The sequence below is a fragment of the Artemia franciscana genome, unplaced genomic scaffold, assembly GCF_032884065.1.
Source record: "Artemia franciscana unplaced genomic scaffold, ASM3288406v1 PGA_scaffold_52, whole genome shotgun sequence".
NCBI classification, from domain to species: Eukaryota; Metazoa; Arthropoda; class Branchiopoda; order Anostraca; family Artemiidae; genus Artemia; species Artemia franciscana.
Window position 1 is genome coordinate 1557053 of NW_027062693.1, and position 72089 is coordinate 1629141.

Sequence of the window (72089 nt, forward strand, 5' to 3'; positions counted from 1 at the left end):
CGTATAATGTTGAAGAGCGCTCATTTGATAGGACATTGTAATTTCTAGCTTACTTTTCAAGAGTCAATAGAGATCAGAGGGAAACTAGCCCCCTCATACCCTTTTCCCCAAACCATTCAATAAAAAGTCTTAGATTGCCATTTTAATAAAAATATTTTAAAGATCAGATAACAAAACTCTAAGATCGACTCAGTGACCCAGAGCTAGGAGCAGGTGTTGTAAGTTATGCCCTTGTGGACATACAGGGTTCTTATGGAAGAGGTACTCGTATAAGCTTCACAGGGGGCTCATTCGATAGCAAATTGAAAGTTCTAGTTCACTTTTAAGAGTCAAAAGGTGCCGGAGGGTAATTAGCCTCCCCACGCCCATTAATCCCCAAACCGAATCGATATAAAAATTTGAAATATCAATTTTGTTAAAATGAGCTCAAAAATCAGATAACAAACATTCTAGGTTTGACATTAACCTCTAGTGCGTGGGGAAAAGCGTTTTAAGTTATGTCCTGGGTATATATGGTTCTTATGGAAGAGCTACTCGTCTAAACTCCAGAGGGGGTTCATTTCATAAGAAATTCAAAGTTCTAGTTCACTTTTCATTAGTAGAATAGATCGTAGAGTCAAAATTCCCCCCCCCCCCACCTTCACTCCCCTTTCTTCAAACTCATCCAATAAATATTTAGAGCCATTTTGTCAAAAATAGTCCAAAGATAAAAAAATTCAAAGATCAACACAACCCCCCAATGCCATGGGAATACGTTGTAAGTTATTTAAAGAAGTATTTCTTAGTATAATATTTGTTTCTTACTAGTTGAGCTCTGGTGAAACTTGCAGAATCATTTATTCTGACTCTTTGCTTTTACTTTAGAGTGTAAGAAGTCATTTAAGCTAAAAGTAGTACTTGCTGTGATATTTCCTGTAAGTATCATGTAAGTATTTCATGTAAGTATAAGTCCTTATGTAAATTCTGAATTTATTTCACTTTAAAGTCTCTGAATTTGTAAAAAGGATTTCACAGAAGCAAGGCATACTCCCAAGTTATCAGTTGATCGTATGGCTCGCATTAAATAGTGTGAACCTTTGATCTAACAGTGCAGCTGAACAGGGCTTGGAGATTTGGATTGTATATAATCGCCCAAATCAAATGGGATGTCAAAAATATGGTGTTAATTATTCCAAAAAACTTTGTCTATGAAGAAAAATTTCAAATACTTGATAAAGGAATAAAGCTCAAATTTGTACATATAAATATTAATAAAGTACTAATATAAATTACATTTTGAATAAACACAAGAAGGAAACAAAGTTTGCTTTCTATGTCCGGTTACAAAAGGTTATCCATTCTTAGCCATCAGTTTTTTTAATCCAACGATTTTTTACCTTTCGAATCTATTTAATCACTACAATATTTATTCTTTATGCGAGTGTTAAACAGGCTGAGCAAGACTTTTAATCTGACAAGTCTTATTAAGCATAAGTCACTGTATGAAAAATCTTTTCTGGAGCCGTTTACTTTTAGCCATCAACGGCTTTTAAAATGATTTTACTAATGAACACAGTTTCTGCACTATTTATGTATGATAGAAACATTGACTTAGAAAAAATCTGCAATTAAAATATTCAGCAAATTTTCACTCTAACAAATAGATCTAACTACCTTAACAGAGAACTGAGATTAACCTCTATTTTAGGGCTTAGCAACAGTTATTGCATCACGACTTTACTATTAAAATTATACATATGCAATTCTGAACAATAAAAATTTCATTGTTACTAACTATTAGTAAAATATATTTATAACTATATATATCCCCTATAACACTAAAAACAACGGCTATATACACTAATTATTCACATTTTTCTAATCTTTGTTTTCCGACTTTTTCTTCTGTTTTATATTGAAGACATTTTTTTCAGTAATTCCTATCAGCTCACGCTCTGTCAGTTTGTTTATTCAAACTTTTGAACTTTTTAATTGTCTTCAAATTTCCGGTAACTCAGACGGTTTGATAAAGTATTTGCCTCTCTTCTCTTTTTCTAGCTTTAATGTCCTTATAGGACAAATTATGGAAAAGCTATTACACACGACTAGACTTGTAGCTTACGGCTTTGAAAAGACTCAAAGTTAGCTGTTCGACTTTTAAACTTTTATGATACTACCCATGTACTTGTGTTTGTATTCTGAGATTTGCTTACCACAGGGTGCATTCGATAGCTCAATAAAATATTTCCAGGTTCTTTTGCCTTACTGCGACTGCTGAAAGAGCTATTTTGAACGTGCATAAAACAATCAATTATTTATAGCCACACTCTTTGTTTTGTGGCCACAATCTTCTCGTAGTCTTCGCCCTTAATCTAATGCTGGTATTTCCCCAAGGTTTTTTGGTTACTTTATTAACACATAAAATTTAAAAAAAAGACTATAAGATTACTCAGACATTTGGGCAAAGACATTTACTAAATTAAAACTGAATTTTTTCCATTTTTTCCATTTTTTGTTTTTTTCTAGATTAGTCCCTAGTTTTTATTTCTTCCCTGTAGTGGTGGCAAATTTTTCTTTGTTTCGTTTCTCAATTTGATCTCAGTTTATTAGCCTCATTAAAGATTAGTAGTCTTTGTGCTTTTTGACCTTTTGCTTTCTGCTTTAGTTAGCGACTTTAGCAACCTAACTTGGCACTGGTGGCGGTTTCGGTGGAGTTTTCGGTTTTTCAGCCCCTCACCACAGCTTTTCTCTCAAACTCAATGTTTTCAAGTTATGAAACACGTCTATTTCTGTTAAAGAGTGTGTCTGTTTCATCGGTTGCTAGCCATTTCTTTGTTTTTGGCTTTTGTTCAGCTAACCATATCTATTCTAAAACCACTGGTGACTCTAACGTATGAAATTTGGTTAAGTCTTCTGACTCCTCTTAATTTTTCTGCTTCTTTTGGTTCATCTTCTTGTACATTACCATGTTCGTCACAATAAGTGAGTTTCTCTTTTCCACACTTTGGACAAATGGCTTTCTTGGAAATTCAGGTTGTGTTGAGAGGATTTTCTTCTCTGCCACTTTCATGACCACTTATAGATGAGCTTTTGACCTTATTTATATTATCTTGTTGTGGGTGGAAATATTTTAGCCCAGAGCAAGCCAAATATTTTTTCCACTCTTACAGACTATTTTGGATGTTAAAAAGATCAAAAAATGAACATGTTTGTCTTATGTATGTGGGTGCAACCGTGTTTATCATTTCATCCTCTGAGAAAAGAGGTTCTGATTTCCAAGGTTTTGAGAAAAATACTTTCTTCATTCAGTTATGCTGCACTACGGCTTAAATTTTCTTTTTGGTGTTCTTTAAAACCAATGTTAAATTATTAGGTAGTTGCTTGATAATCTGAAAAAGTCCATTCTCTTTCGGTTTTAACTTCTTTGCTCCCTCCAGATTTGTTTCTTGTATATATATAAGGTCTCCAACGGTGTATTATCCTGTTCCTACTTTTCTCGCCATTATTTCTCAGTTAGCTTTCCACTTTCCAAGTTTAGCTAAAATTGATCCATAGGTTTTTTCAAGTGCATAATCATTTCCTGTTCACAGAGCTGTAAGCTGTAGCACATTCTATCATTTTCTATGGACTTTAATCAAATTTTCGGATCTCTATCATGTTGTAAGAAAATTAGGTTTCTTTAAAAGTTGTGAATATGTTGTGTATATTGTAAAAACGTCATAAGGTAAATGGTCACAACAGTTTTCCGATTCCTGTTTTGCCTGTATGTGAAGTATATATGCGAGTTCTCGGTGATTGTCTTCAATTTTTTCATTCGCAAACACAGAGCATATAGATAGGGAAAGCGTACGAAAGATAGGAATTGTAATGATCTACTACTGACAACACACAGTGATCTTCTTTCTCGGAAACTGGTAAGCCTTCTTCCGACTCCCATATATCGATAGAAATTAATTCATCCACTTTGCAAGGAGTGCAGTATCGTCCTACCTCTGCGCGCGGCTTTGTTGGTGACTTTTGCTTGGAAAATTCTTCGTATTCTTATATGAAGGATTTTACCTTTTGTAAATTTTAGGAACATAAAATTTCCCTTTTTTCTTCCGAGCGTTTTCATTTCTCCGAATTGGCAACCGCCTATTACATATGAAATTTGATTATTTCTCCCTCCAGTGAAGTTGGGACAATAGGAATGTTTTTAAATTATTTTTCTGTACTCTTGGGGTGCTCTATAATATCTTATAAAAAGATCTTTGTCCTCAGATATATCAAGTGTTCTACATCTTTCAGAAAGTGTTTGAGGGCTTCTGGCAGCTCTTTTCTGTTTAATTACATAAGAAAACTAGTTTTTTAACTGAAAGTAAGGAGCGACATTAAAACTTGAAACAAAAAGAAATTACTCTGTATATGAAATGGGCTGTCCCCTCCGCAATCCCTCGCTCTTTATGCTAAATCTTTTAATTGTTTTAAAAAGCAGAATTGTGGCAAAGAGTCGAACATCTACACTACTAATAAAAAAAAGAGAAAAAAGAACACTGAAAGAGGGAAAAAAACAAACATGCTGTCATCTCACAACTTCCAATCACTATAAAAAACACTTTTTATTCAACGCTGGTCTGTTTAGAAGTGTTTCTTCAGGCGTGCTTGAATTGAGGTAGACTTACCTCACTTTGAATTCCCCCAGGAATCGAATTCCGAACGGTAGGACCCATATTCTTTATTGTAAAACCTGAACGTGTACTATTTCGCTCTTGGCTTGCCAACACTTCCACATTTCTTGTATCGTACTTGTGATAAAAAGCATTCCTTTTAAATAAGTCAGAAAACACCTCTGGGCCAATATTGTTCAAACACTGATACACAAACAGTCCAATCTGGTAATCTCAAATATGTCCTACGTTTAAAATATCAAACATTTGTACGGAGTTATTAAAGAATGCTACAGCATAATAATGACACTGGTTGGAAAAATATTTTTAAAGCGACGCAGTATTCCAACACCTCTTTATAGAGTTTAGAACACAAAACATCACTATGTTTGCATTATCTACTAATGCCTGTACTGTCTTACCAGTAACTAAAATGGCAATGTCATCCGCAAATGATGTCAAAAGCCCTACTACATAAAACCTTATCAAATCAACATAAATCAAATACATCAAGGGACCTAAAACCAAACCTTGTGGCACACCGCATGTTATGTCAAAAATACTCGACTTCTTATGCTCTATGCACCCACTCAATTTTCTTCCTCTCGGCTAAGATTCAAACCATTTAAGATATGTTCTACGAGCTCCAAGACCACTCAACGTACTTAAAAGTATGCCAAAAACCACTTTTTCAAAAGCTTTTTTAAAGTCAATAAAAATAGATAAGACATGTAGTTCCTTTTCAAGAACATCATTCACAACATTTATCAAATGTTGAACAGTATGAGCCGTTGAGTGGTTTTTGCAAAAGCCAAACTGTGTTTCAGCTAGAAATCCATTCTTTGTAAGATGATCGTATAACCGTTTATGAATTATTTTTTCATAAATCTTTGAAAGGAGCGTTAGGACTGAGATGGGTCTCAAGTTGGAAAGATCCTTTATAGCACTAGTTTTTGGTAGCGGTATTATTTTCGCTATTTTCAGTAAATCAGGAAAAAACACTAAAGTCATTGATAGTGATATTTTTACTGTAGTTATGGACAACATATTTTTTTTCAAAAATATCATCGACCCATTTTTTTAGCCTCTAAGTGGTTTCCATTGAATTTATGAATCAATTGTCTGTCGTAGAAATTGAACGTAAAACTTCAGATTTTCCACGATAAAAAAGAATCAATGAGTCCGCAAAACCAACAAGTAAATGATAAAATTATATTCCTAGAAATATACTCTAAGTAATAGGTTTCATTCACTTGCTATGCCATTGAATTGTATGCGTTTGTTTGTCATATATAATCCTTAGTTTTAAAAAATACCCTGTCTGATTAGCCATTCTTTAAGTTTTGAATTCAATCCATGGCTTATTCTTGAGCCTGGACCTTCAGGGGATGGTAAAGAGCAATATTAAAACTAAAACGTGCAGAAACACTGCCTTCGGGAGGTTTAAGAGCTTAGACCTTGAGGTAAATCTTATTGTGTTGTGAGAGCAAAACTTTGGCTTTGTCCTGGCTTTTTTGTTTTTGTTTTTTTTTTCTACGCCGCCGATCTCAGCTTATTCCTGGAGACTGGTAAGGGTCTAACCTGTGCGGTTTTTACGGAAAGTTTGGACCTTAGGCCGGATTGATGAATATGACATTACATTTTGGAAAGCTCCGCAGAACTCTTGCCTGGGGCCAAAAAGGACGGTTTTTGCTTGTCCACGAGCCAGAGCCTATCGTGTGCGAAGTGAAGTGGAGCTATATAGCCTATGTCAGAGAGGAGTATATGAAGTTGTGCAGCCAAGCTTTTGTTTCATCAAACCATGTTTCTGCTTTCGAGTGGAAGGCTCTGTTCTAGCAAGCAAGCAGGCAGGCACCACTTTCCAATCGAAGATGGAGCATAATCTAAAAGTGTTAAATATAAGCGGCAGTTACACCACCCCACAGCCAATATATCTTCTTTGAGTGATACATTGAAAAATTTACAGAAGCAAAAACGTGACATTTTCCCACGGGTTCGGAGGTGCTGCCATCTATTGTTTCTACCAATTTCTGTTCGTGATATCAGCTGAGTTTATCATTCGGTTTTTCGGGCTTGGGATTGCAGTAGAGAAATGGTATCAGATGTACCTAATAAACTTTAAAACCTCTCTCATTGCTAAGGAAATTGGAGCTTATCCTTTGCTCTTTTCTAAGTGGTGACGTTAGAAAGTTGACCTTCGGCCAAAAAATCAACTTTTAAACTAAGACAAATAAAAAAATTTTGCGGCGGCAATCGATAGCTCTTGATGAGCTGAACAAAGTATATGACATCCATTTTTGGTACAAAAATTCCTTCATGAGGTTTATCAGTTTGAAAGTTTCAAAGGGTTGACAAATTCAGTAGTAAGGTACACACTGAAACGAAATCTAGGCCAATGCAGATTGTGAGACATACAGAGGACTTATAAACAACAGTCAGCTGTTAGGTAATAATCACCTTCGGCAAGGAGGGGTTAGCAACTTTTGCTAGTTGGTGTATCTATTATTTCTTTCCAGTGTGTTTGAAGGTAAAACCAATTTAGTTCCAGTGGAAAAACAATATAGGGGACTTGTTAGTATTAATCTGCTGTTAGGCTACAGTCAACTTCGGCGATGAGGGGTTTAAAACAATGCTAGTTGGCGTACCCATATATTTGTTTCCGGTGAACTTGGGGGGCATCTCCCGTGATGCCTATCACGGGAGAGGGACTTATATGCAAGAATTGGTTCACTTTTAGCTCATAATCATCTTCGACAATGAGGGGTTTGCTACTTTCGCTAGTTGGTGAACCTATTATTTGTTTCTGTTGTATTTGATGGTTATGCCAATTTGGTTCCGGCGGTAAGACATGTAGGGGAGTTGTAAGTAATAATCGGCTGTTGGGCTGCAATCATCTTCCACTATGAGGGGTTTATAACTTTTTCTGGTTGGTTTACCCATTTATTTGTTTCCAGTGAGCTTGATGTCAATCACGGGAGAGGGACTGGTAAGCAAGAATCTATTCACCTTGGTTTAAGATTGTTCAATTTGTGCAATTTAGTGCACATTGTGCTTGATCTTTTTAAATCTGAGAGAATTAAGTGTTTACGCAACGGGTACAAAGGATAACGTAAACCAATGAGGTATTTTAGTAATAATTAGTGTCACCTATGGTATTTTTATGCTGAAAATTTACGGATAGCTTTAAAATACTAACTAGATTATATAAGATATCGTTCCGAGTTTTCATCCGTCACGCTGTCTACGATTGAAAAGGATAAAGTTCAACTGGGTGCAAAGTCAATTTAGTCCCTTCTTTCGATACTATTTTTTCAACGCTGAGGAATGATCATGTGATTACTGTTCGATAGCATAGAAAAAAAACAAAGTGTTGTTCTCGCAACACTTTAGTCAGCAAAGCAAGGAAAAAGGTTGCCGCAGAACTTCACATTGCCCGGGCAACTTAGGTCTAGTTAATTTTTGATTCTGAACATTATGATTTTTTAAATTAATTTTTCAAATTTTTCTTATGTCTGAAAATGCTATTACGCAAGTTTTTTTTCAACTTAGGAATTCCTTCTTCTATTTACTGAACATTCAGAATAGGATGAAATTAATTTAAGACACTTGAATATATTTTCCCTGTTGTAACTAAGGTTTTATATGGATTAATAAAGGAGTTTTTTTTATCATGGAGTATTCCCAAATTGTTTTGAACTTCTCTGTGTAACCCCAATTCATAAGGATGGTTTTCAAAATGATTCAGGGAACTATAGACCGATATGTGTTTTACCCTTCATTTCCGAGTTCTAGAGAAGTGTTTTAGTATTAGAATCATGGGTCTTTTGGAGGATCATAACTTACTAGTATTAATTCTTAAGAAATAAAATATAATTCTTTCAAAATAGAAAATACCTAAATAACACAAAAAGTTCTAATAACTTCCAAAATAGTTTATACAAAATATATAATATTTCATAAGAAATACAAGACGGTCCTTAAAAAACAAAAATAAAAAATCCTCACAAAATATAACATAGTCTATACAAAATTCAATATACTTCTTACAAAATGCAAAATAGTTACTTACAGAATACAAAATAGTTCTTACAAAGTACAAAACATCCAAAATAGTTAAGAAAACATTCTACATTCTAATAGTTATTTTATGCAAAAGACAAACTAGCTCTTTCAAATAGAAAATAATTCTAAAAGAATGCAAAATAGAAACTAAAATACAAATTTAAAAAAAATTGTTTTCACAAAAACAAAGTAGTTCACAAAGAAATAATTCTCATAAGAAGGGCTACAAAGTGCAAGGATATTTATTAAGGTATTGAATACTTCCTGGCTGAACAGCCACAAAACAGAGATCAGCACAGCTGCCTTGGATCTTAAGGGTATAGTGCCATCGTATTTATTTATTTTTCTACGGTATTTATTTTTCAAAAGCCTAAAAATGGGCTACATGACCATGATCCTGATTCTAGAAATATTTGCAAAAATTTGTTTTAGATAGCAATTGTCGTTTCTGCCTAACCTAGATCACTCCATCAATTAACATCATTTTCAGTCCATTTTGCATGATTTTAACATCAATTATTGCACATTTTGGATATTTTCCATCCATAAATTCAAAATGAAAACAGGTCCTTTAAAATAAAATTTTGTCTCATTTTTATACTTTTCAAACTGTGAAAACGGTTTCTTGACTCCACCTAAATCACCCCATCAATTTACCCCATTTTTAATTTATTTCAAACCATTTTAAATGAAGATTTTCGACATTTTTACAATTTCCCATCCTAAGCTTTAAGATCAAAACAGGACTTGTGAAATAAGAATTTGATGAATTTATGAAATAAGAGTTTGATTGTGTTCTTTTTTTCTATAATACAGACGAAATGTAATAATTTAATATGATTTAATATTTAGTGGATAGTTCGATATCAATATCTAAATAGTAAATATTATTTTTGTTTTTTCCTTCAATAACCTTTAGAATCATAACTTTATTTATTTTTTTTTAATTTCGTTTCAATATCAACTGCTTTAGAATGAAAAAGCTTAGTTGCAAATAGATCAACCGTTTTACCTCTAAAATAAAAAATAACAATATATTTTCTTTCCACATTTAGTTGTAGCACATTTCATTCGTTTTATTGTATATTCCATTCCAATGTTTAAATCTTCTTCCCTATTACTTCGATTACGTGTATTTTCCATTTTCATTTCTCTAAAAGTTTCTACATTTATTAGTAAGTAATTTTATTTAACAAATTTCAAAATCGAAAATAATCTATGCGTTAACATATAATCTACTAACAATGATCTCCATGATTACTTTTCTTTCTGGAAATATAACGCTGTAAGTACCATATTGAATAGCAAGAACTTGATCTCACATAAGTTTTCTCTTTATACCAGCAGTTGATCTACTTCGATAAATATGTGATTTCTGCTTTATAGCATCTAAGCAAAATAAAAGATATATTGTTTTAAAATAATTGTAACTTATAATTTTTCCACTATCAAAATTTTTATTTTTATATCCTAACTGTAAAAATCTATGTTAAGATTTAAAATGATCTTCATTGGCATTATTGAAATTACATTCCGAATCGTTTTGCGGATATTTATATCCATTTATACTCATTTTAATTCATTAGTGTTCATATGGTTAAACACTGTATTGTTTCGCGTATAAGTATAATTTTTTTTCAGATTTTTCTAACACAGCAAAATTCAGTTACCATTTTGTTATCGCTTTCAAAGGAACTACACGTTTTCCATCTTAATTCACAACTGCACTTTCCTAAAACAGCCTATAATAGTTCCGCTATCTTCAATATTCATATCTTCAATACCAACCAATACTTTTCAAATTGCTTTATTGTATTATTTCCCTCATAGGGCTCTGTTGTAATCACTTAAAAAATATATGACTTAGTTAAAATTGACTTTATGTATATCTTCAATACTAAGCAATGCTTTTAAAATGGCTTTATTCTATCATTTCTTTCTTAGAGCTGCTGTTTCATCGCTGAGATAATATATATGTATTGATGTTGACTTTATGCTTACCCAATACAAATCATTACTTTTCAAAATATGTTTTGATTTTTCGTTGTATTTTTTTTTTCATTTTTAAATTTGTTTTTATTTTTCATTGTTAAATTTGTTTTGAATCCTGTTTTGTTTCTTTTTTAAATTTGTTTTTTATTTTTTGTTATTTTATATCTTGGAGTTTGCCGTTATTTTTCATTATTTTTTTTCGTGCTTTTTTTTCGTTTTCAATTTTTTCGTGATTTCTTGGAGGAGGGGGAGGGGGTAAAGGCTAAGGGAAGGGCACTGGGACTCTTGGAGGCGGGGCATGGATGACCATTGATTTGTCACTTTTTTATTCATTAAAATTCGCTTCTTATTATAAAATATGTCCAATTTACTTTACCTAAGCGCGTTCCAAGACAATTGCAATTAAATAAAAGATTTTTCAAGGAATTAAATCGTCATAAGAGGTATTCCAACTTTCTTTGTCAATCACATCTAGACATGTATTTGAAAATTTGATTCCGGCTGGATTATGCTGATGATTCAATGAAGTGGGCAATGTAAGTAGGTCAATGCTCTAGTTTAGTATTGGCAATGTTTATAGCTCAAATAAGGACGTCCCTTCCGGAGTATTGTATAACATAAAACTATCTCTTCCTAGGCTTGGTATTTATAGGATTACCTACTGCATCGCCTATTAGCTTATTATAATAGCATTCATATAGTAGTAGTATATAATTGCAAATATATACATCCAAATATGTACATAATATAACAGCATTGTTTTGTGGTGATTTGAAAAGATTTGACGTTTTCCTTGCAGAAATACATCTTTTTTCAAATTCTAGCCATTCATTGAATACTTTGCTGTCTTGGCCTAAATTTGAGAAGTTTCATCAGGCACCCTTGCTAGTAGAGACTTATTATATCTATCTATCTATCTATCTATATATATATATATATATATATATATATATATATATATATATATATATATATATATATATATATATATATAAGTAAGTTGTTTGTGTACTGACGTCATGTTTGTTTGTCGACTCTATATGACGTCATTAAGAAAAAACAGCCGAGGAAGCTGCTCAAAGAGCTAATGCCAAAAGGCTTGCGGCTAATAGAGAAATTAAGAAAAGAAAGCGTGCCGAGGAATCACAACAACAGCGTGAAAACAGGCTTGCGGCTAATAGAGAAAGTATGAAAAAAAAGCGTGCCGAGGAATCACAACAACAGCGTAAAAACAGGCTTGCGTCTCAAAGAGAAATCACCAAAAGAAAGCGTGCCGAGGAATCACAAGAGCAACCTGAAACAACTTGGACAGCGAGAGTCAAAACGTATCAAAACTGAAAATGATAGCGATGATGATTGGGTTTGGGATTTTGACTTGGATAAGGTCATCAATGCTTACCAGATTTTAATTAAAAAAAAACTAAGGTTCGGCAATATGTATTTCATAGTGACGAAAGAAAAGTCAAGGTAAAACAAACCAAACAACTTAGAAGTGATCCCGATGATAAAACAAACGACGTTGAAAGGACTATCGTTTCCCAGCTGCAACATCTTTCCACATAAATAAAAATTTAGTGCTCCTGTTCAAAACAGCAATCAAATTGATGCCTACTGATACGCAACTGACCGGGAAATCGGGACACAAATGACAAGCGGGACACAGGGAATATAAATGACGACCGGGACACTCAAAGAGAAATTACAGACCGAGATACCGGGACACAAATGACGACCGGGACACAGGGAATATAAATGACGACCGGGACAGAGGGAGACAACTACAACGGGGACGCCGGAAGGGCACATGGGGGATATATAAATGACGACGGGGACACAGGGAATATTCGATTAGCAGCTACCATCAACAAAGCCCAAGGGCAATCATTAGAAAAATGCAGTATAGATCTGATTACGGATTGTTTTCCCACGGACAATTATATGATGCATGTTCAAGAGTCGGTAAACAAGACAATCTATTTATATGCACAGACAATGGGACAGCGAAGAATATTGTATCTTCACAAGTTTTACGTAGTTAAAAACATATATATATATATATATATATATATATATATATATATATATATATATATATATATATATATATATATATATATATATATATATAAATATATATTATATATATATATATATATATATATATATATATATATATATACTAGCCGTTCGGGTGGCGCTTCGGGCCACCCTAACACCTAGTTGGTGGGGTGCTTCGCGCCCCCCCCCCCAAGCCCCCCCGCGCGCGTAAGTCGTTACGCGCCATATTAGTTACACGACATTGTAGTTGTGTCCCTGTGTTCCACCTGTGAATAGAGATATATATATATATATATATATATATATATATATATATATATATCATGAAAAGAGAAATCACCAATGCTACAGCACAAACACACAAAAAAAAAAAAAAAAAAAAAAAAAAAAAAAAAAAAAAGAGACAGAAGGAGAAAAGGAAGACTGTTTTCCTAAATTAGTGATTAATATAGACCAGCACTTGAATGAGGCCTTAACCCTACTCATCCATACAATCACATAGGTCAAACAGTATAGCCACACACAATCAACCATAAAGAATAATCCATGGACAGGCAGTCATGTCGTCAATAAGTATAAGTCGTCATTTACCGAACAATAGAAAAAATAATATAGACAAATAATTCAGAGGCAACACCCAACATAAGGGCTCATCAGGAGAATACACTGGCCTATATAGGGTTTCGCCACTCTAAATTGTCTACCCAGCACAGTGTTGTGGCTACCACAGAATATCCATGGCATCCCCGCGTCAGGTATCACCCCCAAAATACATGCCTATGAAAAAAAAACAGCAAATGTAAAACAACCAAGTAAAACCAAAACAAGCTTATCCTGTTAATATATCCCTCCCTTTAGCAACAATAGGTAAACTAAATATTATAAATTTTACCAAATCACAAATATTAACACATTGCAAAAAACCTGAATGAACTAAACAATTATAGAATTCATCTTTACCATGTGGCTAATTTTTTTTAAAAATGCGCTCAATTAGAAACACAATTCAAAATAAATGGCGCTGTGACAACATTTCTCGAACCTCCGAAATTAGTTAAAAATTTCTTTAAGTATTTCTAGATAATTCTTTTGATATTTATTTAAAAGTTCGTTATAATGAAAACTAAATTTTTTAAATTGCCAAGTTAATTTATTTGCAGAAAAACCTCTTGATATCAATTTTTGGCTTAAGATTTTACATCTATTTTTAAAATCAATATAATTACTACAAATCCTTGCATAACGAAGTAACTGCGAGAAAAACGCTGAATATGTGATATTTGAGTGTATATTACTTTCAGGGAATGGGAAACTAATCACTTCAAAATCAAAATCATCCGTTTTATTATACATTTTAAAACTTAATTTATTATTATCACAAATATTAATATTTAAATCTAAGAAATGATCTTCATGACCAGTGCCATGACTAGGCTCAAGAATAAGCTCTGATGGATATATATTTTTAGAAATATCAATGAAATCCTTACAATTTAAGACCAAAATATCATCTAAATATCTTTTATTATTTGACAAAGCATGTTTTAAATTAATTGGATTATTCTTATCCATCATATATTTATATTCTAGTTGACTTAAAAACAAGTCAGCTATAAATGGGCTGGCATTCCCCCCCATGGGAATTCCCATAATTTGCTTGCACAAATCACCCCCAAATCTTATATAAGTATTGTATAAAACAAATTCCAATAACTCAAAAATCATATCCAAGCTGTAACATCTCAAGTAAACTGTAGTATTAAAGCAGTTTGTCCATATGGCTTTTTTATTATAACTGTCTATTTTTAAGAACCTTTTACTAGATAAGAGGAAAGATTTCTTTATAATAGTTTTTAAATTATCAAACACTAAATTAAGTGATAAATTAGTATACATTGTCGTAAAATTGAAAGACTCAATTCTTTTAGCTGAAACCATTGTTAAAGAATCTATCACCTGCAGTGAATTATTAACACTCCAATATGGATTAAAATTCGAAAATTTTTTAATACCAGAACAATAGGTTTTAAGTTTATTTACAATTTCCTTTAAAATTAAAGAGAGGTCAGTAGCAGCAATGCGGGTTGGACATTTAGCTGCTCCAGCAATAAACCGTGGTTTAGGGAAGTATTTCTTCAGTCTTTTCAATTAAATTCTCATCCTCTATATTTACCTTTTCATAAACATTAGTTGTGCATAACTCCCTTTTTAAGATATCACAATACAGCTTCTGACAAATTATGGCAAAATTATTATTAGCTTTATCCACTGGCACAATTACAAATTCATTCTTTAGATTAGCAATTGCTTGTTTAATCTTCGCATTATAAAATAATGATTTAGTGTTACTATTTTTTAAGTTAGAATATATTTTATTTCTTACTCTACTAATAATTAAATTCTTCCAACTTTGAAAACTCTCTTTATTTTTATTCTCTTTCTTACACCACTTATCAATAAATAAATCGAAATCATTTTCCAAGCCATCAAGAACACTCGATGGTTTCAGATGATGAGAAAGACAGAAATTAGCCCCTTTATTCATTATAATTTGAAGATCATCTTGCTTTATTATTGACAAGTCCCCTGTTATAACATGTTTGTAAGTAGGATTTACAAATGGGCCAAGTTGCTTACAATTACAAACCGGTTTCCAATTTATATCGCTATCTAGTTTTTTTAGTATTAAATTATAATTAAAAATAATTTGCCCAATAGTTTTTGAAAATTTATAAGTTAAAACTGGACTATCATTATAATTTAAATTACTAGGAAAGGCCTGTTTCACATGCCGCTGATTTAAAAATTCTGGTAAATTAATATCTTCAATCTGCTTACAAGTAAAATTAATAGGTAAATATAATCTGTTATCCTTATTACTAATCGTATCGAACTTTTTCTTTTTTGAAATAAATTTCGTTTTAGTTAGAATGCAAATTGTATCACATATTACTTTAAAATTATAATCAAGAGCTGTATTATTCTTAACAATCCAGAAAAGTTTGATTAAATTCCTCTTGGATAAATTATTTAGACACTTTATTACAGAAATCATACCCCTAGATTCAAGTAGCTGGCATTGATTTATAGAAAGCATATGTACATCTAATTCATTTTTTCTATTATTTTTCCTATGTCTGTGCATATAAATAGATTGTCAGGTTTAGTGACTCTTGAACATGAAACATATAATTGTCCATGGGAAAAACAATCCGTATTCAGATCTATACCTCATTATTTTAATGATGTGTCCCTGTGTCCCGGTCGTCATTTATATTCCGTGTGTCCCGGTGTCCCGGTCTGTAATTTCTATTCGAACAATCCCTGTGTCCCGGTCGTCATTTATATATCCCGCCTGTGCCCCTGGCGTCCCAGTTGTAGTTGTGTCCCTATGTCTCGGTTGTCATTTATATTCCCTGTGTCCCGGTCGTGATTTGTGTCCGGGCGTCCCAGTCTGTAATTTCTCTTTGAGGTTCCCGGTCGTCATTTATATTGCCTGTTTCCTGGTCGTCATTTGTGTCCCGGTATGTAATTTCATCAGTTGACAAACATGACATCAGTCGACAAACAACTTCATGACGCATACAGCTCAATCCTAATAATGACGTCAGTCGACAAACATGACGTCAAACGACACACAAACATGACGTCACTCGACACACACACAGACAATTTATTTTTATATATAGATATATATATCTATCTATATTCACAGGCGGGACACAGGGACACAACTACTATGGCGCGTAACTAATATGGCGCGTAGCGACTTACGCGTGCGGGGGAGCTTGGAGGGGGCACAAAGCGCCCAATCAACTAGGTGTTGGTTTGGCACGAAGCGCCACACCAACCACTAGTTTGATACAAGATTTAAAATTTACAAGTTCCTCTAAGAAATTTAAAATGGCTATTATCTTCGTCAGTATTAATTAGGTTTAAAATCCCTATTCTAAATAGTGTCCCCCATTCAAAAATGAGAGCAGTGTCATGCCTCTAATGTTACTTTACAAATATCAAGTCTATAATTTTAAGTTCATAAGACTGAAGAAATTATTTTTCAGTATGTGCTTACTTTAACAAGAGCTAAGAGGTCATATGGCACTTGTGACGAGGCGAGAAGAGCTAAGAGCCAAGACATCATATGGTATTAGCTCTAACAAAATTCTATGAATCAATAGATTGATTTAAAAAGGAAATTAAGAGGCTTAATGCCGGTCAGGATTTAAAATAAGAGCTCTGAGTCACGATGTCCTTCTAAATATCAAAATTCATTAAGATCCGATCACCCACTCGCAAGTTATAAATACCTAATTTTTTCTAATTTTTCCTTTCCCTTTAGCCCCCCAGATGGTCGAATCTGGGAAAACGACTTTATCAAGTTAAGTTGTGCAGCTCCCTGACACTCCAACCAATTTTCATCGTCCTTGCACGTCCAGAAGCACCAAAATCGCCAAATCACTGAACCCCTTTCCCCAACTCCCCCAAAGAGAGTGAATCCAGTACGATTCTGTCAATCACGTTTCAAGGACATTTGTTTATTCTATCCACCAAGCTTCATCCCGATTCCTCCACTCCAAGTGTTTTTCTAAGATTTCCCCCTTCAACTCCCCCCAATGTCAAAAGATGTGGTCGGGATTTGAAATAAGAGCTCTGAGACAAGAATTCCTTCTAAAAATCAAATTTCATTAAGATCCGATCATCTATTCGTAAGATAAAAATACCCCAATTTTCAAATTTTCCGAGAACTCCGGTTTCCCCCTCCAACTCCCCCCAATGTCAAAGGATCTGGTCGGAATTTAAAATTAGAGTTTTAAAGCACAAGATCCTTCTAAATATCAAATTTCATTAAGATCTGGTCACCCTTTCGTAAGTTACAAATGCCTCAATTTTCAAAGTTTTCTCCCCCCCCCAATTCCACCAAAGAGAGCAGATCCGGTCCGGTTATGTCAGTCACGTATCTTAGACAGGCTTGTATTCTTCTCATCCAGTTTCATCCTGATCACACCGCTTTAAGTATTTTCTAAGATTTCCGGTCCCCCCAACTGCCCCCCTCAATTCCGCTTGATCAGGTTGATATTTAAAATAAGAGATCTGAGTTACGAGGTACTTCTAAATATGAAGTTTCATGAAGATCCGATCACTCCTTCGTAAGTTAAAACTACGTCATTTTTTCTCATTTTTCAGAATTACCCCCCCCCCCAAATAGAGCGGATCCGTTCCAATTATGAAAATCACGTATGTAAGACTTCTGCTTATTTTTCCCACCAAGTTTCATCCCGAGCCCTCCAATCTAAGCGTTTTCCATGATTTTAGGTTCCCCCACCCCAAACTTCCCCCCATGTCACCAGATCCAGTAGTGATTTTAGGTTCCCCCACCCCAAACTTCCCCCCATGTCACCAGATCCAGTAGCTTTGAGACACGATATCCTTCTAAATATCAAATTTCATTAAGATCCGATCACCCGTTCGTAAGTTAAAAATACCTCATATTTTCTAATTTTTCAGAATTAACCCCTCCCCCAACTATCCCAAAGAGAGCAGATCCGTTCCGGTTATGTAAATCATGTATCTAGGACTTGTGCTTATTTTTCCCACCAAGTTTCATCCCGATCCCTCCACTCTAAGTGTTTTCATAAGTTTTAGGTTTCCCCCTCCCTACTCACCCCCAATATCACCAGATCTGGTCGGGTTTAAAATAAGAGCTCTGAGCCACGATATCCTTTTAAATATCAAATTTCATTGAGATCCGATCACCCGATCGTAAGTTAAAAATACCTCATTTTTTCTAATTTTTCAGAAATAACCCTCCCCCCCCCCAGCTACCCCAAAGAGAGCGTATCCGTTCCGTTTATGTCAATCATGTATCTAGGACTTGTGTTTATTTTTCCCACCAAGTTTCATCCCGATCCCTCCCCTCTAGGTGTTTTCCAGGTTTTATGGTTTCCCCCTCCCAACCTCCCCCCCCTTAAATGTCACCAGATCCGGTAGGCATTTAAAATAAGAGCTCTAAGACACGATATCCTTCTGAACATCAAATTTCATTGAGATCTCGTCACCCGTTCGTAAGTTAAAAATACCTCATTTTTTTCCATTTTTTTTTCGAATTAGCCGGCCCCCCACTCCCTTTCCCTCCGCCCAGATGGTCAAATCGGGAAAACGACTATTTCTAATTTAATCTGGTTTGGTCCCTGATACGCCTGCCAAATTTCATCGTCCTTGCTTACCTGGAAGTGTCTAAAGTAGCAAAACCGGGACCGACAGACCGACCGAATTTGCGATTGCTATATGTCACTTGGTTAATACAAAGTGCCATAAAAACCGAACACTCACCAAATTAATCAATTCTTTTCTTATCTTTACCCGACGAGATAAGGGTCTCGTATAAAACTTCGAATAAATCCTAGTTGAAAGTCTGTGAGAAAGTATCTACAGAAAAATGAAAATCATAACCATATCTATAGTAATTCTGGTAGTCGTTTCAGCCAAAGAGCCAACCAGCAAAGAAACCTATGATGACTATGAAGGTAAGGTTTTAATTTTTATCCAAAGCCTCGTCTTGATTTTTGAAATAGGGTTATAACATTTTTCACCTTAGTAAACTTATGCACAAATTACGGAGAGAAAATTTGACCAATTCTTAATTCATGTGTAATAAAAGACAACGCCATTCTCACAAGTATTATACATGTGAATTGATAGCCATTCTAATCCTACAAACGACTATTTCTTCAGTAATAAAAGCAATAAGAAAGTATGACAATGCTTCCACTGTAAAATTAATAGTGTTACTCACCTAATCCATACAATTAAATAAAAAACTTTTCCTGCAAAAAACTTTTTCAAAGAAAAGTAACGAGCTCCATTAAACCAAAAGGAGCAAAAATGTAATCAAATAATCTACCAAGCATAAAACTACCATACATTGGTATCAAACAGGTCGTGGTAACGAACTGTAGTAAGGAGCGACCCGGCTCAATAGCAACCAAAACTCTAAAAAATGGAATTTTGATACCAATAGCTGCATCAAAAGAACCGCATTTTAATGCTGACTTTAAATATATAAGTTTCATCAAGTTTAGTCTTACCCATCAAAAGTTAAGAGCCTGAGAAAATTTGCGTGGTTAGAGAAAATAGGGGAAAACACCCCCTAAAAGTCATAGAATCTTAACGAAAATCACAACATCAGATTCACCGTATCATAGAACCTTACGGTAGAAGTATCCTATCTACAAAAATGTAGAATTTTGTATTTTTTGCCAGAAGGCAGATCACGGATGGGTGTTTTTTTGTTTGTTTGTTGTTTTTTTTCCCAGGGACGATCGTATCGACCCAGTTGTCCTAGAATGTTGCGAGAGGGCTCATTCTAACGAAAATGGAAAATTCTAGTGTCTTTTTTAAGTGACCATAAAGATTTGAGGGCACCTAGGCCCCCTCCCACGCTAATTATTTTCCCAAAGTCAATGGATCAAAATTCTGAGACAGCCACTTCATTCAGCGTAGTCGAAAAACCTTATAACTATGTCTTTGGGGACGACTTACTCCCCCGGAGTCCCCGTGGGAGGGGCAACAAGTTACAAACTTTGACCAGTGCTTACATATAGTAATGGTTATTGGGAAGTGTACAGGTGTTTTCAGGAGAAGTTTTTGGTTGGGGGGAGGGGTTGAGAAGAAGGATATTGGACGGGGTAACTTTTTATCGAGGAATTTGTCGTGAAGGAAGAAAATTTCCATGAAGGGAGCGCAGGATTTACTAGCATTATTAAAAAAAAATTGTGAAAAAATAAATACGAAAACATTTTTTTCAGCTGGAAGTAAGGAGCAGCATTAAAACTGATCTTAACATGTATCTGAGACTTCAGCTTCTTTTTCTCACCAAGATTCATCCCGATCCCTCCAATCTAATCGTTTTCCATAATTTTAGGTTCCCACACCCCAAACTCCCCCAATGTCACCAGATCCGGTCGGAACTTAAAATAAGAGCTTTGAGACACAATATCCTTCTAAATATCAAATTTCATTGAGATCTGATCACCCGTTCGTAAGTTAAAAATACCTCATTTTTTCTATTTTTTCAGAATTAACCCTCCCGCAACTACCCCAAAGAGAGCGAATCCGTTCCGGTTATGTCAATCATGTATCTAGGACTTGTGCTTATTTTTCCCACCAAGTTAAACTGTTTTAAAAAGAGGAGTTGAGAGAAAGAGTCAAACTTTAGCGTAAAGAGCGGGGCGTTGATGAGGAAGCAGCCCCTTTCATATAAGAAGTAATTTCTGTTCGTTTTAAGTTTTAATGTCGTATTGATATTTGTCGTATTTGTATTGATATTAATTCCTGAAAGCTAAATATCTAAAGTTATTTTTTCAAAGCTAAATATCTAAAGTTTTTTTTTCACTCAGGCTGGATTTAAAGCTTTGATATTTCTAGGTCCAAGCGCAATTTTTGCAAGATTTTCAGGGAAATTTCCAAATATTCTAGAATAGGGAAAATTGCATGGCCTAGTAGTCCTATTGGTGGATCCTAGTCTGGTTTCAATGCTGTTTCCATTTCATTTTTAATTCTGTAATAAGCACAAAAGAAAATTGTAATATTATTTACTTTAGTAAAGCGCCTAATAAGCAGCAGGCCTTATGATTTTACGGTTAGAGAAACAGGCAGTAGACATACTCTTGTTTATAGTGAGGAATGTAGGTGTCTTGAACAGTTTTGGAAAAAGGTTATAAATGAATCTCGTAATTTTAGGAGTAGTATATTGTTAATACATTTTTTGGGCTGGGGGAGGATATTGAGGGAGGCTAAGTGTCAGCTCCCATGATTTTAGAGTAAACTATCATTAACCAGTTCTTTTTTGGAGGAAGGGGGATTAGGTTCAGGAGGGAGGGCCAGGGGCCTGCTCTCATGATTTATCAATAATTAATTATTTTTGGAGAGTCAGGGGGGGGGTCATTCTGGACCAGGTTTCGGCTCCCATAAACTTTGGAATTAAATATTATTAATAAATTGTTTTTTTTTGGAGGGGGTTCGGTCTGTGGATAGCCAATGATGAGTTTTAATTTTAAAATAAAATTATGGTAACAAGATTTCCTCAAAGGGGAGGAGTAATGCAAAGAAGGCCATGGGTCAAGTCCTTTAAGTTTTGGAACATAATAAAGCAGAGGGGGGGGGGTTGACTTATCTGATCTTTGAACCATTTTAAAAACCCTCGCATAAAAACTTTACATGCCTCCATGATAGAGCAGACAACACTTGCCCACAAGCTCTGGGGGGGGGGGGGTAGTGTTAACTCTGGAGTTTTTGTTATCTGATCTTTTGACTTGTTTGGAAAAGTGGCTTGGTGGGGGGGGAGATAGTTGCCGTCAAGTTACTTTTGATTCTCAAAGAGGGAACATGAACTTTCGATTTCTAGTCATTTGAGTCCTCTCCAAAGTTAACCCTTTCCATAAAAATATCATATGCACCTGAGTGGAAGTTACATCCCTTTCCCTGGGTTTTGGGGGAGGTTACATTAACCTTATTTTTTTTTTATCTGATCGTTGGACTGTTTCAAACAAATGTATATCTCGAAATTTTGATTAAATGCGTTGGGAAAAAAAGGTGTAGGTATAATGGGGCAGGGATAGATACCCCCGTTCACTTTGACTCTTAAAACAAGGACTCTCCATCCAAAGTTATTACGACAACCTCTTCCATTAGACCCTACATACTCCCAGGGCAAAAGTTACAACCCTGGTCTCTCCAATTCCAAAGGAGGAGGGTATTTTTGTCCTTAAGTTTTGTTATCTGATCGTTGGATTATTTAAAAGATTATATCTAAATCAACTTGATCGATGCATTTAAGGAACAGAGGGTGTCTGAGGGAAGTAGTTAGACCTACCCTCCTTTCCCTTACGACTCATAAAAAATGTATTTGGAACTTTCAATTTCAAACGTATTGAGCTACCTCTGAAGTTTATATAGCCACCCCTTACGTAAAAACCTTATATGACCCCGGGACATAACTTAAAACACTTGCCACAGGGCTCCGGGGGTTGTGTTGACCTCCAAGTTTTGCTATATGATAATTGAATTGTTTACAATAAAATGACTGTCTCAAAATTTTACCGGATAGGTTTGGGGGAAAAGGGCCTGAGGGAAGGGTTAGATTACCTCTGACCTCTTTTGGCTCTTAAAAGTGAATATAAAAGTGAAATTGAAAAGTGAATTTTCAATTTCCAACCAAAAGAACCCATCTGAAGCTAATATGCGCCACCCTTCCGAAAGAACCATATATGCTCCCAGAGGATAATTTACAACACCTTTCCCTGGGCCTTGGGGATTTGTCAGCCCCTGAGTTTTTTTATCAGATCTTTTAACTGTTTTTAAAAATTTTATCAGATGTATTTGGGAAAATAAGGGCGTGGGGGGGGGCTATTTCAACTCCCATCACTTATGATTCCTAAAAAAGACTCTTTAACTTCCGATTTTTATCAACATACCCCCCTCCGAAGTCTATACGACCATCCATTCCATATGAAGTGCCTCTATAGTAAAACATAAATATTAGAGTCTTATAGGCTTGGGGTTGGTGGGGAAGGCTAGTTGCCATCAGATCACTTTAGAATCTTGAAAACCGAACTAGAAGTTCAATTTCTAGTCATTTGACTCACTTTCGAAGTTTATACGACCACCTTTTCCATAAAAACTGTAAATGCCTCACGCATAAGCTACAACCCTCCCCCGGGTTTCGGGAGGATTATGTTGACCCTAGCACTTTCATCTGATCTTTGCACTATTTTAAACAAAACGGCTATATCAAAATTTTGATTGGATGCATTTGAGGAAAAGAGGGTCTTGGGAGGGGGTACATTCCAGCCGATCATTTTTGATACCTCTTAAAACAAGAGAGGACAGCTCATGTGGCACTTTTGACGAGGGAAGAGCCAAGAGTTTCATCCAACCAAGTTTCATTACCATCTCTCCACTCTAAGCGATTTTTCAAGATTTCTGGTTTCCCACTCCGACTCCATCCAATGTGAACGGATCTGCTCAGAAATTTAAATAAGAGCTTTGAAACACAAGGTCCTTCTAGATATCAAGTTTCACTAATATCCGATAACCCGTTCATAAATTAAAAATACCCCATTTTTTCAAATTTTTCCGAACTAACCGCCCTTCAACTCCCCGTTAAATGGTTGAATCGGGGAAGTAACTATTTCTAATTTAATTTTATCGGGTCCCTGAAACGCCTGCCAACTTTCAGTGATCGCTATAGTGATCATGTATTTAGTTTTGGATCTTCATCATGTAAAAATTGGAGTGGCCCGGGATTGGAGCCTGAGACCTCTCGCACAATAAGCGATAATCATACCCTTAGACCAAAAGCCATACTTAAGAAGAACAATCATTTTTTTATCAGCAATTGAAATTCTTCTCAAATATCTTGTTCGCTCGCTCCCCCCTCCCTAGATGGTCAAATTGGGAAGAGACTATTTCTAATATAATCTTGTCTGGTCCCTAATACGCCTGTCAACTTTTGTCGTCCTAGTTGACCTAGAGGTGCCCAAACCAGCGAAAGCGGGACCGATAGAAAGAAGGAGGGACAAAATGGCGATTGCTATATGTCACTTGGTAAATACCAAGTGCCATAAAAGTAACTAAAACATTCAATTCAATCAAATGATCTACCTCTGATGTCTATACGACCACCCTTTGCATAAAACCATATCTGCCCCAAGGGTTTAACTTACAACACATTCCTCGGGCTCTGGGGGGGGGGGTGTCAAATCCTCAGTTTTGTTATTTAATCTTTAAACTATCTTGAACAAAATTGTTATCTCAAAATGTTGGTCAGGTGCATTTGGGGAAGAAAGGGACTGGGGGGCTAGCTACCCTCTGATCACTCTTGACTCTTAAAACAGGCTTCAAAAATTCCGGATTTACAATCGAATGAGCCCCTTCCGAAGTTTATACGACCATCACTTCTATTTAACACCTTTTATGTCCCGGGAGCATAGTTTACACAACTTGTTCCCTGGTTCTGGGAGGCTGTGTTATCCCTGAAGTTTTGTTGTATGCTCTTTGGTTTATTTTTTGACAAAATTGCTATATAAAAAATTCGGTTGGAATCCTTTGAAGAAAAAGGATTGATTGGGAGGTGAATTGATCTAGTGAATGAACTATTTTAACAAAATGGGTATTTCAAATTTCTTTCGGATTGGTTTGAGGACAAAAGGCCGGGGACACGCTGTCCTCCGGTCTCTTTCGACTTTTGAAAACTGAGCAAGAGCTTTTAATAAGACCTTTCATATGAATTACAAATGCCGAAAGCACAAAATACAACGCCTGCCCCCGAGCTAGGGGTGGGGGGCTGTTATGTTGACACTGATGTTCTGTTATCTGATCTTTGAACTCTTTTTAACAAAATGACTATCTGAAAATTTTTATCAGATGCATTTGGGGAAAAGGGCGGGAGGTATTTAACATCTGATCCCTCTTGTTGTTTTAGAAGTGAACTAGAAATTTGAATTTCCAAGCAAATAAGCCCCCTCTGAAGTTTATAGAGCTTTCCTTCCATAAGAAAAAATTTTACCCCAAGGGCATAATTTACAACGCCTGTCCCAAGGACCTGCGGAGTTTTGTTTTGTATTCCGATCTTTGAAGTATTTTTAACACAATGGCAATCTAAAAATATTTATTGGATGCATCTTGGTAAAAGAACGTGGTGGGGCTAGATGTCCTTCAATCACTTTTTACTCTTAAAGAGGGCACTGGAGCTTCCGATTTCGAATCGAATGAGCCCCTTCCAAAGTTTGTACGAATACACCTTCCATATGAAGTGTTGCTTGGAAAAGAAAATTATTGGACCCGTATAGCCTTTACTATAATCAACGCTTGCGCGTTGCCTCTGAAAAGTCCTGGGTGTCATTTATAGTAGTATATGCCCCTTTTGAACCGACGGACGGAGATAGTAGTGACCCATATGATATTCACTTACAGTTTTAGGAGTAAGTAGAAAGGGTTCTAGGTGCAAATTCGGTGTTTTATTAGAAGATTTTTAAAACCCAGGTCGGTAGAAATAAGGATTGATGGTATCCTAGCCCAGATAAATTTTCTGTAGGAAAAGAAAAAATATTAATTATTCTCTTCACTGGACGTTGCGTAACTCCACAACCGAAACTGTTTTAAAACCGTTTTTCCGTTATTCAATATTACAATTTAATAGCAGCTCTGGCAGGAGAATTCTTTGAAATAGCTTACCGAGGGTGGACAGCACCGTCATAGGGCGGTATCTAGAGTAATAGGACTTAAGTATATTTGTGTCTATCCCCGAACAAAAGGACTTAAGAGCCGAATAAGTATCAACACACATTTGAAATAAAATCTCTAATTTTTAACATAAGTGACACGTGCTGAAGGTGATTCACCGTGGTACTATCGACACTGGGTGCTTTGCAGTATTTCGGCTTTGATACTTCGTCAATAACCTTTTGTTTTTAAGAAATTATTAAATATTTCTTTGCTAAACACAAAGCTTCAACTTTTCACGTCAATACTTACTCGAATCATTTTCCAGCCTAGCATTTTCCAGTGCGTCTACTGATGTTCAAGAACATTAGCCAAAGAATATTTGACATCCAATTCATACTGTTTGAAAAAAAGCCAAATATTATAGAATTATGTTTGGGGGTCTTTGGAGGCCTTCACTGCATCAACTGACTCTGTTCTTTCGTATTTTTGGAAACAAAGTACATATGAACTAGACTGAGTTCTCCTTGAATCTCTCCACACTTCGAACCATAATTTTGAACAATATTTGGCATGCTTAATCGCAGGGGACTTGTAACATCTTTGTTTTCATTATTTCTTCATAGACCCTAGACAGAGACACTTTGTGGGATCCGTATAGAAAATCTTAACTCGATAAAATATATTTCAGAATTGACCTAATCGAAAAATATCGAGGCAAAAAAGGTGAAATTAGCTTCCCCAAGGAGTTAGGAGAGTGGCAAACGAATGATGTTATTTCGTGGTTCAAAATAAACATGTTTATCCCATTTGGGTTTTCAGCTTTCAGAGAAACCACTCTTACCGCTTTTTCTCCGACTTGTTTGTCTAATTGAACTTTTTTCGTCGAATATTTTGTAGTTCTCATTAAAACTGTGACTGATAGCAAATCACAACTTCCAAATAAGTCGAGTCACAAAATATCAAATTTAACGCTTCAAACTATGACTTTGAAAAAACATAAACATGAGAGTCTAAAAAAAAACGAAAACAGAAATGATCAAGCGATAAGCTTGACAAACCGACAGCTCCAAACAAGTCAAACCAACAAATATAAAAACCAAACTTAGCAAATCAAAACTTTCAGACAAAACATCAGTTCTAGACCAGCCAAACAACAAAATATCAAAACTTAATATAAGCCATAATTTTTCATGGTTGAGAATCAATGTTGAAAAAGGCCAAATCATCAGTTCCTGATTACACAAATTACCACAAATTAATATGGCAAACCATACGTTTCAGATAAAATACTTATGAAAGAATAAAAAACTAAACTCAGAAATACAACGTAAAAACCAAAAATTTAATATAGCAAACCATAACATTCAGTCTACACGCGTATGAAAAGTTATGAAATCAAATTTAAAAAGACCATTTCATGTGTTCCAAGCATGTCAAACAACATAATATCAAAGTTTAACTTAGTAAACCATAACTTTAAGACAACAGACTTATGAAAGCCTAATAAATTAAACTCAGAAAAGACCATATAATCAGTTCCCGACATGACAAACCACAAAATACTAAAAATTAAAAAACAAGCCATGTGTTTCAAATAACACACACTTGAAAGGTTAAGAAACCATCCTTGAAAAACACCAAGTTCATAAGTTCCACACTAATCAAACCAGAAAATACCGTACAAACCAGAAAAGCTTAGCATAGTAAAACCTAATTTTTAGTCTATACTCTTAGAAAATATATAGAAACCAAAATCAGAAGAGACCAAAATTTAGGTTCTGGACAAGTCAAACCAGAAAACACCATAACATAAAACAGCAAACCATAACATTCAGACAGCAAACTAATGAAATGTTAGGAATTGAAACTCAGAAAAAAGCAAACTGTCAGTTCTTGACAAGAATCGCCACAAAATACCCAAACTTAACAGAGCAAGGTCAGTTTGCACGGGTTTTAGAATACAACATCGTTAATAATAATATTAGAGGAGTGGGATCTAAGATTCATCTAGTTGTGGACAAACCTAGCTTTAGTGATCCGTGATAATCATTTTTCTTGACAAAGGAGTGGGTTTTTTCTTAACGTCATTTTTGTAAGGATTTAGTAATGCCGTTCAGGTAAGATGAAACATAACAAAACAAACAAATTTATACTGATTTGTGACATCCATTTAATTTTCCTTTTTAAGACAATGAAGAGGTTTTTTCCTGAATGACACATAAGTGAGATTCTTTTAATGACAGATCACGGAAGATGAAGCATCTCGCAAAAAAACCTCGTTGCACTGAATCATAATAATAATTATTTTCCCTCTCAAGACGACGGAACAAACTTTTTACCTAGTGATATTCACGTAAATTCATCGAATTGATAGTTCAAATAAGATGAAACATTAAAGAAGAAAACAGAAAGCCTAGTTTTAGAGATTTAGAATGCTAATTTCTTCAATTTTCAAAACAATGGAACAAGTTTTTTTTTAACAATATTAACGTAAGATTTTTGTAATTACAATTTACTTAAGACGCACGAAAAGATTTTTCATAAGACGAACGAATAGATTTTTCATAAGGTTAGAAACATACAAATGTTGGAAACATGCGAAACATGCGATTGGTTAGATCAAGGTTAGAAACATGCGAATGGTCTTAAAAAGTCAGCAGGACATGAATAGAATTTCAACCCACAAAATTTTCTTGACAAGCCAAACCGCATAAATACCAAAACATAACATAGCTTCGTCAGTTCCCATTAGCATTGGAGTAAAATACCGTTACTGATATTTTTAGGAGACCGGGGCCGTGGACGACCTGTTCCATAAAGCCTTGGAATTAAATCTCAAATTTTTTTGGAGGGGGTGCACATGAGCCATGGAGGACCAAGCGCTCGGGGTAGATGCTTATTTTACTTACGTTTTGAAATAAGTAGAGGGGGCAGAGGACATTTGTACGTGGGGGAAAGCGTTCACTTCAAATGAAATAGCATATTATTAATAGAAATTTAGGAGGACAGACGAATGAGAACTTGGAGGGCCAGGGGTAAGGGCGGGGGAGAAGGCAGTAGCCATTTCTCTTTATTTAGTTGAAAAATTTCATGATTTACTAATATACCAATAAAACTGATAGGACTCCAAAAGCGTACAGCACAGAAAGAAAACCAGATAAACACGTATTTGAAAACGTTAATTAGTGAAACTAGATTAACACCAAGAATCATAGTATTCCTTCGACATTCTGAAATAAACAAGTAAAGCATAAATGCGAAATGATTGACCTTCACTCGAAATTAAAGAGATTTGTTGTGCAATTTTTGTCTTGCTTCCAGGAATCACAGCATTAATACGACAGTTCAATATAAGCCAATTATGCATGTATGTGAATTCGTGTAACCTTCACTCTAAGCCAAACAAATCGGTTAGGCAACTAGCATACGAGCCAAGTACTATTATGACCCACATAGTGACCCTAGCATTATTGTATCATCTTAATTCAATATACACAAATATGTGAAATATTGTGACCTTCGTTCAAAGTCAAAGAAATCTTTTACACAACTAAAGTGCCAGCCAAATTAGAGCTAATTGACCCCAACAGGAGATGTTGGGTATAAATTTGGTCTAGGTCCCTGTCTGAAGTATAGCCCTTATACTACGAACTTTTTGTGTCGAATTTTCATTAAAGCCTAGGTAAGAAAAAAAGATATTGCTGAAAAACTGATTTCAATTTTATTCAATTTTTTTTTTATTTGACATTCAAATAAATAAGAGTTAATTTTTTTTGTAGAAAAATCGCATAATTATTACATTTTAATTTCATTTTCTTTTCTGATAAGAAAAACTGTAATTCTGCATGTGCTCTACTTTTTTTTAGTCCGAGTACACTTTAGGTATATCGAGGTACCAGAAAGGGAAACTTTTGAAGCAATTTATTCAAGACTATGTAACGCCCTCAATTCCTTTTAAATGACCCTATTCCGGGTGAATCCCCCTCCCCCTCTCCATTCCAATCTCATATTTCAGCCTTAGGTTCCAAACTTTCTTACGGTGCATTTAACCAGGCTTTCGAAACATGTTCATCAGTTTGAGATAATTTAAAAGGAAAGTGGAAGAAAAAAGGCAACATATTTTTTTTCAGATGCCTCACTAATTTACAAGAACAGTTTATAATTTTAGTCTACATTTCATAGTCATTTTTAAGCCAGTGATACTGAGACAACTGGCTATCATACAGAATAGCCTGGTATATAATATAATGAAGGTTTATTTTTATTACAGATAATTGCAAGGGGCTCTCTTGCTCCAGAGTGCAAAGTCGTAATGAAGACTGCATTTCTGCACTTCCAGATGCCACTGACCTTATATTGACCTTACCATACCAAAGTCACTGCGCTAAATCATTATCAATTGGTGATTTACAAACATATATAGATCAAAGCATAAGACAGTTCAGGACAGGGCAGATATTTGCATTTGCAACAGATAAAAGAGACCCTTATCTATTACCATGCGATGGCGCGTCATATTATAAAGCCGATTATCCTGACTTGTATGATGCCCTTAAATACACCATAGGTACTGAGGAGGAAGGAGATGATCCCTTAAAGTTTAGAGTGCCTAATTTGGGTCCCACTCCTTATTTAAGAGCAGCCTCTCGTAGCAGTGTTGGTGAGAAGACTATGCAGAGCATACAATCACACAGTCACACTTCTGAGCCAATAGTAGGTCAAATGGACAATATTGCGAGTTTTGGCAGAGAACTACGGACTAGCGGTGCTTTTTCAGCAACTCATTTAAACAATAACCCACCTAGTCCAAAAAGTTGGGCTAGTAACCTTGGTGATAATGATATGACGATTGTTAAATTTCAAGCAACACCTCGCATAAATAGTGCAGGTAGTTCAGAGACTCGTCCTAATTCGTATGGAGTGTACTATGCAATTCATATTTAGGTTAGTGGATCTTATTTTAAGTGTTGTTGTAAAATTATTAGAAATAAAAGGGAAATTTAATGGCAAATAAACACATTAAAGAACTCAGTAAAATAAACGACCCCGAAGACTGATCAGAAAGCTGTTGACAAATCGGATGGCTCAAAATCATTTTCTATTGATGATATAAAATATTTTAACAAAATCCCCAAGCTCGATTTTCGTATAAAAGAGGTGCATGCGAGCTTTTGAGGGATTATTCAAACTTTTGAACGGGTGAATTCTTTACAGATGTAGCTTTATTTCGATGGAATCCAGCGTTTAAAAACAAGCTATCCTAAACTCACCAAGAAATTAGAAAATACACGGGGAACCCCTACGGATTCTCTACATGTTGAAGTCCCAGATTTACCAAAGAGATATACCTAACAGATTTACCTAGCGTAAGGGGTGCTTTTTCTACCACTGCAATATGTTTTTACCAATTTGATAACCTGAAATTTCATAGCAAATGTCAATATGATAATCTTATGTAACTCATTTTTCATTTTCTTGAAATACACTTAACTATTTATACGGTTCCCTCTCGTAACTGTAACCGTAATTAATACTCCAATAAACCCCCTAAACCTTGCCCAGGGACATTCAACCTTTCTTTTCTAGTTTTCTTTTCTATTCTCTTGTAGACACACATTGCTATAATCAAAATGGTATAAATATTTAAAAATTGTAAAACTAGTAGGAAATAATTTCGTTTCAAGGAATAGAATAAAAAACATGATAAAAGGAAAGATGGATAGTTAAGAATAGTTCAAAATTCCATCAGTATTATTGAAATTACAATTTTTACTGCAAACATACTACACAAAGTCAGATTCAAATCAAATTATTATTGGAAATTTATAATTGTGATTCCGAATAGGATATCTTTTTGCAGTACAGAAAAAAAGATACATCAAATGTTTCTTAGTAACAAACTGCAAGTAAGGAGAGACACGGCTCAATAGTAACCAAAATTCTATAAAAATGGAATTTTAATACCAATAGATAATTCAAAAGAATTGGCTGATTCTGCTGGTTCTAAATATATAAGTTTAATTAATTTTAGTATTACCCATCAAAGGCTAAGAGCCTGAGAAGATTTGTCTTATTTTTGAAAAAGTGGGGAAACATCCCTTAAGAGTCAAATAATCTTAATGAATATCACGCTTTCAGATTCAGTGTATCAAAAAACCTTATTGAAGATGTTTGAACCTTCTTTCTGCTATAATGTCATATCTTCTTTCTTTTTTGTCAGAAAAAAATATCACGGATGCGTATTTATCTGTTTTTTTTTTCCGAGGTATATTCGTATCAACCCAGTGTTCCTATAATAATGAAAGGTGGTTCATTCGACCGCAAATTTTATCATAGTTGAGAGACCCAATAACTATGCCTTGGATATAATATTGCCCCCCAACACCCCAGGAGAAAGATCTTTCAGTTAGGAAATTCCTCCGTTGTCTACAAATAGTATTTGTTATTGGGAAGTATACCTACAATTTTGGGCGGGGAGGGACAAATTTGATTCTGGGTTTTTCTATTGAAGAATTTTTCCTGAGGAAGGAACTTTTCAGGGGAACTATCAAGGGGAAATTTTACAGCGGGAAAATTTGCCGTGATTGCTATGCACAATTATCTTTTATGCCTTGCTTCTCTTATCAGTCTTAGTTTCACGCATGGAGAAGTTAAAAGTAATTGTCTGGAGTAAATTTTAACTGAGAATGCATTGCTTAGAGAATAATCCTGAGAGGAGGGGTATTTCTCCATGGAGGTTTAGCCATATATCCTAACGTTATTTATAACAAGATCAGAAATCGAATAAACTGAAAGTAAGGAGCAGTATTAAAACTTAAAATGAACAGAGATTACTACGTATATCAAGGGGGCTGCCCCTCCTCAACACGTTGCTCTTTACGTTAAAGGTTGAATTTTGTTCAAAATTCTTAGGAAACATCCATATACGAGAACTGAAATCATTAAAATTAAAACTCAGAGTAAAGAACTCAAACGTTTAAGAATTTCATACATAATAATTTCTACTTTTAATGATGATTATTTACATTCTATTCTTATTGATTCATTTTATTTGTATGTAATTGGTTACTCATCTTAACATTTATTTAATAAACTAACAAATAATTTTATACTAAAGAAATATTTTTCTTCATTTATATTTCCATTTTTTAAACTTTTTTTGACTAGAAAAATCTAATTCATTTTATCTTATACTTAGATTGCCGAACATTGTTCAATTTTGTTTCGAAAGTAGTCAAAGATTTAATGTCACTCTTCCACATAAATAAATTAGTAACAACCCCAAAGAACCCTCAAGCCAACGGTAAAACTGAAAATAGACGACAATTATTTACACAACATAATAGACACAAAACATCCTATGAATGTATACAGAGCATAATAGAAGAGATTGGCAGTAAATATTACCCTATTTAACAAATGTAATTAACACGACATTTTCCCCAACAATAAACGATAATCCCTATTACAAACTATTTGGAAGAGACTTTCAAATCCCCCACGACGAGATTATGGAGTCAAGACAACATCATAATCGTTCCTTAGATTATAAACATGAGTTTATCAATAGAATGAGAAAGATCTATAAGCTCGTAAAACAAGAAATTGAAAAATCAAAAATAAAACAAGAGGCCAAAAATATACAAAATTTTAAGGGAGAACTTAATTTTCAAATAGAAGATTGCGTTTACTTGAAAAGTTAAATTAAAGCTGACGGCAAATCTCTGATCAGTACTATGGAACCTGCAAAATAATAAAAAAAAATATGATAAGGGTATTACATTTAAAATACTAAACCCCAAATCTGGAAAAATCTATAAGACCCACATTAGTCGCATAAAAAGGGCAAAACTTACAGAAGCTTGGGCTTCACGTCCCAAAACGTTGGAATCCTCAGACGATGAAAATAAATCACCACAATAAAGATTAAGGGAGCTTAAATATTTCAACGATAAACAAGGATATTTTGAAAATAATTGTGAAGAGGATGAATTCCATGAATTTCTAACTATGAGAAGTATGACCAACCCCAAAAACAGAGCAACAATCATGCAAAACAACAAAGAAAGCGATTAATCTTCAGGTGAAAATTAAGAAAAACTACGCTATACAATTTTCCCAGAATCCCAATTTTTCCTGACAGAATCTCGACCCTCTACCCTCCAAACGTTTCCCAAATGACACAGTATCCCCTACAACACCTATAGATAGATTCTTAACACTATATAAAAAACTAAATAAAGCTGTAGATACTCCCGGTTACCAAAGGCCAGAACATCCCAACCAGCCACAGAAGAAAACGTGACGTGAAGCAATGGACATAATAAATTATCCCATTAAAACCAGACAAAGTTCGTTTGCAAAAAATCCTGGAACACATGAAGAGCAATACCTCGAAATATTAGTATCAAAAGCCAAACCCAAGGATTGGGCATCCCGGAAAGAAACTATGATGCAATCAATCCCCCATCCTCCATAAGATATGGCCTTCGAACAATGGAGGCATCCTAAGAAAACATTTGACACTTCCCAAAGTTCACAAGAATCCTTGAATTCCCCCAAATCAATAAATCAACAAGAAGAATCGATAAACAGGCCCAATACTTCCAGAGGAGAAGAAATTTTCGAAGAACAAGCCGGTTCAACACCTAAATCTCAAATGTCTTCTTCCAAAGACTCAAAGACTAAATCGTCAAGTACATGCTCTTCGGAAACTGACTGTAAATCAGACCAAGAAGAGCCTAAGGACTCAGAGAAATAGAAGCTACATTCTACGACAGAACACACAAAAAGAAGCGAAATTAAGAAGTACAAAATTTCTAAAGAAACAGGGTAAAGTTTATATTTTTATCCAAGGCCTCATCTTAATTTTTAAAATAGGGTGATAAGATTTTTCATCTTAGCAAACTTATGCACAAATTACGGTGAGAAAATTTCACCATTTCTTAATTATTTCAAATAATCTTAATCATGTGTAATAAAAGACAAAGCCATTCTAATCCTATAGACAACTCTTTCTTCAATACTTAAAACAATAAGAAAGCATGACAATACTTCTACTATAACATTATTAGTGCTACTCACCTAATCCATACAATTAACTAAATAAACTTTTCTGCAAAATAACTTTTTCAAAGAAAAGTAAAGAGTTTCATTAAACCAAAAAAGAGCAAATATGAACGATTTACTGGAAAAAAACTGGTAAAAACTGGAGGACATACATCATTGCAACATCGATACACAAAAACAGCAGCTTGATAATCTCGAATCTGACCAATGTTAAGCACTCGTAATTTCTCAAAACATGACGCGGTATCATTCACATTTTCTACACAATTACCAAGAAGACGTACCGTTTTATTTTGTAGGATCTGAACTCTTTTAAAATTTACATAGAAATTACTAGACCAAAGGACACAACCATAAGAAATATAAGGCGCAACAATGGTGTGGTATAATAATAAAAGAACTGGTAATGGTAAAACCTGCTTTAATCGACGCAAAATTCCCAAACCTCTAGCAACTTTAGCTGCAACAGGATCACTATGGTTCTTCCAAGATAGATTACAATCAAGCTGGAACCCCAAATAACGCACTTCACACACCTGTGACAAAGGCCTGCCATTAAAAAATATCTTTATATCAACACATGGAGGCTTACCAACTCTCCTATAAATAATAAAATTAGTTTTATTAACGTTTACTGACAAAAGGCTCAAACTTGTAAATACAAAAAATGCCTTTAATACCCAATTAACTTTCAACAACAAATCATCGACAGATTGAATAGACATAGTTAAAGCTGTATCATCCGCAAAAGTCGTAATACAACACTCAGGTAAGTAGAAACGCATTGAATCAACATGCACAAGGTACAGAAGTGGTCCCAAAACAGACCCTGAGGTACACCACACCTCACTTAAAAAGGAGAAGAAAACACATTATTTAATAGAACTTGAATAGATCTACCACTTAAGAAACTATTAAACCACTTTAAATAGTTACAACAAACTCCAAGGGATTGTAGACGTTTGAGTAGTATATTAAAATCCACTGTATCGAATGCTTTTCTAAAATCGATAAAAACGGTCAAAGGGATTTCACCACGTTCAAAGCATTTATTTGAAATATCACAAAGGGAATGCACGGCGTCCGACGTCGAATGACATTTCCTAAAGCCAAACTGGTTTTCACTTAACATCCCCGTTTTCATAAGGTGATCATAAAGCCTTTTCTGGACAATTTTTTCAAATATTTTCGAAAACAAGGGTAGGATAGATATGGGTCTATAATTTTCAATTTCTAGCTTAGAGCCACCTTTGTGAAAGGGGATTGCTTTTGCCCTTTTAAGCGCATCAGGGAATATACCGGTTTGGAGGAGAAGATTGATGATTTGGACTATACATGGTATTAAATAACACATCACTGACTTAAAAGTTTTCGGATTAATGCCATCTGTCCCTGCTGAATTCGATTTGATTGTTTTCACAACCTTCAGAATTTCGTCTCCAGTACAAGGCTGAAATTCAATTTCATTTCCAATTCCTCTATCATCCACAAATTCATCTTTCATTAAATCATTATTAAAATTCACCAACCCTTGCGCCTGTACATTTTGCCCAACACTTGAAAAAAACCCAGCAAATTTAGTCGTGAGACTTATTTCATCATTAACAAGTTCACCTTGAATCAGTAGCAAATTAGGTGGAGCTTCTTTCTCTTTTCCCAATTGGTCATTAATAACTTTCCAAATTCCTTTAGTATTATCCTTATTTAAACTCAATTGGTTGGCAAAGTATTCTTTTTTAGCCTTTCTTCTCATCGAGTTGACTTTGTTGCGCATTATTTTGAATTCTTCCAGTTTAATGGCACATTCACTATTTAAATATTCCAAATACGCTTGATTTCTCAAATCTGACACTTTAAGAATTTCAATAGTTATCCAGGGCTTTCTGGGTTCACACTCACGGGGTTTCAAGAATTTCACTGGGCAAGTCTTATCATAAATTGGCTGTACGACCCCCATCATACGATCAAATGCACCAGAAGCTTTATCTTTCATATCCATAATCTCACTAAAATCAATGGTACTCAACTCTTCACCAAGCCTCTGTAAATTCACCTTATTCAATGACCTAGTCATTACTTTTTTATTTTATTTCTTTTTATTCGACCACAAGGTACCGCTCCAACAATTGGGAAATGGTTCGAACAAGGGTATAGAACCACATCGGCATAACTACGGTCCAGATACTTAGAACCAACAAAAATATTATCAATAAGAGTGGCTGAATGACTCGTAACACGTGTTGGAATATTTACTATGGGGAAAATATCATGAGCAACCATCAAATTAAAAAAATAAAATTCGCTCCATTCAATGTAAGCAGATCAAAGTTGAAATCACCCATACAAATAAAATCTAAACCTTTCCGAGACACTGCACGCGCAAGTTGATCAAACCCACGTTCAAATTCTTCCCAGCTAGCACTTAGTGGCTTATACACAACACTAATCAAAAATTTACTACTTCCCATATCAAATTCCAGACTAAAACTTTCGAATTTACCCTCTATCCAAACATCAATATCATTTCTAACATGGTATGTCAACGACTTAGAAATCAAACACGCAATTCCCCCTCTATAAAGTGACGTCCGGTTTTTAATCTCCAAATTATAATCTGGAAAAGAATACAATGAGACAGAGTGTTCCTGACTCAAAAGCTTTCACATATACCAATAAAACTAACTTTACCTTGAGAATCCGAGAGAAATTGCAACACATCCTCATAACACGTGGCTAGGTTGCAATTCCAGGCACATAAACTCAGTAAATCAGATTCCACGGGGTTCAACTGCGAACATTGAACATAAGCACTGTTTCTCAACTGTTTAAATTTAACTTGGTTCATACAAGGTTCAATATCATTTGCTATTTGTGCCGACAAAACCTGTTCAAGGAGAAAAGGTCGGCTCATTAAATCATCCAGTATAGACGCAGCGAGAGTAAATGAAATCTCCTACCAAAACAAATCTCTCCAAATGAAAAAAAAGCAAGAAAGAAAAAATACACATAAAACGGTAAAAAAGAAAAGAAGAAAATATAAGCAAAAACCTTACAATAAAATAAACAAATGTAAAAAAAAACACTAATCATAACATATGAAACTAGATAACTAAATACAGTCGGTAATAGAACGGATTTTCATGACTGTTGACCCTGCACTAGGCTTTGCCAAAATTTGACCCTGATCAGACCAAACATTTCATTGACCATACTTGTCTTTCGCTGCGTTCAAAATGTCCCGGCGACGTTTAGTTAGAGACTCCGATACAAAAACACCAGCTGAAGCAAGTTTAGCTTTAGCTTTAAACACATTACGGGCCATATCTTTGCCAGAAAATTTAACAACAATCGAAACAACTCTAATAGACCTCACTTCATGCTGTTTAGTCGGATTATTCAATCGAAGACGGTATACATTAATCAAATCAGAAGAGGGGACGTCTGTCACAGACATTTTGTTATTTATAATGCGAAACATTGTCTTACGAGTGTCTACACCAGGTAACTGCTTTACCCCTTGAAAAACAAGACTATCGAGTAAGGATTCTTGATCATAATCATCAAGCTTTTTTTCTATTCTACTAATCCTCTCCTCCAAATTTTCAATTTGATTTCTCAGACTACTTAGAGTCTGCTCAATTTTTACAAACTTTGGATTAAACTCGAGTGTGACTGAATCAAAAAGCTGGCTGACTATCAGTTCAGTAGCCTCTTTCAGTGACCTTGGGTTTTTAAGCTTTTCAGTCACTTTCTTTGTAATATTATCCAGCAGATAACTTCTTGTCTTCTCTAGTTGGGCTTCAGTTGCAACTAATTTTTCATAAATTGGGGCAATACTTGAAGAAACTGAGTTAGACCCTAATTTATCACTTGCTTTCAGGGCTAAAAAAGCCTTAGAAAGAGTTTTATAAACTTCGGGGGTATTATCAAGTTCCACAATTGCTTTTTTGAAAGCAGGTGTGGATGAATCTATCGTTTTAGGATTATATTCTTGAAGTTTCGCTTCTATTAGCCTAAATTCATCATGACTACCGTAACAAAAGACCAGATAAGTGGGCTTTCTGTGCGAATCCTTTCCTATTTGCAAAATTCTCACAGGCCATAGGGGGTAGTTCTTGAATTTAACTAGCGCAACATCAAACTGCTTGAAACGCTGCATCATTCACAATATCTTATTTTTAGAAGTCGATGAACAGAGCAAAAAGACTTATTTTTATGTGAGGGTCGAGCCTCCCTATTGCATCCAAGTGGATTCAAATCCAACCTATATAAAGTCAGCCTAAAAGACTTTCCTTCGTATCAGTGAGCAGTGCACTTTCCAAAGAGGGCCCACAATTTGCCAATTCCACAATAAATAATCCTCCAAACTATTTCAGTCCCAATTTGCAAAACTTATTTCAGTAATTGCAAGTTACTTCGTAGCAGCACATTTAATTCAAAGCAGTAGCTAGCTCAGATCATGAACAATGTGAAAAGATAATCCGATTAGTTTATATGTTGTAACCTTGAAAACTGGTTCAGTACTGAAAACTATATTTGTCTTGAATAGTGTTATAAACTACAAATAAAATCAAACTGAATGCTTGATTTAATGCTATTAATTGCTGAAAGATCATCAGTTCAATATTTTATTTCACTCTGTATTTATTTTCTTGAACAGTCTCAGAAAGAACTAATAAAAATTAAACTGAATATTTCATATTTAATACTATTAATTGCTGAAAGCTCATCAGTTTAATCATAGTTGAAAGTTCTATTGTCCCATTAAAATTTAATTTTATAGTAATTTTTATATCTATTATCAATGTTTTAATAAGTATAAAAAAAGTATTAGTAATCTGATTGGTTTTCATCAAAGTGCCAATGACTCAGTAGGTTTTAGAATTTTACAGTGAAGGGAGGAGGCAAAACTCCTCGCAGCAGTGAAAATAAAAATAAACGTTATAGTGAAATAAAAGCTTGAACTGATGATCTTTCAACAATTAATATCATTATCATCAAATATTCCATTTGATTGTATTTTACTTTCCAAAACTGTTCAATACACATATAGTTTTTAATAAAGCGGCAGTGATGCAGTAGGTTTTAGACTGTTACGCTCAGAGAAGGAGGCGATATCCAAACTCTTGATAGTAGTTATTTTTGTTCATTTCAAGCTTAATTTGCATATTCAATTTAAGTTTCACTTGTTTTAAGATTTATTTATTCATTTATAATAGTACGTACTGTATGTTTGTTTGCTGTGATTGTTTTGTAATTTCTATTCGTTTTTTCATTTCATATAGCCTATACTTCAATAACAAAATATTTTTGTTTGTCTTAAGCTTTATTAGCACATTCAATTTAAATTTTATTAGTTATAAAATTTATCTATTTATTTATATTAGTACCTATTGTTTTTGTTTTGCAAAGATTGTTTGTCTAATTTATGTTCGTTTTGGGTTTTATTTACGCTTCTGTAACAAAATAATCTTGTTCGTTTTAAGCTTTATTTGCATATCCAACTTAAACTTTCCTCGTTTTGGGAATTATTTATTCAATTATGTTACTACCTATTGTAAGTTTTCTTTTGCAGTGATTGTTTATTTAATTTCTGTTGCTCTGGGTTTCACTTATTCTTGAGTAGTAATTTATGGTCGTTTTGAGTTTGAGTTATTGTAGGGTTTTGTTTCTTCTAATCGTAAGTATAATATGGCCTTTACTTTTCGTTAAAAAAGTAACTTTTTCCGCTTTTTCGGATAGTCTTTGCTAATCATTTTAGTTTGTTTTTAATTGCAAATTTTCAAGTTTTTAAAATTCACTATTCCAAAAAGTCTTTTTAGTCCAAAACAAATTAACAGTCTTGGCAAGAACTAATAAAATTAAACTGAATATTCAATTTACAATGATATTAATTGCTAAAACCTAAATAGCCAAAGATTTTGTTCACTCAGGGCCGGATTTAAAGCTTTGACATTTATGGGTTCAAGCGCATTTTTTGCAAAATTTTCGGGAAAATTTCCAAAACTTCGACAATAGTGCAAATCACAGGGCCTAGTGGGCCTATTTGTGGATCTAAGTCTGGTTTCAATACAGTTTCCATTTATTTTAAATTCTGGAATAACCACAAAAGAAAATAGTAACATAATTCATTTTAGTAAAGTGCCAAATAAGCAGTAGGCTTTATGCTTTTACCGTTATGGAAGCAGGCAGTAGACAAAATCTTGTTTGTAGTGAAGAATAAAGGTGTCTTGAGCAGTTTTGGAAAGGGCTTATAAACAGAATCCCATAATTTTGGGAATAGAATATCGTTAGTAATTTGTTTGGGCTGGGGGAAGATATGGAGGACGGGCTAAGTATAAGTTTCGTTGATTTTGGAAGAAACTATCATTATTAAATTGTTTAGGGTGTCTCAGGGAAGTAGACGCCCTCCTATCACTTTCGACTCACAAAAAATGTAACCGGAACTTTCAATTTCAAATCAAAAGAGCTACCTCTGAAGTTTATACAAACAATCCTTCCATAAAAACCTTATATGCCCCCGGGACATAACTTAAAACAGTCGCCACTAGGGGTTGTGTCGACCTACAAATTTTTGTTATCTGATGATTGAATTGTTTTGAACAAAATACTCTCTCAAAATTTGATCGGATTGGTTTGGGGGAAAAGGGCGTGGAGGAGGAGTTAGATTACCTCTGACCTTTTTTGACTCTTAAAAACTGAATTATAATTTTAAATGTCCAACTAAATGAAATCCCCTGAAGCTAATACACACCTGATGAATGCCCCCAGGGTCTAATTTACACCACCTTTTCATGGGCTCTGGGGATTTATGTCAGCCCCCGAATTTTGTTATCTGATCGTTGAACTGTTGTTAAAATTTTTATCGGATTTATGGATAGGGGGGGGGCTATTTTGCCTACAATCACTTTTGATTCCTAAAAAACGCTTTTTAACTTCCGATTTTTTATCGAAATAGCCCCCCCCCCTGAAGTCTATACGACCATCCCTTCCATGTGTCTCTTTGCGGAAAAAATAAATAAACATTGGAGTCATATAGCCTTGGGATTGGTGGGGGAGACTAGTTACCATCAGATCACTTTTGAATCTTGAAAACAGAAAGGGAACTTTTAATTTCTGATTATTTGAGTGCCTTTCGAAGTTTATACGACCACCTCTTCCGTAAAAACTGTATACGCCTCCACGCATAAGCTTTAAGCCTTCTCAGGGTTTCGGGGGGGGGGTATCTGATCTTTGTTCTATTTCAAACAAAAGGGTTATATTAAAATTTTGATCAGATGTATTTAGAGAAAATAGGGACTGGGGAGGAGGTATATTCCCGTTGATCATTTTTGACACCTCTTACAGCAAAAGCCAAGAGCTCATATGGCACTTGTGGCGAGGTCAGAAGTGCCAAGAACCAAGAGCTTCTTCCCACCAAGTTGCATTACGATCTCTCCACTTTAAGCGTTTTCCACGATTTCCAGTTTCCCACTCCAACTCCCCCCAATGTCACCGGATCCGTCCGGGATTTAAAATAAGAGCTCTAAAACACAAGGTCCTTCTAAATATCAAACTTCGTTGAGATCCAATAACCCGTTTGTAAGTTAAAAATACCTCATTTTTCTAACTTTTCCGAATTAACCGTCCTTGAACTCCCCCTCAGATGGTCGAATCGGGGGAGCGACTATTTCTAATTTAATCTGGTTGGGTCCCTGATATGTCTGCCAAATCTCAGCAATTGTTATATTGATCACGTATCTAGTTTTGGATCTTCTTCATGTAAACATTTGGGTAGCCTGGGATTCGAACATCATTTATCAATTTTGTGCATGAAAATACAGTTTTTGGATAAAAAATTGATTCTTTTCTTAATAAATATTTTTGTGAAATAGAAAAACTTCTTACATACATCAATTTTTTTTTAAATAAGCCATTAAACAGCACTCTAGGATATTCCAGTGCCCCACGAGCTACGGAGGAAAAAAGGGGGAAAAATGCCCTTGATGCAAAATATCATAGTTCAAGCAACCTTTCCAGTTCTCAAGCCCATAGATTTTCTTTGTTATTCAAGTCAAGGGGCTGTAAGTTTAATAGACAAGGGTTTCAAACAGAGCAATTCTAAGAGTATACATTTGTGTTTCCATCTCACTATTTTTAAGGATTTATGGGCTAATGTATTTCTTAGTATTGGAAATGATCCTCTCTAATTAAGTTGCAAGCTACCGCTACAAACCGGACCGGCATTAGCCATGATACTGTAAAAACAACAAACCAGAGAAATAAATTTGAAAAATATATTTTTCATATCAGATAAGTTCTAATTAAAAAAAAAGATAGAGCATTGAGATAGAGTCCAGCTTTGGCGTAAAGAGCCAGGTATTGAAGAGGGAACAGCCCCTTACATATACAGAATAATTTCTGTTTGTTTTAAGTTTTAATGTCACCTTTACTTTCAGTAGAAAAACAACTTGCTATTTAAAATTTTATTTCTTATCTGTTTTAAATTATGCCAAGAAATCTGACCCAATCTCCATGGATAAACCCCCCCACCTTGGAAATCCTCTAAGAAATTCACTCCCGGTGAAAATTTACCCCAAACAATTTCTTTTAACCACTCTGCACGTAAAGTTGAGTCGGAAAAGAGAAAGAAAGACATATAAAAAGAATTTTGTATACAAATTCTGGAAAATTCCTACAGTGTTCACTCCCTGAAAACTCCCCTAAACATGGGAAGGTCCCCCTCGAAAAACAAAACAGCAGAAAATTGCCCCCCCTCTCCCAAAAAATTTACGCATACATCCCAATAACAAATTCTATTTGTAAACAATGGGCAAATTTTGTAATTTAAAGACCATAACCCTAAGGCTGTGCGGGGGGGTCAAGCTATACCCAAAAGCATAGTTATTGAGCCTTTCAATCATGATGAACATGGCTATCTCAAAATTTTGATCGCACAATTTTAAGAAAAACAAGTGGTGGGAATTTTGGTTCCAATCCTTTAGTATGTCTCCTGAATCCCCCAAGTCGTTCATTAAAATAAATGGCTCTTTTGAAATTACTAAAAATACTTTAGCGTAAAGAGTGAGAGATTTAATGTTGCTCTTTACTGTCAGTTGAAAACCAATTGTTTTTCTAATTTAATTTCTGATATTTTTTTTAATAATGATTGGAAATCCAGCGCCCCCTTCATGGAAATTATTTTTCCCATGAAAAAATCCCCCTTGGAAACATAACCAATACTATATGTAAACAATGGGAAAAGTTTGGACTTTGCCCATTTTGCATTTTTTTATCTGGGAAAATTGGCCCAAGCTTTGCCCCCCCCCCCAGGATTTTTACGAGGGACAAACTAAATATGCGTAAAATGGGCAGGGTTTTGAAGTCGAAGAAAGTAGTTTAAATACTACTTTCAGTCATCACTGTAATTTTTCTATAGTAGCAAGACGAAAGACTATTAAAAAACTTACGCATCCATTAATTCCAATTACCCACTGTCACTTCCAAAAGTGGAAGAGGGGGGTCGACTTTCAGAGAGCACTTACAAAAGACGGCATGTGCCCTGTGTTGTGGGACTGTGCCAGGCGTGACAGAACTGTGGTACACACGGAACTCCAAGATATACAATAGGTGGTTGGAAACTGTGATTATCAAACAGTTCGTGGTAACGAACACTAGTAGAGAGAGACCCGATTCAATAGTAACCAAAACTCTAAGAAAAGGGAATTATTAAAGGAAAAAGGATTTCAATAGCTTCATCAAAAGAATCGCATTTTAATTCTGATTTTAAATATATAAGTTTAATCTTGTTTAGTCTTAACCATCAAAAGTTACGAGCCTGAGAAAATTTGCCTTATCTTAGAAAATAGGGAGAAACAACCCCTAAAAGTCATATAATCTTAACGAAAATCACACCATCCGATTCAGCGTATCAGAGAACCCTATTGTAAAAGTTGCAAGTTCCTATCTACAAAAATGTGGAGTTTTGTATTTTTTACCAGAAAGCAGATCACGGATGCGTGTTTATTTGTCTGTTTTTTTTTTCCCTAGGGGTGATCGTATCGACCCAGTGGGACTACAATCTTGCGATAGGGCTCATTCTTACGGAAATGAAAAGTTTTAGTGCCCTTTTTAAGTGATCAAAAAAATTGGAGGGCACCTAGGCCCCCTCCCACGCTAATTATTTTCCCTAAGTCACCTGATCAAAATTCTGAGATAGCCATTTTATTCAACGTAGTCGAGAAAGCTTACAACTATGTCTTTGGGGACGACTTACTTCCCCAGAATCCCCGTGAGAGGGGTTACAAGTTACAAACTTTGACCAGTGCTTACACGTAGTAATGGTTATTTGGAAGTGTACAGACATTTTCAGGGGGATTTTTAGGCTGGGGGGTTGAGAAGAGGGGGATATGTTGGTGGATCTTTTCTTGGAGAAATTTGTTATGGGGGAAGAAACTTTTCATGAAGGGAGCGCAGGGTTTTCTAGTATTATTAAAAAAAACAATGAAAAAATAAATATAAAAGTTTTTTCAACTGAAAGTAAAGAGAAGCATTAAAAGTTAAAACGAACAGAAATTATTACACTTATGATGGGCTCACCTCCTCCTTATACCCCGCTCTTTACGCTAAAGTATTTTTAGTAATTTCAAATATTTATTCTACGGCTTTTGTGATTCAGGGGTTATTCTTAAGAAATTGGAACAAAATTTAAGCTTAAGTGTAAAGAGCGAGGTACTGACGAGGGGGTGAATCCCCTTATATACGTAATAAAAATATGAGAATAGAGAATTCCGTTACGTTAGCTAATTTGTAAATGACGTATATCTTTTACTAATAAAAACATTCGTAAAAAATTAAAAGTTCTAGTTGCCTTTATAAGCACCAAAAAAATCGGAGGGCAACTAGGCCTCCTCCCCCGCTCCTTTTTTTCTCAAAATCATTCGATCAAAACTATGAGAACGACATTTAGCCACAAAAATAAATCTGCAAATTTCGTTTTAATTATTCATCTGCGGAGAGCCAAAAAAAACATTTATTGATTCAAAAACGTTGAGATTTTAAACAAAAAAAAAGGTTTTTTTAACGGAAAGTAAGGAGCGATATTAAAACTTAAAACGAACAGAAATTACTTCGTATATGAGAGGGGCTGCTTCCTCATCAACGCCCCGCTCTTTACGCTAAAGTTTGACTCTTTTTCTCAACTCTTCTTCTTAAAACAATAAAAAACTTTAGCGTAAAAAGCGGGACATTGAGGAGGAAAAGCCTCTTTCATATACGGAGTAATTTCTGTTCGTTTTAAGCTTTAATGTCGTTCCTTACTTTCATTTAAAAAAACTCGTTTTTTATTTAATTTCTGGACTTTTTTTTAATTAATGCATGTTTTGATCTTGGCTGTCCGCACATAAATAATTAAAACAAAATTTGCATATTAGTTTTCTTTTTGGCTAAATGGCTTTCTCATAGTTTTAATTGGAAGATTTTGAGAAAAAAGAAGAGAGAGAGGAAGCCTAGCTGCCCTCCAGTTTTTGATTACTTAAAAAGGCAACTAAAACTTTTAATTATTTTACGAACACTTTCATTAGTAAAAAATAAACGTAATTTACGAATTAACTTACGTAAGGAAATTCCATATTCGTATGTTTTAATTATGTATATGAGGGAGTTCACCCCTCGTTGAAACCTCGCTCTTTACGCCAAAGCTTAAATTCTGTCCCAATTCCTTAAAAATGACCCTTGAATCACAAAGGCCATAGCATAACTAGTTGAAATTACTAAAAATACTTTATCGTAAAGAGCGAAGTATTACGAGGAGGTAAACCCCTCATATACGTAATAGTTTCTGCTTGTTTTAAGTTTTAATGCTGCTCCTCACTTTCAGTAGAAAAAACTTTTCATATTTATTTTTTCATAGTTTTTTTAAATAATGCTAAAAAATCCTGCGCCCCCTTCATTGAAAGTCTCTTCCCCCATGAGAAGTTTTTCCATGGAAAGATCCCCCCACGTAACCCCCCCCCCACCTCAACTCTCCCTCCCACACCAAACAAATCCCCCCGAAAACATCCGTACACTTCCCAGTAACCATTACTATATGTAAACACAGGTTAAAGATTGTAACTTGCAACCCCTCTCACGGGGAATGCGGGGGAGTAAGTAGTCCCCAGAGACAGAGTTATTAGGTTTTTCAACTATGGTAAATAAAATGGCTATCTCGGAATTTTGATCCGGTGACTTTGGGGAAAACATTAGCGTGGGAAGGGGCCTATGTGGCCTCCAATTTTTTTGGTAACTTAAAAAGGGCACTAGAACTTTTAATTTCCGTTAGAATGAGGCATCTTCCGACATTCTAGGACCACTGAGTCGATGCGATCACCCCCGGGAAAAAAAACAAAAAACAAATAAACAGGCATCCGTGATTTGACAGAAGGCAAAAAATGCGAAATTCCACATTTTTGTAGATAGGAGCATGAAACTTCTACAATAAGGTTCTCTGATACGCTGAATCTGAAGGTTTGATTTTCGTTTATATTGTATGACTTTTAGGGGGTGTTTTCCCCTATTCTCTAAAATGAGGCAAATTTTCTCAGGCTCGTAACTTTTGATAGGTAAGACTAATCTTGATGAAAGTTATATATTTAAAATTAGCATAAAAGTGCATTTTTTGATGTAACTATCGGTATCAAAATTCCATTTTTTAGAGTTTCGGTTATTATTGAGCTGGGTCGCTCCTTACTACAGTTCGTTACCACGAACTGTTTGATTAAATAAAAAAAAACAAGTTTTTTAACTGAAAGTAAGGAGCAACATTAAAACTTAAAACGAACAGAAATTACTTCGTATATGAAAGGGGCTGCTTCCTCATCAGCGCCCCACTCTTTACGCTAATGTTTGACTCTTTCTCTCAACTCTACTTCTTAAAACAGTTAAAAAACTTTAGCGTAAAGAGCAGGGCGTTGATGAGGAAGCATCCCCTTTCATATACGAAGTAATTTCTGTTAGTTTTAAGTTTTAATGTTGCTCCTTTCTTTCAGTTAAAAAACTTGTTTTTTTTATTTAATTTCTGAACGTTTTAATCAATGCCTGTTTTGATTTTGGCTCTCCGCCGAGGAATAACAATAACGAAATTTGAATATTAATTTTTTTTGCTAAATGGCTTTCTCATAGTTTTGATCGAATGATTTTGAGAAAAAAGGAGCAGGGGAGGAAGCCTAGTTGCCCTCCGATTATTTGGTTAATTAAGAAGACAATTAGAACTTTTAATTTTTTACGAATATTTTTATTAGTAAAAGATATACGTAACTTATAAATTAGCTTACGTAACGAACTTTTATATTTTCATGTTTTTTTTACATATATGAGGGGGTGCACCCCCTCGTCAGTACCTCGCTCTTTACACTAAAGCTTAAATTTTGTTCCAATTCATTAAGAATGACCCCTGAATCACAAAAGCCGTAGAATAAATAGTTGCAATTACTGAAAATACTTTAGCGTAAAGAGCGAGGTATTAGGAGGAGGTGAGCCCCTTATATGTTTAATAATTTCTTTTCGTTTTAAGTTTTAATGCTGCTCCTTACTTCCAGTTGAAAAAACTTATTCATATTTATTTTTTCATTGTTTTTTTTAATAATGCTAGAAAATCCTTCGCTCCCTCCATGGAAATTTTCTTCCCCCATGACAAATTCCTTGATGGAAAGTTCCTACTCTTCTCGACCCCTCCCCCAACCAAAAAAATCTCCCTGAAAACGTATGTTCACTCTCCAATACCCATTACTATATGTAAGCACTGGTCAAAGTTTGTAACTTGTAGCCCCTCCCACGGGGACTGTGGGGGAGTAAGTCATTATAGTTATAAGGTTTTTTGACTACGCTGAATAAAATGGCTATCTCAGAATTTTGATCTGTTGACGTTGGGAAAATAATTAGCGTTGGAGGAGACCTATGTGCCCTTTAATTATTTTGGTCACTTAAAAAGGGCACTAGAACTTTTCATTTACGTTAGAATGAGCCCTCTCGCAACATTCTAGGACCACTGGGTCGATTCGATCACCCCTGAAAAAAAAACGATCCTAGAAAATACTGCGCTCCCTTCATGAAAATTTTCTTCTCCCATGACAAATTCCTCCAAGAGAAGTTCCCCCAACATATCCCCCTCTTTTCAACCCCCCTACCTAAAAATCCCCCTCAAAATGCGAAACACTTCCAAATAACCATTACTACATGTAAGCACTGGTCAAAGTTTGTAACTTGTAGCCCCTCCCAAGGGGACTCTGCGGGAGTAAGTTGTCCCCAAAGACATAATTATAAGCTTTTTCGACTACGTTGAATAAAATGGCTATCTCAGAATTTGATCAGGTGACTTTGGGAAAATAATTAGCGTGGGAGGGGGCCTAGGTGCCCTCCAATTTTTTTGGTCACTTAAAAAGGGCACTAGAACTTTTCATTTCCGTTAGAATGAGCCCTGTCACAAGATTCTAGTCCCACTGTGTCGATAAGATCACCCCTGGGAAAAAAAATAAATAAACACGCATCCGTGATCTGCCTTCTGGCAAAAAATACAAAATTCCACATTTTTTGGATAGGAGCTTGGAACTTCTATGATAGGGTTCTTTGATACGCTGAATGTGATGGTGTGGTTTTCGTTAAGATTCAATGACTTTTAGCGGACGTTTCCCCCTATTTTCTAAAATAAGGCAAAGTTTCCCAGGTCCATAACGTTTGATGGGTAAGACTAAACGTGATGAAACTTGTAATTTAAAATCAGCATTAAAATGTGATTCTTTTGATGCAGCTATTGGTATCATATCAAATTTTTTTTTAGAGTTCTGGTTACTATTGAGCCGGGTCGCTCCTTACTACACGTTCGTTACCACGAACTGTTTGATTCAAGAATGTTTTGTGCTAAATTCTATGTATCCTACTTGGAGGTACTTAGATGTTATAGCGACCACACCAAAGAAGTGAAGTTAGGTAAATCCTAATGAAATTGACCAAAATGTGATGAAAATATAATACATTAATGTCAAAGGAAAAAATGTCAGAATTATGGAAAGCTGGCCGCCAAGAACACATTACATCAAATACATAATCTAACCACATCTATATATTGAATATCTAATTAAAATATATCTGCAAAGTAGTTTCCTCGCTAAGGCTAAGCTGATTATCTCAAAATGGACACAAAAAACTGGTTTCATTAAAAACCAGCGTTCTAGGAGGGCAGGAGGGGGGGTAAACAGTTTAGACAGTTTGTGACGAAACTAAACATTTACCACGATTTTCTGAGAGCTTGCTTCATTTTCTTAAAATTCGGTTGGAAAGGATTCAGTCAGCTTTAAATCCTGCATAATTAAATGAGTCTTGGGACTTTTGAGGTTTTAAGCATTAATGTATTCAAAAAAAATGACTGACATTTGTATCCTTTGACTTAAAACATGTTCATTCATAGAAATTTTTAAACAGATAAGTCTCCTGGCAGTGATATTAATTATTTTTTGAACTAATAATTTTATTAACAGTGCGATAATGAACGGTGCTAAAATAGGTTTGGCAATTAATGTAACGAAAAGATTGATCAGGTGGGCAGCTTCACTTATCTTGGTAGTATTAATAGTAAAGATGGTGAGAGTATTGAAGATTTTGAAAGTAGAATAGCCAAGGCTCAGGATGATTTTTCACAATTAAAAAAAAAAGAAAAGCAAATGGAAGATTAGGAATATAGGTCTGAAAACCAAGACTAGTATATTGGAAGCTACAGTGATGACAGTGATCAAATATGGCTCTGAAGCATGGGTGCTCTGAAAAGCGGATGAAAATCTACTAGATGATTTGTAGATGTGTTTGAGATGGCTAGGCCACGTTCTCTGGATGAAAGATGACAGATTACCGAAGATTGTCCTTTTCGGCCAACTGTCTTGGGTTATACGGAAAGTAGGTCGTAATAGTAGTCAGTAGTAGTAATCAAAGATTATTCGATTGGGATTTCAAACATAAAACAATGAAAGGGTTGTCCATTCTGAGTATACCTTGTGTATTACCTGCAGATATGGCACTAGTGGCTTTTAACAAGTGTAAACCTATTTGAGTTGGGTTTTTTTTCACTTCTCCTTTATATACAAACATTTTGGGTGTTATATAAAACATGCTGACATCTTTTATACAATGAAAATTGTCTAGAGCTGCTGTTAGGAAAGATGGCTCATCCCTTGTTATTAATCCCTCGTCGTTAAGAATGGAATTTTTGCATTGTTTATCCTTTCATATCAAAAGGTACTCCCTCGATTCTAACATTGCAAGGTATATCTTCTCAGTTTTCATTAATTATGTATTATACTTTTCCATGCGTCGTTAAGAATGGATGTATTCAATTTCTTCTTTGTTCAAAGAAAATCTATAGCTCTTCACAGTTTGTATATAAAATAAGAAAATTTTTTCTTCAAAGTACTGGAGACAAAATTTACTTCAAAAACTGGATGATTATATCTAACAGCCTGGATCTATTAATCAAAATATTTCCGCGCCTTGCGTTTATGGTTTGGGAGGCACAACGCCAACTTTATTGTCATAATCGTAATGGCTTCCACTGGAATGGACCACTGAATGGTCCTGAATGGACCACTCAGTGGTCCAAGCTATTTTTATTTTGTGGAAAGTATGATTTTCGACGTTTCTATATTTTTACCTCCCTTGTAAACATCCTATCTACGCTGTATTATCTTAACATGTCCAGCCAAAATTTTTGCATTGTTTACCCAGCTACTCCTTCGATTCTAACGTAGCTAAGTTTATCTTCTAAGTTTTCATTAATTGTGTATTATACTTCTCTATGCGTCGTTAAGAATGGAATCATTCCATTTTTTCTTTGCTCCAAAAAGTCTATAGCTCTTCACAGTTTGTAAATTAAAAAAAAAATAAAAATCCTTCTTCAAAGGTCTGAAGACAAAATTCATTTCAAAGACTGGATGATTATATCTGACTGCCTTTATCTATTAATAAAAATATTTATCACGCCTTGCATTTATAGTTTGGGAGGCACAATGCCAACTTTATTGTCTTAATCTGAATGGCTTCCAGCGTTGTCAGAATTGTCTTGCAGCAACCACTATAGCTCTATAGTTTGTAAGTCTATACCTCAGTCTATAGCTCTTCACAGTTTGTAAAATAAAAAAAAAAAAAATCCTTCTTCAAAGGACTGAAGACAAAATTAACTTCAAAGACTGAATGATTATATCTGACTGCCTTTATCTATTAATAAAAATATTTCTCACGCCTTGCATTTATAGTTTGGGAGGCACAACGCCAACTTTATTGTTCTAATCTGAATGGTTGCCAGCTTTGTCAGAATTGTCTTGCAGCAACCTCCGAAGACTTGTATAGAGTATTGGATCTTCGAATTTAATAATTCTCTTGTATAGGTCAGCACCACGCTTCCATCCCTTGCATAGAATAATCCATCTTGGAACGTATAAATTCCTTGGAGATATCCAGCATTACAGTTGACGAGCTGGCGCATTTTGTCCGTTAGTCGTTTGATGATCAGTTCTATCTTCATACAGGATTGTTTTATTGACTCTCTAGCAAGTCAATGCAGGGTCAACTATAACTCCCAAAAGCTTTTCAGAGGCATCATACATGATCCACTTACTCTCCAGTCAAATAGCTGGGGGTTGAAGGGACATCTACATGTGAAAGAGCTTTGATTTTCTTGGCTCAAATTGGCAGACAATATACTTATAAGATTACCAGCGGCTCTGTCATCATTTTGCTGATTTTAGTTACTAATTGGTTCAAACATGTAGCAGTGTCCCTTATTAATAAATCATTTGCAAATTCAGCTTTTCTGTAGGAGACTATCAAGTTTTTGAAAGGGCTCAAAATTTTCCCAATGCACGTCTTTCCATGAACTTTTTTTTACCAAATCGGGAGAATCATTTACTTCATTGAATCGTTAACATAATTTTGAGATAAGATGATCTTTATAGCAAAAGTTTATCCAAAATAACTTATGTAGTAGTGTGCCAATAACTTATATAGTGTGGCCAGAATTTTTTTCTTTTTTTTTTATAAAACAGTCCCATAGCTTTTCAATTATAGTCTTCTGATTTTCAGAAGAGTCGTCTAGCTCTCTGACCCTATTTATGATATCTTCTAGCATAGGTCGAGTGAAAGGCACATTTTATTGTTGCCAATCTAAACAATAAGTTTCAAAATCCTCAGCTATCTCCTCGACAAAGAAAAGAGTCGAAGCGGAAAATCTCTTTCTCTTGGTCACAGCTTTTGTCCAAAGAGCTCTTAAATGTCTATTTTGAAATCGTGAACTGAAAGCTCCACACCTCTCTTGATAAGTCTTTTTATACGCCTCATTTTTTTTTTCGTGAAAGCCTTCTTCTTCAATGTTCACAAGGGGCAAGTCCATTTGGTCACAAACCTAATTCCTTTGGTCACTCAAAAAGGGCACTAGAAATTTTAATTTCCGTAAGAATGACCCCTCACGCGACATTCTAGGACTACTCAGTCGATACGATCACCCCTGGGAAAAAAACAACAACAAAAAACGAAACAAAAAAACAAATAAACACGCATCTGTCTTCTGGCAAAAAATGCGAAATTCCACATTTTTGTAGATAGGAGTTTGAAACTTCTACAATAAGGTTTTCTGATATGTTGAATTTGATGATGTGGTTTTCGCTAAGATTGTATGACTTTTAAGGGATGTTTCCCCCTATTTTCTAAAATGAGGAAAATTTTCTCAGGCTTGTAACTTTTGATGGGTATAACTGATCTTGATGAAACTTATATATTTTAAATCAGCATTAAATTGCGATTCTTTTGATGTAACTATTGATATCAAAATTTCATTTTTTTAGAGTTTTGGTTACTTAAATAATGACGAAGACCACACTGCCTTTCCATAATACAGCAACAAAGGGGGAATAATGAGACTTTTTTCCCAAGACAGTGAACCAACAAAACCTATTTTGAATATTTAGGTTATTGCCTGTTATTGCTCAAAGATTAAAGATACATTCTTCTGAAGCCTTAAATCCCACACAAGTAAATAATTCAAATAAACCCACAAACACGATTTACCTACCTTATATTCCGAAAATTACTTCAAAACTGAAAAAAGTTTGTTTAAAGAACAATTTATGTGTTGTGTTCACAACCAATTTAAGTATAACGAATCTTTTCAATTCTGGTAAGGATAAAACCCCAATTACTCGTCTACGAGGGGTGTATCAAATACCATGTAGTTGTGGAAATTATTACATTGGTCGAACCCACCAAAATTTAGGAACAAGATTGCAGCAACACAAAAAAAGTATTGAAAAAGCATTAAAATCTAAAAATAACTCCATATCTTTCGATTCAGCTTTAAGTAATCATATTTTTGAAAATCCACACCATTATGTTCTATTTAACAAAACAATTCTAATTAGCAATGACCTAGGAATCAAACAAACTATCCGTGAGGCAATCGAAATCAAACAAAACTTAAATAATAACACATCCCTAAATAGAGACTCGGGTGAATACACACTCAACCCTATGTACACAAAATTAATTATAGAAAATAATGTAATTCAAAATAAAACAAAAGTAGGAACGAACACAAGCAAGCCCAATATCAAAAGAACTATCAGATTAGCTGCAGAGAAGGCAAATATCGCAATAAGAAATCATTCCAATTTTTAATAAATGCAGTTAGTGAAATGAATGAACCTTTTTATCTTGCAAAATGTTAGCTTTTATCAGACAGTCTTGGCTGAACTTTTCCTTAAGAAGTAATGATGCCAAGGGTATTTAAAAAAAAAAACAAATGGATTTTTAACTGAGAACTTTTATTGTAAGTGTTTTATTGTTTTTTATTTTTACTTTGCTGAAGACCACCCTTCGATATAGGGCCGAAATATTCAAAATAGGTTTTGTTGGTTCACTGTCTTGGGAAAAAAGTCCTCATTATTCTCTCTTTTGTTGTTGTGTTTTGGTTACTATTGAGCCGGGTCGCTCCTTACTACAGCGTCGACTACTATACAGCGTCGACTTCAGAATTAACATCCCGAAAAACTTGAGATCAGAATGGAATACTTCAAATGTGAATTTGTGCCCATGGGATTTTTCCATTTGGGAATTGAGCAACTGCAGCTGACCAATGAAGCTAAACAGCGCGTAGAAAATTTGTCAGAAGAGGCAGTTAAATTCATGGAGTACTTTGGCTCTCACTTTTCTACTGGAATTCATCATTATTTTGGAATGAATATTTATTACAGTGCAAAAAAATTCCGGCAAAAAGGAGTACATCAGGATTTTGACGGAAAAGACATAAAAGAGTATAAGGAAAAAATAACTAAAAATCCTGAAGAAGCAAAAATTATTAGTCGGGAACCGGCTAAACATCTTAATGGTGTCTAGCAATTTTTAAAAAAAGACTTCCCTTTTCAATCCGACTTGCTAAGATTGGCATGGATTCAAAAAACAGACTCAAGAGTCCGACCTCATACAGTCAATAAAGAGAAAATTACTGGATGAAATTCAACAAGAAAGGATACAAAAAAGAAAAGTATCTGATGAGAAAAGGAATTAGAACTTAACTTGAAGAGAAAAATAAATCAAAGAGCGAAAAAATATCGAAATGAAGAACAAATACCACCAAATAAGATGTAGGATGAATCCACAGAACCAGAAAATGAATCTAAATAATCGAAGCATTAATCTACGGAGCAAAAGGAAAGATTCAAATTTAGAGTTTGTTCTTCAATACCATACAAGAAACTTTATTTTGTTTTTTAATATATTTTCTACTGGGGCTCATCATTATGGTGAAATAAATATTAAATAAACTTATAAAAAATTACAATCTATCTATCTATATAAAAATGTAGTGTCTGTCTGTTACATGACCGTCATTACGGTTACACGAGTAAAACTTGAAAGAATTAAAAACTATCTTTAAAAAAATGGAAAAAATAATAAAATAAAAGAAAACAAAAAAGGGAAAAAAAACTATCTTCTATCAAAAAGAGACTAGACCGCTCTCGTTGCCAGAACATTTCTCTTGCATCGATAAAGTTAAAACATTTTCTTTTTATTTTATACCTTCGGTAAGGGGAACTGAACTATTGTTACTTCTAAATTGATAAAGTCATCGATAAAATACGCATTCAAAAAATCAATGGCGGTAATTTAGCGAATTATTTTGTTTTTACTTAAATGATAGAATTTTGGAAAGGGATCATTCGATTATAAATTGAAAATTTTAGGGCTCTATATAATATTCAAAAGTGGCTGGAGGCTAAAAATCTTCTCTCTATCACCTTTTTTAAACTACACTTCCCCTGAGTAGACAGTATCGAAATTTTAAGATAGACATTTTGCTCAAAATAGTTCAAAGGTTTTCATTGTTGAAATAACCCCATACCAAAGGGTTAAGTTACTCGAACTACCCACTTCTTGCATATGAGTTTTTTTAGTAAAGGAGCTATGTTTGATCCTGGGTCTCTAAGAAGACTTTGAGTATATAGGTGAAATTTTCAGGGAATCTTTAGAGAGTTCTCGAGTATATTCAAAACCTAAGATATGCTGGTTGTCCAAAAGGAATATCTGCACGGCAATGTCTATGAAGCCACTGAAATTAATCAAGATTAATCAGGGGTTGTTTGTTTTGGGTCTTTGTATTATCAGCCCCCTCAATCGATGGCATTTCTGGCGCGACCTGAAAAAGAGTGACAATTGTTCTTCCCTTGAAATACATTTTAGTAAAAAGCTACTAAAATATAGTTCATATAGTTAGACTTTCTTAAAAATATATCAAATTCAAAACTTCAATAAATTAACGAATAGTAAGCAGGATGTAACAATTTCTGTTTTTTCAAAGCGCGACTAATCACTAAAAGGATTCATTATTTTAGTAGCAGAATGATCCTAACTATTTCCCCTTGATTAAGGCTAAAAGAATCTCTTGTTTTGGCTATTTCTTTGGGGACGTTAAAGCCCTCAAGGCCCCTTCAAAACTATCGAGAGGGTTCTTTCATTTAGCTGAAAAGAATTTTTTTTTTTAGGATGGGCTATAGCATTAAACCGTCCCTTCAGAGATAGCACACAAAAATACTCGACATCTTAGTTGTTTCACCATGCCAAAAAACGTTAAGATTTTTACTGCTAAAACATTATGCTTTGCGAAAAACATTAATAATTTTCATACGTGACGGCTGGCAATATTGATGAGCCTTGCGGAGGTGGCACAAGTCTTTTAGGCCTTGCATTCTCATCTTAAATGTGAGTCGAAGGGACGGCATTCTTTCCGCTTCGTTGTGGGGCCATGGAAGGGCCGGCAATTTCGCTATGCATAGACGCAGCATTCACGTCTGCAAGTCTCGATGGGTCTGCATCTTGGGCACTAGATATGAATGTTGAATGACATGCCCTTGTCTGTTTTAGGGTAAGGGTATTGGTCATAATCTTCCATAAATAGAAAAGAAATTTTTGTTTTTCATGAAGCAATTGGATTAAAATCATAGTTTCCTATTAATTTTACTTCTAGCAGTCCATAACCCCAAGCGTATCATCAAAATTCTTGTAATAAAACTAAATGATTTTGTTTTTCCAAATAACTTGAGCCTAATTTCAACATGATCCGGATTAAATTTGACTCACTTCTATTGCACCCCAGCCCCTATATATTAATGTTATAACCTTTTCCTTCTCCAGCTTAAATTTTTAGCTTTCGAAGTAATTTTCACGGTTCACGAGGAAAAAATTAAGAAAGAAAAAAAATGTTTCGAAGAAAATCAAAGGAAATAGGCTTCAGCAGTTATTTAAGGAATTTGCAATCATTCCACTCCCTGGGAATTTTACTGAGGCCTAAGTACCTCAATTCTATGACAAGAATTCAAAATCAAGACAAAAATGCGACAGTCGATTGAGAGTACAGAGTTTCGTTTGCACCCAAGTACCCTTATTCACATTTATTTCCCTTAAGGCTGATAATATAGGCCTGCTTGGTGCATCGAAATACCCTCCCAGGACATTGTTTAGTCTTTAGACCCGGTCTCATTAACCCAACCTAACCCTTTTTCAAAATAGCAAAAAGTAGCTAAACTAGAATTTTAACAATTTTTGCTTATTTAGGGTACAATCCTAGGCATTTGCTTATAAAAACCGCTTTTCTGTGAGAATTAGGGACAATAAATAGACCACACCAGAAGGTTTTCTTGGAGGAATAGTTATTTTTTTTTCTCTGTGAACTCTCCTTATTAACTACTAAATTACAAAAACAATAATTACACACAACCGCCCTGGGGGAGGCTCAAAGAGCCTGATGTTGGACGGCTGCAATCCTCTGATTCTCAACCTAATTTAATAAGAAAAAAAAGAAACTAAAAAAACGGAAACTAAAGAAGGACAAAACACTCTCACTCAATTACTCCTTAATACCAGAATATACATAAATAAAGGCTATTAATAGTCTTCTTCAAATAGAATACTCCAAGATAGTTTTCTTGGAGGAATAGTTATTAAACATTATGACTAGTTTGAAGAAAATAGCAATTTTGAAATGTTCATGAGAGTTGAGTAGAGGGAAAACGGTTGCTTTTGATTTAGTTTAACATAACCCTCAACATTCTCCAAAGTTTCACCTTAATACCGTTAGAATTTTCAAATATAAATGCAAACAGTCTCTTTTGCTAATGTCAAATTTTTGCATATGAAGAACGGGCAAATATCGTAATTTACAATTCTTACCCTGCGACTGGGAAGGGGGGCATGTTATCCTTGGAGCCATAGGCATTAGAACTTTTGACTAGTTTGAACAAAGTGAAAATTTCAAAATTTTCACGAGAGTTGAACAAAAAGGCCAATGGTGGCTTTTGATTTAGATTGTTTGAATTTGACTCTTAACAAACGTTCAGTATAAATATACAAGATGTAGATGTAGAGTCATTCAGTTTAACCCAAATAGATGAGGCCGAAAACCGCGGTAGGACGGGTTAGTTCAAGAGCTATTTGGTTGTTTTTTATTTGTTTATAAATATGCATATATTTCGTCGGTGATAATAAGCACGGGGTTCCATAGGGAGCTTATGGTAGGCAAGCCACTTTGCCCAGGAAGGGAAATTAAAGCACTGAAACCCTATAGGCATGTTTGTATTCTTGTGATGAGCCCTTGTGTTAGATGGTCGCCTTTAAATTATTTGTTTGATTTATAGTTTTAATTATTCGGTATATGACAACTTATACTTAATTGCGACACGAGTGCCTGTCCATAGGTTATTCTTTGTGATTGAATTTGTATGGCTATGCTGTTTGACCTATATAATAGGATGGATGAGTAGGGGTAGGGCCTCATTCAAGTACTTATATATATATATTAATTACTAAAGTCGGAAAACAGTCTTCCTTTCTCATTCTGTCTTTTTTTTTGTTTGTTTTTTTATCTGTTGTATGGTATGTGTTTGTTTCTGTTTTGTGCTGTTGCATTGGTGATTTCCTTTTTCACTATAAAATTAAAAAAAGAATAAGTTTTTTTAACTGAAAGCAAGAATCGAAATTAAAACTTGAAAGAAACATAAATTATTCTGTTTATGAAAGGGGCTGTTACCTTCTCAACACTTTGCTCCTTATGAAAAGGTCCTTATGGTTTATAAAATAGAGTTGTGAGAAAGATCAACCCTTAACGTAGAGAGCTGGGCATTGAGATTGGGACAGCCCCTTTCATATACGAAATAATTTCTGTGCGTTTAAAGTTTTAATGCCGCTTCTTACTTTCAGCAAAAAAATTTGTTTTTTATTTAATTCCTGAATATTTTTGAATTAATGCAGGTTTTGATTTTGGCTCACCGTAAATGAATAATTAAAATAAATACATATTAATTTTTGCTATTTCTTGCCAAATAGCCTTCTTACAGTTTTCAATGGACGATTTTGAGAAAGTAAGGGGTGTAGGAGGGGGCCTAATTGCTCTCCAATTTTTTGGTTACTTAAAAAGGCCACTGAAACTTTTCAATTTCCTTAAGAACATTCTGATTAGTAATAAATATACTTAGCTTTTGAATTAACTTACGTAACAAATTTCTATATTCGTATGTTTTATCACTTATATGAGGGAGTTCTTCCCCTAGTCAATACTTCACTCTTTACGCTAAGAACTTTTGCGGTCACTTAAAAAGAGCACAAGAACTTTTAAGTTCCTTTGAAATGAGCCAGTGACATTTTAGGACTACTGGGTCGATGCGACCACCCCTAAGAAAATAAATAAATAAAGACGCGTCTATGATCTTTCATCTGGCAAAAAACGCAGTATTCCACATTTTTGCAGATAGGAGCTTGAAATCTCTACACTAGGGTTCTCTAATAAGCTAGATCTGATTGTAGGATTTTCATCAAGCTTTTTAGTGGGTATTTACTCCTTTTTTGAAAAAAGTAAATTTTTTCAGGCTCTTAGCAACGTTTGATGGATATGACAAAACTTTATGAAGCTTGTAGATTAAAAATCAACATAAAAATCTGATTATTTTGATGTATCTCTTAGCATGAAAACTCTGTTTTTAGAGTATCAATTACTATTGAACTGGGTCTCTTCTCACTATAGTTCGTTACCACGGACTGTTTTGATTCATTTGTTTTTAGAATTAAATAAAAAAGACACAAGTTTTTTTTACTGGAATTAAGGAGTGACATTACAACTTAAAACGACCAGAAACTATTCTGTATATGAAAGAGGCAATCCCCTCCTCAACCACTCTTTGCGCTAAAGTTTTAGTTGTTTTAAAAAGTAGAGTTGTGAGAAAGAGTCAAACTTTGGCGTAAAGATCGGGGTGTAGAAGAGGGCGACAGCCCCTTTAATATACTGAATAATCAGAAATATTTAAAATCAGAATTAAAATCTAGTTCTTTTGATGTATACATTGGTATCAAAATTTCGTTTTTTGGAGTTTTGATAACTATTGAGTCGGGTCTCTCCATACTACAGCTCGTTACCCTGAACCGTTTGATATCTTGTAAGCTTGTAGATATTTTCGAGCGACAACAACAAACCCTGTCAAAATATAGGTGACTGTCAAAACTTCTTTGAACATGTAAAACAAACGGGAAACAATTGGTTTCGAAATTCAAGGGTCCTCTGTCGAAAATATTGCTGCCGAATTTATGGGTACTTTTTCAAAAACGAGAGATTTTGATCATTATTAAATGTAACAATATTTCGCATGAAAGAAAAATTAGCCCATTTTACTTATTTAATTCTAGAAGCTTGTTTTTTCTGTCATCTAAGGTACTGCCACTTGGCCTCATTCCATGTTCATATATTTAAGCATCAACTTTGTTAATCAGAACACCCAAATTCATTTATCACTAAATAAATTTGAAGTACACACTCTCTTAGTGAACTTTATATAAATTTTATTTCAAATAGATCCAAAGCTGTAAGACACAAAATATTTTCTCTGAACTCTTTCCTAATCAGCTTCAACTCTTATCCCACCCAACCGCAGCCAAAACGCTAATGAGATATGTTAAATTCTTCGATTTTACAAACTTCGTAAAATCTTAAGTAGGACATTCATATTTAAAGGATTCTGTTGTTTCCAGACAAAGAAATGTCAAAACTAAAAATTTTAAACTGGATGAAACTGGTGGATCAACTTTGAAATGACCAAATGTTGACAAAACTTTAACTGTGAACCAAAAAGTAACCTTCGCTGGACCGTTAGAGCTGAGAGAAAGTGGCCCATTCCTGATGGCGTTTGTAAAGCGACCTTTATCACTCTATAATATCACACATTATACTATAGAGACCTAGGTCACACGGTTAAACCCCATATAGGTATCCTATTTCGTCCACATACCCTGGGTAATTTTTTAATTTTTGGCTTCACATTTGTAATTAAACAATTAGATTTGAAGATTTTTTTTACATACTGAAATCCTTTTCAAACCAAATAAAGTCTTTTGGGGCAGAAAAGGTGGTTTTTCAGCAAAAAATTTCAAATCGGTAAATCCTCTACTCTATTTTAAAAGTTTCAATTAATACTCTCAACAATTTCTCAGCTATTGCTGATATTCTTTTTTGACAGTCGGTCAGTATAAAGTGCGTTTTGATTGGGTTTGGTATGCCTCTCAACGAAAAACGGAAAATTAACGTACTGGTAAAACTTTAACGTAAATTACATACTGGTCTTGAGGAAACTTGTCGGTTGTATGTCCAACTCATGTTAGTACTTGCTCTTTTTGACTTTTACTTGGTCATTTATTGTAATTTCTTTTCATTTTGGGTTTCACTCATTTATTGATGGTAATTTTTGGTAGTTTTGCACTTGGAAAATTATTTATCTTTATTTCAGCTCATTTTTTGTCTTGTGGATCTTTTCTCTTTTTTCTGAAAAACTTGTTTTGTAGGAAAAACTTTTTTAAATAAATTTAATAGAAAAAATGAAAAAATTCATGAAAAAATGTTTTATATACTTGCATTTTTTCTACAGGAAACCATAGTTTAGCTACTATTTGTATGTTTGAGAAACTTCCCAACAATATTTAATTTTGACACAAATAGTATTGTTTAACTATAATTAACCAAATAGTATTAAAAAAAAAACTTAACCTAATATTCCAAAAAATTCCATCTATGCTCTTCTACAACCAGAGCACACTTATAATTTTTTGATTTATCTCAATTGTAAGAACGGATGTAGAAGTTGTAGTAGTAGCCGAATAGTAGTAATTTTAGCAATAGAAGTAGTAATACTAGTAATAGAAGATTGCTATAATATAGATCGTTATATGACACATAATAAAGGACTTTTATTTTAGGTTATCCTAACTCGATTGTCACCTTCAACTCAGGGGATATGCAACCTCTTTGACGGTATGAAGATACCTATATTGAAATCACCAACACAATTTAACGATAATATCCATATCAAGTCGCCGTCCGATAACAATGAGCCAGAATACTTACATGATAAGCTATTGAGGGATTGGTCTGGATAAGCGAGCGTTAACAATATAACTTCACTTAATATTTGAATGAATGGTTTGGATGTTAGTTTTGCTCAACCAATTGCCTTTGAACAGCTAAGTGTGTCATTGAACGATCTGGTTGGTTTGACCCCACCGATGCACTCAAAAAAATATTCAGTGAGCGGGAAGATTTGACATATCAATCCACCCCTCTTACACAGTGATGGTAATGAAGGACTAAGTGGTAGTGGTAGTACAGCATAGGAAAATCCCCTAGCGCCCTCTGTATTGCATGGCTTTTGTTTGCCTTGCACAGTTTATATATTTAAAGACCGAGTTTGGGGATTCATTTAACACCCTTATGGCAGGTAGTATTATAACGGATCCGAAAGACACGTCAGACTCCTAGGTGGGCAAGATTCGAGCCCTTCTTGAACCAAAGATTAAGGAATGGGGTAGGGAGGATGGCGTTAAGCCACCTATCATACAAAAATTGTTTCATTCAAACAAAAGTCAGATGATGTATATTCTCACTATTTGCAAACTAAAATGCAAACACTTCACCTGCACTTATATAATTTTGAGGGTATATTTTTTGTATTGGGTTGATAGTAATTTGACAAAATTGTATAATCGTAATGAAAGGGGGATTAGGTAAGTGGTTTTAATTATTAAAAATTTATATATAAATGTGTTTAAACTTAACAAAAGTTTTATTTTAAGAGGCGGGAGAGGAAGTCTATAATTTTAAAATATAATTCAGATTTAAAGGGATATTAAGGCGCACAACAAATTTGTTTCGTTACAGGTCTTCAGTTCTTTAGATACAAATCCCTTATAGCAGCCCACAACCCCATGATAAGCGATGTCAGTAAGACATATTTGGAAATTTTGAAATTTAATAGGACGGGGAGGGGGTAGATTTTCCTAGGGTACTTTTAATTTTTTTAATGGTCAATACCTAGCAAAAATTAAAGGAATAGATATTTTTTGGTGGTCTAATGAATTTTTAAGGATTGGTTTTACCATCTTGCATTATGATACAGAACTTCAGAAGGGTGTGTACAAACATAAAAGGGTATATTGCCGTCAGTTGAATCTGTGAATCACTGGGCATGGCTTCCTTACGAGTTTTTATAGATTTTATACTAAATTGAAGTCAAAACATCATCTGAGGAATCTGGTCTGTGGCAGTTGCAATGGCTACTGAGTCCTCTGACAAGGGATGTACGGACCCTCTTCTAAGTGTTTTTAAGTAATTAATGTAAAATATTTTACAAGTGTTGATTAAAATCTTGTGTATTTATTATAAATAATAAAAAACATCTAATATTCCAATTTTTTATTCTCGGGCATTGTAGTACTAGAACTGAGAGGGAAGTTATTGTTGTTTATTCATTAAATAACAACATTTTACAGTTTGTTGAATTCCAACTGTTGAAGCCGTTGACGACAGAAACAGTCAGAGTAATATATTTGAATCTGAAACTCCTTTCATATCTTTTCTTTGGGGTTCATTAATGTTGGGCAATACAACACTTATAGCAAAAATAATCAAAAATCCTATTCAGAGGTTTTTGAAAAACCCCGAAAAATCTACTGTTTCTACAGTGTTTGGCAAGAGTCCTGTGATAAAATAAAAACTATTGCGCTAGACACAAATTTCATATTGGTACTTGGGGTGTTAAGTATTATTGAACTAAGCTCTTGGTTGATTTTTGATGATTTACCTAAATCAATTGAACAAATAAACCGCCTGTTTAAATTTTGTTGGATCTCAGTCAAATTATACCTGAAGATTGGTATTTGCTCACAGATATTTTTGACGATATAATTACCGCATATTTTCCATTGAAAAGTAAAAAAGGTCATTAATTGCCATCATGACACTGAAAAAAAATACAGAAAATATATGAATTTATTTTCCGTCAAAGTAATTCGAAATTAACATTTATAAAAGCCATGGTCAAATATGGTTGTGGAAAAAAATTTATCTTGCATCAGGACTTTGTTTACCTAAACCTATGGTGATGTTTAATTGCCATAAGTAGTTAAGTAATAGACAAAGCAACATTTTTCTAGTGTACGTTTCCTAGCTTGAACAAGAGCTAAGGGCTCATATGGCAATTGTGATGAGATCGGAAGAGCCAAGAGCTCATTTGGCATGAGTTCTAGCAAAGTTTTAAGAATCAATAGATTGCTTTAAAAGGAAAATTAGAGACTTAATGCCGGTCGGGATTAAAAATAAGGGCTCTCAGTCATGAGATCCTTCGAAATTTCAAAATCCAATAAAATCCAATCGCCCACTCGTAAGTTAAAAACACTTCAATTTTTCTAATTTTTCCTTCCCTTCAGTCCCCCAGATGGTCGAATAAGGGAAAACGACTTTACCAAGTCAATTTGTGCAGCTCCCTGACAAACCCAATTATTTTCATCGTCCTAGCACGTCCAGAAGTACCAAACTCGCCAATGCGCTGAATCCTACCCCCTAACTCCCCCAAAGAGGGCGGATTCAGTCTGGTTACGGCAATTACAAATCTACGACAATTATAAGCGTTTTCGAATATTTCCAGTTTCCCCTTCCATTCCCCCAATCTCAACAGATCTGGTCGGGATTTGAAATAAGAGCTCTGAGACGTACGTTCCTTCTAACAATCAAAATTCATTAAGATTCGGTCACCCGTTCTTAAGTTAAAAATACCTCACTTTTTCTAATTTTTCCAAATTAACAACTCGCAGCTCACCCAAATAGAACGTTACAATTATGTCAATCACGTAGACTATCCACAACTTGTGCTTATTCTTCCCATCAAGTTTAATGCCGATCTCTCCACTCTAAGCGATTTCCGAGATATCCAGTTTCTGGATTCTGGATTTCTGGTTTCCCCCTCAAACTCCCCCCACAAAGCGGATACGCTTTCTTTGCGAAGGATCCAGTCCGATCCTCGATCCAGTCGGGATTTAAAATAGAAGATGTGAGCTACAAGGTCCTTCTAAAATGAAATTTCATAAAGATCTGATAATTTCTTCGTAAGTTAAAAATACCTAGTTTTTTAATGTTTTAAAATTTACCCTCCCCTCCCCCCTAAGATTTTAGGTTGCCCTCCAGCTCTCCCCAATGTCAAGGGATCAGGCTGGGATTTAAAATAAGAGCTCTGAGACACGACCTTCTTCCCAATATCAAATTTCATGAAGAGCTTATTACTCCTTCGTAAGTTAAAAACCTCATTTTTGCTAATTTTTCCAAATTAACCCTCCCCCTCCCAACTCCTCTAAAGCAAGCGGATCTGTTCCGGCTATGTCAATCACGTATCTAGAACTTATGATTAATTTTCCCACCAAGTTTCATCCCGATCCCTCGACTCTAAGCGTTTTCTAAGATTTTAGGTTTCCCCACTCCAACTCCCCCAAATGTCACCAGATCCAGTCGGAATTTAAAATAAGAGCTTCGAGTCACTATATCCTTCCCAAAATCAAATTTCATTAAGATCCGATCACCCATTCGTGATTTGAAAAACCTCCTTTTTTTCTAGTTTTTTTTTTATTTAACCGTCCTCCCACTCCCCCCTCACCCCATATGGTTGAAACGGGGAAATGACAATTTTTAATTTAACCGGTCTGGTTTCTGATACTCCTGCCAAATTTCATCGTCCTAGCTTACCTGGAAGTGCCTAAAGTAGCAAAACCATGACACACCGATAGACAGACCCACAGAATTTGCGATAGCTATATGTCATTTGGTTAATACCAAGTGCTATAATATTAAGTGTGGCAACAAGTTTCCTTTAAAGATTCCTGTAAACAGGTAAATTCCTGAGGGTTCTGGATAGTCTCTATCATAGTTTCCCCCAGTTAATTAACATAAGCATTGAGAATGTTCACTAATGTACTTTATCAGGTTCATCAACAACCTAAAGGACAACTACAGTTATGCATGATTACAATCGATAAATCTCCGAGATATGAAAACAAAAATAACGACTTTGGCTCTGCGTTGGCCTTCCACATTTTTGAAATTCATGATCATTTACTTATTTTTGATGATGCAACTTTAATATCTATAGCGAATGGCTCGGTTCAGTGCCATGTATATATTCTTGCTTTTACAGTGATTGGATTAATTTTTAGGTTATTAAAGAAATACTATTGCAGGTCGATAATTCTAGGTTTTTATCATAAAATCTTTGAGTAAAGAAGTTGTTTTGTTCATACAACTGCCCCTATGGTAGTCTGGGGCTTTCCATAGACAGCAAACTGAACTACCCATGTTGAGTGAACCTTCGCATGTAGAAATTAAACACGGAAATATTACGGTATGAACTAAACTAGCATCATTAACTTTACAAAGAGATACAATAAAAGTGACGTTACACAATATTGTAGAAAATATAACCCTGAATTTAAAGGCCACGAACAGTACATGTTGAATCTTAATGATCTGCCGACACTAGTCGTTGTTGACGACTACCCACACGTAAAAGTAGAAATCTAAAGGATGAAGACAAAAATCTTTATTGTAAGCAATTTCATTGATAAAAAAATACAAATATTATTTGGATGCTTCATTCCTGGAGCACTGAAATCTGTATTACATGGGTATGAAAGTATTTTTTCCACTAAAAAGTCATTCAGGTACTGGTTGTCTACATAAATGTTTAAAAATTCATTATAAGTGTAGCCAAGACATCAGAATACGAATTATAGTGATGTATGAAAACCACTGAACTACTAGGTAGTGAAATCTTCTGCACAATATATACGCACATTTGACAAACATTGTTACGTAACCCTAGGTAAACATGGTTGTTTGGAATTTTTTATTCAACTGCCCCCGTAGTAGTCTGTGGTTTGTCATCGACAGTAGCTAGTTTGTTATTTGTTGTCGGTTAGTATTAAATATGCACTGAAGATATAAATACTTACATCTTATTTTGAAAAAGTGAAGATGAGATATTTCAAGGGAGTTTTTTGTGTATGATAGTGTTTTTGTAGCATTCAATGTTGAAAAAGACAAATATTTGAACTACTAAGCAAATACTAGTAGTGGAACTATTGAAAACGTTTGCCTGCACTGTCTTGACATACACAGATTAATTATCTTTGGAGTACAGAAAAAATTCAACTCTTATGATGTTAGATATGTGCGAGTGAAATCCCCATAGATGATATTACTCAAAGAGAATGCTAACATTAAAGTAAAAACTGATGACGAGGGGCAACTCCTTGCGATTGCTTTTGGTAATACCTTGCCCGGTGATAAATTATGTCACCAGCTTTTGGGCTTAAGCATTCACCGGAAGGTAAAAAGAAGACAGACCTGCTCTTTTACCAATATCATAAACCATATCTTGTGCAATTGCCGAAACTGTTACCTGTGTATGAATAATGTGGTAACAGACATTTTTGCAGGTAAAATAAAAAGGGTGCTGCTAGATAATATCACCAAGGAATTGAAAGATGAATCGATGAAAACAAACATAAGCAAACGCTACTAGTACCATTGACTCTGTACCAACAGATTTAGTTAATAAACTCTTTAGTCAATAATACCAATGACAAACTTCACATTGAAGCTGTAGCTGAAACTTCATCCCAAAATGTAAATACGTCCCATTTTACAAAAAATATGATGAATCATTTTATGGAAGGAATTCAAAACATTCGAATTATTGCTATAAGGATTTTGAACTTATCATTATTTTAATAAAAACGCCAGATTGCATTAATTTTCTATGGTTCAATTGTTTTTTTAAGTATACTAGCAACTCAAAAGCTTAGAATTTTTAATCAAAAGTCGGACATATGAACAACATTTTACCAAAGGCTGAGACAGAGAATTTTTCCAACGTTAGAGAAACGCAAGCCGGATTTTTTTTAGAGTTAGAAACACATGAAGTGGGAATTATCAAGATTCAGAGGCAGATACATGAGAATTTGATATTAAATTGTAGAAATTGCTAACTTACATCAAGAATTTATCTTGTAATTAACAGGTTCTAAAGAATTGTTTGATGTTTCATATAAGAAAGAAGTTTTAATCAAGGAATATACGCCGAGAGACCTTATTTTAGCCAAAGGTTTTTCAGCTGTTAATCTTTTGCAGGCGATTGTATAGCAATAAGCTATTAAACTGGTAAACACTGAAGACTTAAATCGATGACTTTTCTCCCAATTGGCTTGTCTTAAGAAAATGTTTGATTTGACATGGTAGAATAAAGCTTGAACCAGGAAACATCCCATGAAAAATCTTCCTTTGGTAAAAGGTTCTGTCAGTTGTATGGCTTTCGACGGGGGCCACCGTACAACAGGCTGCTAAATTTGTATGAATTGCACACTTAAATCAAGTATTTCTCTTATAATTGCCTTATTTTAAGGAAATGCTTTGTATTACATGTCAAAAAGAAGCTTGAATCAAGGAATATATTCGGAGAAACCTTAATTAGCAAGTGGTGTTCGTTATATGTCTTTAGAAGGTGATCATAGGACAATAAGCCGTTAAATTGGTGAAAATTGCAGATTCAAATCAAGGATTTACCTTCTATTTGGCTTGATTTAAGGACAAGCTCTAGGTTACATGCAGAAAGAAGTTTGAATCTACGAATATACCCAGAGAAACCGTTTTCTAACCAAGTATTTTGTCGGCTTTTTATTTTTTGAAGGTGACCATAGGACAGCAATTTGTTAAATTGGTAAATATTACATATATAAATCAATGATTTTTCTCGCAAATTGCTTGCCTTGTGGTTAAATTTATTCGGATTATTAGCAGGTTTTTATTATGATTAAATATGGCGTACTGGTGATAAATTTAACACAGGTAATTTGAACTGATATGTGAATAAATTTGACAGAATTTTAGCAAAGGGTTTTGTCAGTTGAATTTCTTTTGAAGGTGACCATAGAAAAACATTGTACTCGTGTGTCCGAGTTTTCAAATGATAACCTAAGTCGATGAGACCTTTATCCTAAATAAGACCTTAATCTAAATGTATCCCTGAGGGATGCCATAATCTCCTTCAGAAGGGCTCAGGAAAAGGGTTACCCTTTAAGATGACATTTTTAAGGCATAATGAGGGGAACGTTCCATTGACCCTAAAGCAACATGTACATGCAGTTACTGCTATTAATGTTGCTGCTGCTACTATTACAAATACTAGTAATACAGCAAAATTACTGCTGTTCTGTCCCTGCTAGTACAACTACCACTAAGGTACTTTTCCGATTAAGGCTATGCGTATGAATCAGAGAATTTGACAGAATATTGACGGGAAATTTCGGTTAAATTAAAACTTACTATGTACGAGTATATTACTGAAAAGGGCTATTTCAAAAATAAATTTTGGTCTTAAGTTGGAACTTTCAGATAATGCTTGTACGGGAAGATCAATTGATCAAAACACAATACATGTATACTAGTTCTAGTACTAGCCTATTACTACTACCGCTACTAGCACTATTATTAATACTACTTCTATTGCTGTTGCTACTACTACCATTTCTGCTACAACTAAACCACTACTTCAATTGCAACTACTTGTAAGGCTAAGAGCAAAACGATGAAAAGGGTGTCAAAAGGGCACATCAGTAATACTCTTAGGACGGCTTACTGTATCAAGATAAAACTTTTGGGGTATCATGAGGAATATATTCGACTGAACAAAACCCAACATGTTCAAGCTATATCTATAATTAATATTACTGTCCCCAATCATAGTACTAATGCTAGAATACCACTGCCAATACTATTACTTCCCCTACTACCACTACTACTACTGTGATGCTAGTATTATTAAATTGGGGCGGTAGAAGGTAAAAATTCAAGAGAAAATTTTTAAAAATATTTTTTAAAAATCAAAATATACTGTGCGCATGTGGTTTGTCAAAAAGGTTAATAATTTGGTTAATAAGTTGGAGCTATTAGAGAATATTTAAAGGGGAAGATCAAAGGCAGTATGTGCACGCTACTATTAATGCCAAAACTATTTGTAAGGCTGTGAGTCTTTAGATTAAAATTTCAGGAAGTAAATTAATATACAGGTTGTCGAAAGGACATATGAGTAATGTCTTGGCAACAGCTAATTGTATTAACTTCAAACTTTCAGTACTTCATGAGAGGGACGTTCAATTGATCAAATTCTAATATTTTAAAACTACTGCTGCTTCTAGTGTTAGTGCTTTTTTCATGAACACCGCTACTAGCACAGCTAATGCTAATACGACAACTGTGATTTTTATTATATATTTTCGAGACTATAATGGTGAGGGTTTCAGGGAATGTGGAGTGGGGAATGTAAAATGAATCAGAACAAGCCATCTGTATATAAGATTATCGAAAGCGCTTATCCCGAATATTTTAAGAACTGTTTGGTGTGCGCAGTTGTAACTTAAATGATTAATGTGGGGAAGTTGGATGAACCAAAAGACAATATTCGCATCCAATTGTTACTGTTTTTACTCATACTACAGCTACTATTATTACTGCTGATATTACAAAAGCTGCCACTAAAGCTAAGGCTTGAGCCATTAATTTTATTGCTTTAAATACTACTACTGCTCCTAAAACTAAAAGAATTAAGGCGACTATTTTTCTAAAAACAAGTTTTTCAAAAACAATAAAGAGCTCAAATTAGAACTGAGCAGAAATTAAGTCAAATAATCTTCCAAGCGCGAAACTACCACAAATCGCCATCAAAGTCAACCTCAAAACAATTAGAAATTAACATAAGTAGGACTGACAACATTATACTTTTTTAGAAACAGAATATAATTTGCACTTAACTGAAAACAAATACGTTCAAAAAATTTTCACTTGTTTATCTTTAATATAATAAAAAAAGGCAGACTTTAAGGAATAAATAACAATCTTTATCCTGTTTTTCAGTAAAGTGCAAATTATACTCTGGTCTTGAGAAGGCATGGGGCTGTGAATCCTATTTATGTTTATTTTATCTTGCTTTGAATTTGAATCGGTTTCTAGTATATAGAAACCGTATAGTATATATTTCTGTTCGATTCGGGTTTCATTCATTTATTGAAGCTGGTTTGTGATAGTTTCACGCTTGGAAAAATAGTTGACTTTATTTTTGCTGATTTACGGCTAAATAGAACTCTTTACTTATTTTGAAAACTTAT

The 72089-nt window shown here is 34.6% G+C and overlaps 2 protein-coding genes across 2 annotated transcripts; one reads left to right on the top strand and one right to left on the bottom strand.

Annotated features, from left to right (window-relative positions):
- The first annotated feature begins 19104 nt into the window (after positions 1-19104).
- LOC136041958 (uncharacterized) lies at positions 19105-30976 on the top strand. The gene is made up of 2 exons (XM_065726769.1): positions 19105-19261; positions 30232-30976. The coding sequence occupies exons 1-2, from the start codon at positions 19174-19176 to the stop codon at positions 30903-30905; spliced, it is 762 nt and encodes a 253-aa protein (XP_065582841.1). The 5' UTR covers positions 19105-19173; the 3' UTR covers positions 30906-30976.
- Positions 30977-35880: 4904 nt separating this feature from the next.
- Positions 35881-37104, bottom strand: LOC136041956 (uncharacterized). The gene has a single exon (XM_065726766.1). The coding sequence runs from the start codon at positions 37102-37104 to the stop codon at positions 35881-35883; it is 1224 nt and encodes a 407-aa protein (XP_065582838.1).
- Between the last annotated feature and the right edge of the window lie 34985 nt (positions 37105-72089).

Coding starts and splice junctions, on each gene's coding strand:
- LOC136041958 (XM_065726769.1), top strand. CDS start 19,174: ATGAAAATCATAACCATATCTATAGTAATTCTGGTAGTCGTTTCAGCC. Junction 19,262..30,231: donor AACCTATGATGACTATGAAG/GTAAGGTTTTAA, acceptor TTTTTATTACAG/ATAATTGCAAGGGGCTCTCT.
- LOC136041956 (XM_065726766.1), bottom strand. CDS start 37,104: ATGACTAGGTCATTGAATAAGGTGAATTTACAGAGGCTTGGTGAAGAG.